Below are 72089 nucleotides of genomic sequence, written 5' to 3' on the forward strand. Positions count from 1 at the left end.
AACAATACATCTGGAGGAATAACACTACCTGACTTCAAATTGTACTACAAAGCTATAGTAATCAAAACAGCATGGTACTAGAATAAAAATAGACACTTGGAACAATGGAAAAGAACAGAAAACCCAGAAATCAACCAACATACTTACATCCAACAGATCTTTGACAAAGGCAACAAAAACAAACATTGGGGAAAAGATTGCCTCTTCAATAAATGGTGCTGGGAATATTTGACATCCATGTGCAGAAGAATGAATCTATACCCAAATCTCTTGCTATATACCAAAATAAATTTAAAATGGATTAAAGAACTTAACTGTAAGACCTGAAACTATAAAACTACTAAAGGAAAACGTAGGGGGAACACTTCAGGAAGTAGGACTGGGCAAAGAATCTATGAATAAGAACCCCAAAGCATAAGCAGCAAAAGAAAAAATAGATGGGATTATTTCAAGCTGAGAAGCTTCTGCACAACAAAGGAAGCAATCAATACAGTGAAAGGACAACCTACAGAATGAGAGAAAATATTTGCAAGCTATACATCTGACAAGGGATTAATATCCAGAATATACAAAGAACTCAAACAACTACACAGTAAAAAAACAAATAACCCAATTAAGAAATGGGCAAAGGAGATGAATAAACATTTTTCAAAGGGTGACATACAGATGGCCAACAGGTACTTGAAAAAATGCTCAACATCACTAATTACCTGGGAAATTCAAATTAAAAGCACGTTGAGATATCATCTCATCCCAGTTAGATTGGCTATAATCAAAAAGACCAATGATAGCAAATGCTGACAAGGATACAGAGAAAGAAGAGCACTTCTGCATTGTTGGTGGGACTGTAAATTAAAGCAGCCAATACAGAAAACAGTGTGGAGTTTCACAGACAACTACAGATAGATCTGCTATATGATCCAGCAATCCCATTTATGGGTAAATACCTGAAGGAATGGAAATCATGTTGTAGATACGCATGCACTTCTATGTTCATTGCAGCTGTATTTATAATAGCCAAGATATGGAGCCAACCTAAATGTCCATTGACAGATGACTGGATAAGGAAAACATGGTATATATACACAATGGAATACTACTCAGCCATAAGAAAAGAATGAAATTCTGCCATTCACAAAAACATGGATGATCTTTGACAAAATTATAAGTGACATAAGCCAGGCACAGAGAGAAATTTATTGCATGTCCCCATTCATAAGAAAAAGAAGGAAGGAAAGAAAGACCACAGTGGTGTGTTGGACTTGCAGAGGGAGAAAACAGACCTAGGGTTGCCAGGGGTAGGGCGAGGGGGATGGAGGTTGGGTAGAGATTGGATGAGGGACACTGGGAATAATTGCAATTTGTGGAAATGGACGTGCTGATAGTATTGATCTGATCATCACATCTTGCTCATGGGTGGTGATGGTCAGCTTTGTGCCACATGAATATGCATCATCAATAAAGAGAAAATAAAACAAAAACAAAAAACTAATGTACCAAAATATGCAATAATTTATTAGGCTGAGTGATCTAACAGTAAAAATAGCTAATACCTTTTGAGTAGTTACTATGTGCCAGATCATTTTCTAGCACTTTACATGTATTAAATCACTTTATTCTCAGCATAACCTTATTAGATAGCTGCTATATTATGAACAATTTTCAGGGTAGAATATGGAGGGGAAAAGACGCTAAGGGTTTAAAAGTAGTAGTCATAAGTGACACAGCCAATAAGTGACAGAGCTGGCATTTGGACTTGGGTAATTGTGCTCTTAACCACTGCCTTACACTATTTCTCACGGTTCTGGTTTACTCAGCCTTATAATCACTCCATTAAGTAGGTTTTTTTAATCTTAATTTTCAGATAAGGTAATTGAAACTTAAAGAGTTAATAAAAAAGAGTTTTGAAATGCAATAAATACAGAAAAAATATTAACGCTTATATAGCACTTAGTATATACCAGGCTTTGTTTCTAGTAATTTACATATATTAACCCATTTACTCTATATAACAAAATAGCAATCTGATGAAGCTGGAAGTATTTATTACCTCCATTTCATAGAAGAGAAACTTGAATCATAGAAAAGTTAAGAAACTTGCCCAAACTGATACTGTTAGTAAGTGGTGCAGCTGGGATTCTAACCCAGGAAATCTGGCTCCAACGTTTGGCTCTTAAACACTTCAAACACAAAGTACATGACCTTCTATTCCACAGCACAAATATAGTAAAGGCTAGTAAAAGTTACAGAATAGATAGTATTTACTGAGTTGTCAAGAACAGCATCATAGAAGGGGAAATTTGATCTTAATTAACCTTGTGGGGAGAAGAAAAGAAGTAGCAATAAGAAATGATATTGAGATTCAGAAGTTACATAAATTGAAGGACATCTGGTAATGCCAGGGTCAAGTAGTAGAGTAATGGCATTCAGTGAGATCAACTGTATTTTAAAAACCAATGGATTAATTTCTCAATTTGAGAATTAAAAAAATATATATATCCACAGCTAACTTGGTCTGCCTTCACCCGTACTTTTTCACTCCAATTCTTGACTATTATCAATTTATTCAACTTGATCCATGACAATTTGTGTTCTGACTAACAACTATTAAATTTAGAAGCTATGGTTCCTGCCTTCGAGGAAATTGTAACCTTTTAAATTTTTATGCTGTGTAACTGTCACCAGATGTCATGTTCACCATCTCCCCTTCAATTTTTCAATCTGACTGATTTCAAAACAGTAAATAATTCAATGGATCAGTCCATTAATCATTTATTGAACAACTACTATTTGCCAGACACTACCAGCTGCCAGGACTGCAGAAGCTTGATGGGAAGAAGACACATAAGTAATTAGATTACAGTGTGGTAAGTGTGATAAAGAAGCAGGGGCCATACCTCTAGGCATCAGTTAAGAGGGTCATGATGGAGGAGGGGATAAAGTATGGACAGAGCATTTAGAAAATAACTTCAAAATCAAATATGTAATCCAAAAAATATAGGTGGGGAGATTGCAATATATCAGGTACTATGTGGTGATGACACAGCACTGACAAATCTAGACCTGAATCCTATCCTTCCAATGTTTATAGGCCAACAGAAGTAATGCAATCCTTTTAGCAAGTTGATGGAGAATAAAGAAATAGAGGACTAACGTAGGAAAAGAATGAAAGAACACGGGGAGAGATCACGGCAAGTGACTCTAGAACCCAGAGAATTTGTTCAACCTCTGAATCTGCAACTTCCAAAAAGGAGAAGCAGCTACAGGGAGAAAGAGCAAAATAAGAGGGAAAAACAGAGATCAATTACAACACTTGAACCCAACAAGTTTTATAGTTTGAGAAAGGCCAGATATCCAGATAAATCTGTAAAGAACAAGAGTCACTGCATATCAAAGATGACTAAAAAAGCACACTGGATGCGATTCAGAGGTACTAATTTTCTTTGGGAGTGACAGTCTAGGTCTCCTGGCTGTGCCCTACCAAGTTATAGTAGACTTTTTCTTGGTGCCCATGGAACAAAATGTCAGAATCCATAAGCATAATGGTATATTTTACTTTACAAATTTGTCTGTGAATAAAAGCTATGTAAATTAAAACTCACTTGAGTTGCTCTTATGGAATTTGCAATTCAGAGCTGTAGTTCTGTGAATCCATTGAAAAACAAGAAACCATTTCTAATCAAAATGACTTCTTTCTACTTTTCAGTAAATTTAAAACTCATGTAGAAGGCTTTTACACGTACTTGAATATTTTTTTAACCATGCAATTCTAGACTCTGTGTGGGATTCTATTATGTTAAGATGTAGTTTGAAATTTCTTGTCAAGATGGCTTTGTAGGCATAGGCTTTAAGGAGCCCCATTTTCTTTAAATAGATAGCAATTGCAGATAAAGAACAAAATAAGTAAGCCACACATATATAGCAAGACTCAAAAAAGGTAAATATGAACCAATAAACACAAAGTTACAATGTCAGCATAAATTATGGGTCTACTGTGCAATCAGTCAGAAGCCAGTAGAGATTCCTGGGAAATTCATTTCTTCTGTGCCAGAGAGTGAAAATACTCCATAAAAAGAAGAAATTAGCTAGGCTCAGTGCATGACAGCAGGATCTGGGCCAGAGGGCCATCCCACTAATTCTCCTGAAAGAAAGATGAAAATGCTGCTCTCAGATCTACCTAGAGCTCTAATGTACATAAAACTACACACCTAAGTAGGGAAAAGAATATACGTAAACCTTCTCGACCAGTAACCTAGCCAAGCTACCCAACAGTTCAGTATCTGGACGTTGTGACAGGACAGAGTTCTGCTTCCAATGTGGGTTTGTAAGTCCTTACAGAGCAACCCTCTAGCTAATACTGTGGACAAAATACAAAAACAACTACCTGAGGATACAGTAGTAAACAAAATAGGCAGAAGGTGGAGGAGTCAAAACTCTAAGAGTTGACCCATATGAAAATGGTTTCCGTTTTGTTTTGGCTTTTCACAACAGAGAAATCATGCCTGTGAATAGTCTCTGCATTCCAGCCTGGGCAACATAGCAAGACACCATTTCTTAAACAAAAAAAAAAAAAAAAAAAAAAAAAAAAAGGGGGGAAAAAAAAAAAAAAAAAAAAAAAAAAAAGGAGTAGTAGAAGAAGAACAACAACAAAATGAAACATATTGGAAGTACATTTTTTAAAAATGTACATCAACTGAAATAAAATCCAAATTAAAGTGATTGAATTGCAGAAATAAGGCAATAGTAAATTACTATATTGAAGTAAGATGCAGGAAAAAATATAAACGAGGCAAAGAAAAAATTAAATAGTAGATAAAATATATGGAAAATAGACACTAGGCTCCAACCCATGAAAACTAGCACTTCTCAAAGTTTAGTCAGAGCATTTAACAATTGCTGCTGACACCCCAGCTCAGCTCTGGTGTGAGAGAAAGGAAACCTACAAAAACCTGAAGTAACCACATCTTCAGATCAGAAAATCCTGTTCTAACCCTCATAAACAATCTTAGCCTATTGCACTGTTCTATAGTAAGAACAGAGTAAATGCAGACCACAATTCTGAGCTGCCTCTTTTCCCTGGATTTTGGTTCAATTTATAATCTCAAATCATTTTAAAATAAAAATTCCTTTTTTTATGATCTGCCACGTTTTGTTTGTTTGAATTGAATTCTTCTGAGATTTTGACTTGGATGCTGCAGAGAAACCTTGGTTCCTGGACACTGTACTCTAGCTTTGGCCCTGTACCGCCTTCTCTTTCTCTTTGGACAGGGAAAAGCCCACATTCTCTGGATGGTTTTACTTGTACCAGGCCTGAGGCAAGACCTGAAGCTAATCCCCACCATGGCTTTCCACAGCTTAGTTCTTCTCCCCATGAGTTGCATGCCTAACTGTGCAGGTATTGCATATCCCAAGAGAGATGCTTTTGAAACTGTGAGCCCAGGGGTTGTCTGCTCTGTCCTCTGGGATTCAATCCCCATCCCCACTTCCTAGGTTGAGAGCATTCAACTTCCATTACTAATTCTACAGAAGCTGGAAGTGAGGAAAGAGCCCCTACCTTTGTGAATCCTCTGTGTAATGAGGACCTAGTGGCTATATAGCATCCTCTGCCTAGAAGTTCTATATTCAGGGACACAATATAATATAAATACATAAGGCCATGAATAATCATATGGAAAAACGGTGCTTAGGAGCCACCCCCCCCCCATACAATCCCAATAACAAGAGAGTCTCACAAAAAATATAGTGGAAAATTAAACACACAATGTTTAATGTATGACAACTTGAATATATTTTTTAAATGAATTAATTCTCAGAAGACTTAACCAATATAAAGGAAAACAAACAGCAGTAGCATATTTAACAAAGTGTAAAGAAAACTAAAAAGTGCCCTCTTTTTAAGTGCACAGATAAATATTACAAAGCCTGGTTGTATAATAACCTGCACACATACACACATCCAAGCACACAACTAAATCTAAGTAAAGGAAACTATAGTGATCATATTTATTTTCTGCCCATAGTTGAATAAATAGTTAATAATAAATGATAATTCAACCCACTAAAATGATCTTTAAAATGCTGTCATTAATATCCACCTAATCAAAAAGGAAATTTGAAAAAATAATAAGGTGGTGTAATGATAAAGTGGCACGGAAAGCGACTGCACAGTAGCACTGACTAACAAAAATTCAATCATGGTAATAAGGGTGAAAATATGGCTACACAAATACACTTGTAACTGCATCCATGAAATAGATATTTTTAAAAATAAGTATAAACTAGCAAAATTTATTGAGTAGAAGTCTGAATAGATTATAGAAAACTGTATGAGAAAAGGAAAGCTGCATAAAATAATTGCTTTCTAAGCAAATATTTGGTAAAGGAAATAAATTTAATACTTTCCCATATCTTTTAATGTTCTGAAACAAATTTTATAAGATAAATTGTTAGTTTTGTGAAATTTTTAAAAAAATTTTTATTATTATTAGCATATTCATGTTACAAATGTAATCTTTCCCCATGCCCTCCACCTGACCTTTCACTCCTCAAGCCCCCTCCCTCCCTCTCAGCCATCTCTAGTATCCTTAGCTTTGTTCTCTCCTTCTGAAAGTTCAACGTATAATTGTGTCCCTTGCTTCCTACCTTCCTTCCCTCCTTCCTTTCTCTCTTGTCTGCCTGCTTTCTTTCTTTCTTTGTTTCTTTATCTCTTTCTCTCTTCCTTTCTTTCTTAGCACCCAGTTATAAGGGAAAACATGCAGTATTCCTCTCTCTGTGTCTGCCTTATTTCACTTAACACAATTTTCTCCAGGTTCATCCATGTTGGTGCAAATGGCAGAATTTCATTCTTTTTTACCACAATTCCTTATATATATGCCACAATTTCCTTATCCAGTCACCCATCGATGGACATTTAAATTGGTTCCATATTTCAGCTATTGTAAATAGAGCTGCAGTGAACGTGGGGGTGCGGGTATCCCTTTGACATGACGATTTCCAATCCTTTGGATGTATACACAGTAGTGAGATTGCTGGATCATATGGAGTTCTATCTGTAATTGTCTGACAAACCTCCATACTGTTTTTCATAATGGCTGTGCTAATTTACAGTCCAACCAACATTGTAGAAGAGTTCCCCTTTCCCTGCATCCTCATCAGCAGTTGTTATTCTCTTTTTTTATTACGGCCCATCTAACTCGGGCGAGAGGATATCTCAATGTGGTTTTGATTTGCATTTGCCTGATGATTAGTAATGCTGAGCATTTTTTCATGTACCTGTTGGCCATTTGTATGTCTTCCTTTGAAAAATGTCTATTCATCTCCTTTGCCCATTTTTTAATTGGATTACTTGGTTTTCTACTGTATAATTGTTTAGTTTCTTATATCCTCTGGATATTAATCCTTTGTTGGATGTAGAGTTTGCAAATATTTTCTTCCATTCCATATGTTGTTTTCTGCTCTGTTGATTGTTTCCTTTGTGTGCAGAAGCTTTTTAGTTTAATATAATCCCATTTGTTTATTTTTGCTTTTGTTGCTTGTGCTTTTGGGGTTTTATTCATAAAGTCTTTGCCCAGTCCTACTTCCTGAAGTGTTTCCCCTATGTTTTCTTTAAATAATTTTATGGTTTAAGGCATTATATTTAAGTTTTTAAAGTATTTTGAGTTGATTTTGGTATATGGAGAGAGGTACAGGTCCAGTTTCATTCTTCTGCATATGGCTGTCCAATATTCCCAGCACCACTTATTGACCAGTCAGTCTTTTCCCCAATGTATGTTCTTGTCATCTTTGTCAAAAATCAGTCAGCTGTAATTATGTGGGTTGATGCCCAGGTTTTCTATCCTGTTTCATTGATCTGAATGTCTGTTTTAATGCCACTACCAAGCTGTTTTGGTTATAATAACCTTGTAATATAATTTGAATTCAGGAAGTGTAATGCCTCCAACTTTATTTTTATTGCTCAGGATTGCTTTGGCTATTTGGGGTATTGTGTTGTTCCATATAAATGTTAGGATTGCTTTTTCTATTTCTGTGAAGAATGTCATTGGTATTTTAATGAGGATTCCACTGAATCTATAGATCGCTTTGGGTAGAGTGGACATTTTCACTATGTTATATCTTACAATCAAAGAATGTGGTATATATTTCCACCTTTTTGTTACCTCTTTAATTTCCTTCAATAGTGTTTTGTAGTTCTTATTGTACAGATTTTTCACTTCCTTGGTTAAATTGATTCCTAGGTTTAGTTTTATTTTTGGTGGGGGAGGTAGCTATTGTAAATGGACTTGCTTTCTTGATTTCTTTTTCTGCTAGTTCTTTATTGGAGTATAAAAACACTAATGATTTGGGGTGCTGATTTTGTATCCTACAACATTACTGAAATTGTTAATCAGTTTAAGAGGTTTTTGGTAGAGTCTTTATGTTTTTCTGTATATAAGAACATGTTGTCTGCAAGTAGAGACAGTTGACTTCATATTTTCCAATCTGGATGCCATTTTATTTATTTCTCTTGCTTGATTGCTCTGGCTAGTACCTCCAGTACTATGTTAAATAGGAGTGGTGAGCATGGGCATCCTTGTCTTATCCCTGTTCTTAAAAAGCTGAAACTTTTTCCCCATTCAGGATGATATTAGTGATGAGTGTGTTGCATATGGCTTTTATTGTGTAGGGATACTTTCCTTCTGTACTTGTTTTCTTAAAGTCTCTATCATGAAGGGATGTTGAATTTTGTCAAATGCTTTCTTCTGTGTCTATTAAGCTAATCATACAGTTTTTGTCTTTTATTTTGTTGATGTGGTGTATCACATTTATTGACTTGCATATGTTGAACCATCCTTGCATCCCTGGGATGAATCCCACTTGATCATCATGTATACATTTTTGATGTGTTGCTGTATTTTGATTGCTAATATTTTGCTGATAATTTTTGCATCTATGGTAATCAAGGATATTAGCCTGTAATTTTCTTTTTTTGTTATATCTTTGTCTGGTTTTGGTATCAGGGTGATGCTGGCCTCATAGAATGAGTTTGGGAGAATGGCTTCTGTTTCAATTTTTTGGAAAAGCTTGAAGAGAATTGGTCTTAATTCCTCTTTAAATGTTTGATAGAACTCAGCTGTAAAGCCTTCAGGTCCTGGGCTTTTCTTGTTGGGAGACAGGTGATTACTGCTCAAACTTGTTGCTAGTTACTGGTCTGTTCAGGTTTTCTATTTCATCTTGGTTCAGTCTTGGTAGTTTGCATGTGCCAGAAATTTATCTTTCCTCCAGGTTTTTATATTTGTTGGCATACAGTTGTTTATAATAATCTCTCATGATTCTTTGTATTTCTGTGATATCATTTGTAATGTCTCCCTTTTCATTTCTGATTTTTGTTATTTGGGACTTCTCTCTCTTTTTTATTATTTTTTGTTGTTTTTGTTAATCTAGGCAATGGTTTGTCTATTTTATTTATCTTCTCAGAAAACAACTTTTTGTTTCATTGATATTTTGTGTTATTTTGGGGGTCTCTATTTCATTCAGCTCTGCTCTGCTCTTAATTATTTCTTTTGGTCTACTACTTTCAGGATTGGATTGTTGTTGTTTTTCTAGTTCTTTGAGGTATAGCATTAGGTCATTTATTTGAAGCTTTTCTTTTCTTTTCTTTTGATGTAAGTCTTTATTGCAATAAGCTTTCCTCTTGGTACTGCTTTTGCAGTATTCCACAGGTTTTGTTACTATGTGTCTTTATTTTCATTAGTTTCAAGAAATGACTTGATGTCCTGTTTAATTTTTTCTTTGACCCATAGGTCATTCAGGAGCCTGTTGTTTAGTTTCTATGTACTTGTATAGTTTCCAGAGTTTCACTTATTATTGATTTCTAGTTTTAATTCATTGTGATCTGAAAAGATACCTGTAATGATTTTGATTATTTTTAAATATGCTGAGACTTGATTTGTGACCTAACATGGTTGGTTTTTCCTAGAGAATGTTCCATGTACTGATGAGAAGAATGTATATTCTGTTGTTGCTGGATGAGATATTCTGTAGATATTTTCCAGGTCCACTTGGTCTAAGGTATGCTTTAGCCTGTGTTTCTTTGTTGATTTGTTGCCTGGAATATCTGTCCAATATTGAGAGAGGGGTGTTCAGGTCACCCACTGTTATTGTATTAAGATCAATCTCTTTATTTTTAGCTCTAACAGTGTTTTCTTTACATATCTGATTGCTACAGTTTTGTGTGCATACATATTTATGATGGTTACATCTTCTAACTGGATAGATCCCTTTATCATTATATAATGGTCTTCTTTGACTCTTCCAATGGTTTTTGATTTAAAATCTATTTTATGTAAGAATAGCTTCTCCTGCTGGTTTTTGGTTTCCATTTGCATGGTATATCTTTTTCCAGCCCTTCACTTTTAGTCTGTGTGTGTCCTGTGAGTCTCTTGAAGACAGCATATAGTTGGAACTAGCTTTTTAATCCAATCAGTCAGTCTGTGTCTTTGCAATGAGGAGTTTAATCTATTTACATTTAGGGTTGTTATTGATAGATATTCCTTTATTCCTGTCATTTTATTTCTTTTTGTTTAAATATCTTTTGATCATTAATTTTTCCTCTTTGATGATTTTTGGATTTTTGAGGTGGTGTGATTTAGTTTCTTTCTCTTTCTTGTTTGTATTTTTGTTTTAATGGTGGATTTTGCTCTATCTTGTGTATCTATGATAGTGATTATCATTTTTCAGATTCTGGATGCGGGGCTCCTTTGAGAATTTCTTGCAGTGCTGGTCGTGTGGTGGTGAACTTCCACAATTTTTCCCTCATTTCTGAAAGTTAACCTTGCTGGCTATAGTATTCTTGGCTGGAAATTTTTTTCTTTTCGTATTTTGAATATGTCATTCCACCTTCTTCTGGCCTGTAGTGTTTCAGTTGAGAAGTCTCCTTTTAATCTGAAGGAGCTCCTTTATAGGTTACTTTATACTTTTCTCTTGCTGTTTTTAGAATTCTCCCTTTGTCTTTGTGCTTTGTGCACATCTGATTATAATGTGTTTTAGAGAGGATCTTTTTTAATTGAATCCATTTAGGGATCTTTGGGCTTCCTAGAACTGAAGGTCTGTGTCTCTCCCTATACTTGGGAAGTTTTCTGTTATTATTTCCTTGAATAGGTTTTCAGTCCCTTTTCCTTTCTCCTTCCCTCCTGGAATACCCAGGATTCAGATGTTTCTATGCTTGAGGTTGTCTGCTAGCTCTCTTAGATTTTCTTTATTATTGTAAATTCTTTTTTCCCTTTTTTCTAGTCTGCCTGGGTTATTTCAAAAAGACCATCTTCAAGATCTGAAATTTTTCTTCTGCTTTCTCTAGCCTGACATTCAAGGTTTCTGTTCTGTTTTTATTTCATTCAGTGAATCCTTCAGTTCTAGGATTTCTGCTACATTATATTTTAAGGTATTAATCTCTTTGCAAATTTCCTCCCTCATATCCTGGATATTTTTTCTTGTTTTGTTTTGTTCTCCTATTGAGTCTTCTCTTATCTCTTTGAAATTTCCTTAAGATCATTGCTCAGAATTCCTTTTCAGACATTTTAAGATTTTTCCTGCTCTATGGCATCTGGTACTTGAGAATCATTTTATTCCTTTGGTCGTGTCATATTTTCTTGTTTGTGTGTAATTCTAGTACTATTTTGTTGATATTTAATCATGCAGTAGGGTACTTGTTTTTTTTATTAATCTGGAATGGGCTGTGAGGAGAAAGACTTCCTCTTCTATTTATAGGTTCTGCTGGTGATTCTTCTTGTTCAGTGCACATGAGTGGGCCACCTGTAGGGTGGCCGTGGTTGCTATTGTGGTGGTGAGCCATCCTTGCAGTGGCAGTATATGTGGCAGTGGTTGTAGTAAACTACCTTGACTCCTGCTTTGGTCATGGATGGGCGTTTCTGGGGCTTGGGTCTGGGCCTGCAGTGGCATGCAGGATGACACTCACTTCGGTTCCTGCTTAGGTGGTGGGCAGGCCTCTCTGGTGCTCAGGCGTGGGCCCAGGGTGGTGGTGTGCAAGACGGTACTCACCTCAGCTCCTGATAAGTTGCTGTGTTTCTTGAGATTTTGAAATTACTTAGTCATAAGCTTCACTGCACTAAAAATACTTAGATGTAAATTTCTTTCCATAAAAAATCTTTCTATCTAATCTTATTTTTCCAGACTCACTGAGTTAGCCATCTTGAAATACATCAAAGAAATATATATCAGGTCCAAAATATTTTGCTTTCTCACCCAGTAAAGTATGAAAGTAAGAGAGAAAGGAGACACAAGAAGGAAGGAGTCTTCAGCTGTACTGAATCCTTTGGAAATACCAAGTGAAATGAGGACAAGAAGTACCCATTGGATTTGAAAGGATGGAGATCATTGGCATTATCTACAAGAAAAACTGCCTTTAAGCAGTGGCTACAGAAATCAGCTGAAGCAAGAAAGGGATGTGAGAAATTTGGAGACAAGTATTGTAGACAAGTCTTTTAGAAAATTTGGATAGCATTAATATGGAACAGTATTTAGAGGGAAATCTGAGATGAAAACAGTGTTGTCTCTTTTCTAAATTGGAAGGTACTAGGAAATATTTATGAAGTAGGAGAAAAGGGTGAATACAAAAGCAAATGCTTGGGAAAAAATGGTAATAAAAAAAGCTAACACTTATTGAGCCCTTAGTATGGCCCAATCACTAGCTTAATTCTTTTCAACTATTCTTAGTTCTTTTCATTTATTAATACTCCTATATTAGAGGAAAGGAGGACAGAGAGTTTGAGTAACTTGATCACAATTTAAATTTCAGCAAACTGCCTCCAAGGTCCACAAGTATAAACATTGTGCTAAGATGCCTCTGTTTATATCTTAAAGCGACCAGAAACACATCAGTTAAGGTTGAAATACTTAACACATTCCTAAGAAAATCAAGAAATAAGTAACTTTGAGCCTTTTCAACAACTTAATTAAAGTATCTTATAAAAGTTTAAGCCATTACAATAATATCTGAAATAGATACAAAAGAAATGAATGTTAGATAACAAAATTTCGTTAGTGCAGACAAAATAATTGCACCTCTAGAAAATTCAAAACAATCCACTAAAAATCCCTTAAAAATTAAAAGATACTTTATAGATTGTGGACACAAAAATTAATAATAATAATCTCTAATAATAAATCAATATTCTATTGGAAAACAAAATACATTGTTCATAAAGGCAAAAAATACAAAAGAATAATTTTAAGTAATAGTAATGATGAACATGTTGTACTGTAAAAAATCTTGCTAAAATATTCTGCTTTAAAATTCAAAGATCTGCATTAAGTACTGGTATACAATTACAATATTATTGATATAACCATTCCTTTCAAATTAAAGTACAATATAAATATAATTTCAATCAATTTTGAAACATTTTAATATAATACTAAAATTAACTTTAAAAAAACCACACAAGACAGGTTTAGACAATTTTGAAAACGAAAAGATGAGATTGAAGGGAAATAGAAAAGACATTATGGGGGCCAGCCTGGTGGCGCACTCGGTAGAGTGCAGCGCTTGGGAGTGCTGCGGCGCTCCTGCCGAGGGTTCGGATCCCATGTGGAGACCAGTCCGCTCACTGGTTTAGCGCAGTGCGGGCACGACACCAAGGGTTGCAATCCCGTTGCCGGTCGCAGTACAGGCGCGACACTGAGGGTTGCGATCCTGTTACCGGTCATGAAAAAAGACAAAAAAAAAAAAAAGAAAAGACACTATGGAATTAAAGTAAATAAAATACAATAGGCAGGCAGATCAATAGAGCATATTTCAGTTGGCAGCACATATGGCCACACTTAACATCAAGGTGAGAAAATGTAACCCTTTTTTATGCCTCAAGGAAGAGGACAAATGAATTTTAGTGAAAAGAATAATGTCAACTACTCATATATCTATTTCTTAATTCTGCCATATTAGTAAAGTAATAAATATATATCAGAAGAATAATGAGATGTCTCTTTTTCTATGCCAAATTTTAAATCAGTAAAAAGAAATGATCTAATGTTGCGGAGAGATAAATAGAATGAGTATTGACAAATAAGGTTAGCGTACATAAAATTAATAAAATATTTGGAGAAAAAAATTGAGAAAATTTCAAGAAAGCTTAAAAGTCTAATAATTGAAGATGCTATAATTCTGTTTCTGAAAATTTATCCTAAAAACATTATCAGGAAAATACACTAATCATAACATCATTTTTTAAGGGGAAAATTGGGAATAACCTAAATATCCAACACTGAGGAAATGGTTAAATAAGTTAATGTATATCCACAGAGTAGACTACTATGCTTAGAAAAGGTGCACAAAAATAATTTTTATTGGGGGAAATATGTATAAGAATATAAGAGATAAAGTATTTTATTAGATATCTCAACTATCTTAAAATATGTATTTCTTAGGGGAAAAACTGTAAGAGAATATTTCTGAACATTATTGATGTTTCTCTTTGGGTAATAAAACTATAATTTATTTTCTTACAGATGTCAGTATTATTTTTTCTTATACTCCATAAAGTACATATATTATATTTATGATTATAATAAAATTACTTATAGAAAACAATTTATACAAGTTAAAGGTAAATCAAAACTATCATATTTCATTCAAACCAATAGCACCAAGTGGTCCATGATGATCTGAAAGTCCTCTATTTCACAGACTCAGTATACTACATTATAATTCTAAGATATTTCTAGTTTTAAAATATAAACTTCATCCTTACTATATTTTCAGATTTTAAAATGTTATTTTTACTAAAAATATCAAATTAAATGATGAATAAATAAATATCAATGTACCTTATGAGCATGTGTTAGATTGAAACTAGCCAAGTCAAATACATTTGAAAATTCAATGTATATTTTAAAGTAAAATAGCAGTCAATTTTAAAATTCCAAAGAGATTTAATTTTAAACATGAATATGTATCCACTGAAAAACTTAGAATAGCTTTTTAATGTATGTCTTCACATAAATGATGATAAAACCAAATTTTAAAAATTCTAAAAGTATATAAGGCCCCACAATGGCCATCTGCCCACTCCCCCCAAAATGTTATGAACCTTACCACATAAAGGTAAAAGATAGCTGGCCAAAGTTAGAATGTGTGACACTGGTAAAGTAGATGCTAATGGTGTGAGTGCTAATGTTACCATTTTATAAGTGAAACGTCCACAGATGAAAGTTACAGCTGATGGGCTAAAAAGGGAAATTTTAAGTATTCCATTTGAATTGTAGAGGATAACTGCAGATGCTCCTTGACTTATGATGGTGTTACATCCTGACAATCCCATCGTAGGTTGAAAATATTGTAAGTCAAAAATGCATTTAATAGCCCTAACATACTGATTATCATAGCTTAGCCTAGCCCACCTTAAACGTGCTCAAAACACTATTAGATTACAGTTAGGCAAAAATCATTTAAAAAGAAGCTTATTATATAATAAAGTGTTGAATACATTCTGTAATTTATTGAATGCCATACTGAAAGTGAAAAACAGAATGGTTGAATGGGTACTCACCGTTAAAGTACACAACTGAAAGCACGCTGAGCATGAGGCATATTTGAAGCATTGGACTAAAATTAATTGCTGGATGATGGAGATGCTACAGCTACAGGGTCATCACTTTCCCGCTCTTCTGATGACACTCGAGAAGAACTGGTAGCAGTCACTGGGACATCCTTGCTTGTTAATGGCAGCTGCCACTGCCCACCATCATCAGAGAATATCATACTATATATTGCTAGCTCAGAAAAAGTCATAATTCAAAATTCAAAGTATGGTTTCTACTGAATGCTTATTGCTTTTTGCACCATAGAAAAGTTGAAAAATCATATGTTGAACCATTGTAAGTATGAATCATATGTATATTTAAATGAAATGGTTGCTGGGGAAAGTTGGAAAGAACGGTGGTAAATAAACAAAATATGGATCCTTATCATGTGCTAAATAAACAGTGTCTAAGACAGACAAAAAATACCACCATATTGAAAGTAAGGTTATAATTATCAAAACAGAAACAAAATTTACTGCTTCTGTCAAACCAAAGTGGTGGAGTAGAGATGAGGGAGCAGAAATTATTTAGATTAGTATTATTTGAATCGTAATTATGTGCACGTATTTTTTGATAAAAATTGTGTTAAGCACACCAGCCTAGGTAGTGTTTCCCTTCATGCTTCAATGTGCCATAGTACTTATCTTACAATAATTAACACACATATTTCTCCCATCAAACAGGTAACCTTTGATGGCAGGGACTATCTTACTCATTCTGAAAGTGTTAAAATCTAACACAAAGAAAACGACATATAAATTTGAAAAAACTGAATAATTGAATTACTAATTACTATAAATAAAGAACCAACAGGATTTAAGTAAATAAAATATTTTTAATCCAAGAGTATAGCAAAATTCAGTAATTTACAAAGTGCGAATCTTTTTTTCAATGTATAAAGAAAACCTTATTCCATCATGCTGTTCACCATTGTTTAATTTATTACTATAAAAATGCTGTCAAATGCTTGCATATTTAAAGGCCCATTACATATTACTATCTTCTCTATCTGAGAAAACAAGAGAACTAATTTAGTTGATTGGCATGTAAACAACTATTCACTATTTTAGCAGTAACGCATTTCACTCCTAAACACAGACACTAAATGGGGAGGGAAGAGGAATAATTCTAGAAATAATCAAGTGATTTCCTGTAACCTGATTTTCTGCCAGTAATGACTGACATGTATGAATGCATTTAAGGGAAGCTAATTAAAAATTTATCTTAACTGGATTTATTTGTATCTGAACCCTAATTTAGTTAACACCAAAGACTTACAAGAATTAAATGATACTGAAAATTGATGAATATATAAAATACTTTTTTCTTTTATTGAAACATAATTGATTATACATATTTGTGGGGTGGAGAGTTGACTGTCAACACTGTGTACTATATGTGATGATCAAATCAAGATATTTAGCATATTCATCATTACTAAACATAATCATTCTTTGTGTCCATTCACCAATTTTTCACTAGCTCCCCACCTCCACTTTTCTCACCTCTAGTAACCACAGTTCTGTTCTCTCCTTCTGATAGTTCAGTGTATTATTGTGACCTTCTTTCCTTCCTTCCTTTTTCCTTGGCTCCCACTTATGAGTGAAAACATTCCGCCCGGCTTATTTCACTCAAAATAACTTTCTCCAAGCTCATCCATGTTGTGGCAAATGGAAGAATATCATTCTTTTTTATGGCTGAGTAGTATTCCATTGTGTATGTATACATTTTCCTTATCCAGTTGTCTGTCAATGGACATTTAGATTGGTTCCATATTTTTGCATTCCTAATTAATTTTTTCTTTGACCATAAGTTATTCAGGAGCATGTTTGAGGTGTTTGAGTTCTCCTCCCCCTCCTCATGGGAATAAGTACTGTATGGCATCATGCCAACATCAGCACAGTCACCAGTCACAGGCAAAGGACCTGAATAAGCTGTTTTCTAGGTCTGGAGGGTGCACAAGCGAAACTCCTCATCCTGAGGGTGACACCCTTGCTACACTGGACCATCTGTTTCCAAGGTACACGGTGTGCATACTCTCCTGTGTGTTGGACCACCAGTCTTCTCACCTTCTCACAGGCAAAAACTCCTCATAAATGCCACCACACTGCATTGGGGGATGGGGGGTGATGATTGAGAGGTTTCCTGCTCTCTTTGTGGCTATACTGAGTTTCTGCGCTCACCAACGTCTCTGCTTCTCCTTGGTGTGTCCCAGCTCCCTTATTTCATTTTCCTTGTCCAAGTGTAGCTGTGCATTTGATACATTCTCTATATGGGAGAGACGACTAATGTTTCCATCTATTCGGCCATCTTGCTCTGCCCCCTCCCCAAATATGCTTTTTGATAGTATTTATTCACAGTGATTTTCACAAGCAGCTTAAGGAGTTGAGAAATAACTTTACTTTCAATCACTTATATGGAGATTGAAATGGTGTGTGATATTATTGACATGAAGAAGAGCTAAAAAAAAAAATCTTACTAGAACAATAGTACTTGTATCCCATATAGGACTATAAGATTCTTGCTGGACTCAGACTTCAGTGGGGTAAGTATTTATAGCTGACCTCCACATACTGTAGATTTACAGATTTACACCACAAGATATTTTTTAAAAACAGTTTTATTGACAGATAATTGACAAAATATAACTTGGATATATATTTTAATGTACAGTTTGGTAGGTTTAACATATAGCCTTATATATAGTTTCTAATGTTTTGATTCTTTTGGGCAAGGAGGTAGTTCTATTTCTCTTATTATTTATATCGGCTGAGAGGAAAAGTTTATAAATTTGTTTTTGCAATGACTTTTAAGGGACATTATGGGGAAAAAAGAATAATTTAGTCAGGCTCCCTAGACAGTACTTGTAAACAAGTTGTGTGTGGGTGGAGTTAGTGTCCATGTGCACCCATGTATCTTTCTAGTGCTTTTGTGTGCTCCTGAGTTTATGAAGCAGTGCTGGCAGGCAGAGCTGGCATCTAGTGTCTAAAAATAGAGCATGTTTTGCTCTTGGATTGGAAGAACCAACATTGTGAAAATGTCCATACAACCCAAAGTGATATACAGATTCAATGCAATCCCCATCAAAATTCCAATGACATTTTTCTCAGCAAACAAACAAAACAAAAAAATCTTAGGAATTAAGTTAACCAAGGATGTGAAATATCTCTATAATGAGTACTACAAACCACTGTTGAGAGAAATTAAAGAGGACACAAGAGGAAGGAAAGATATCCTATGCTCTTGGATTAGAAGAACCAACATTGTAAAAATGTCCATACTGCCCAAAGTGATATACAAATTCAATGCAATCACCATCAAAACTCTAATGAAATTTTTCTCAGAACTGGAAAAAACTATCCAGACATTTATATGGAATAACAAAAGACCAGGCATAGCCAAAGCATTTCTGAGCAAAAATTGTAAAGCTGGAGGCATAACACTACCTGACTTTAAACTATAGTACAACACTATAATAACCTAAACAGCATGGTACTGGCATAAAAACAGACACACTGATCAATGGAATAGAATAGAGCCAAGCAAAAAAAATAAATAAATAAAGCTGGAGGCATAACACTACCTGACTTTAAACTATACTACAAAGCTATAATAACCTAAACAGCATGGTACTGGCATAAAAACAGACACACTGATCAATGGAATAGAATAGAGAATCCAGAAATCAAGCCACACACCTACAGCTACCTGATCTTTGACAAAGGCACCAAGCCTATACACTGGGGAAGAGACTGTCTCTTCAGTAAATGGTGCTGGGATAACTGGATAGCAATATGCAGGAGAATGAAAGTAGACCCATACGTTTCACCATATACTAAAGTCAACTCAAAATGGATTAAATAATTAAATATACACCCTGAAGCAATAAAACTTCTTAAAGAAAACATAGGAGAAACACGTCAGGAAGTAGAACTGGACACAGACTTCATGAATATGACCCCAAAAGCATGGGCAACCAAAGGAAAAATAAACAAATGGGATTATATCAAACTATAAAGCTTCTGCACTTCAAAAGAAACAATTAGGGCCGGCCCGGTGGTGCACTCGGTAGAGTGCGGCACTTGGGAGCGTGGCAGCGCTCCCGCTGAGGGTTCGGATCCCATATAGTGACCGGTCTGCTCACTGGTTGAGCACAGTGCGGGCGCAACACCGAGGGTTGCGATCCCATTACCAGTCACAAAAAAAAAAGACAAAAAGGAAAAAAAAAAAGAGAAACAATTAACAGAGTTAAAAGACAACCAACAGAGTAGGAGAAAATATTTGCAAAATATACATGTGACAAAGGATTAATATCCAGAATATACAAGGAACTCAAACAACTTTACAGCAAAAAAACAAATAACCCAATTTAAAAAATGGGCAAAAGAGCTTAATAGGCATTTTTCAAAAGATGATATATGAATGGCCAATGGACATATGAAAAAATGCTCAACATCACTCAGCATTCAGGAAATGCAAATCAAAGCCACACTGAGATGCCATCTCACTCCAGTTAGGATGGCTAAAATCCATAAGACTGTTAACAATAAATGCTGGCGAGGTTGCAGAGGAAAAGGAACTCTCATACATTATTGGTGGGAATGCAAAATGGTGCAGCATTTATGGAAAATGGTATAGAGGTTCCCCAAACAATTGCAGATAGATCTACCATATGACCCAGCAATCCCACTGCTGGGAATATACCTAGAGGAATGGAAATCATCAAGTCAAAGGTATACCTGTTCCCCAATGTTCATTGCAGCACTCTTTACAATAGCTAAGAGTTGGAACCAGCCCAAAAGTCCATCATCAGATGAGTGGATACGGAAATTGTGGTATATCTACACAATGGAATACTACTCTGCTATAAAATAGAGTGAAATACTGCCATTTGCAATGACATCGATGGACCTAGAGAGAATTATATTAAGTGAAAAGTGTAAGGCACAGAAAGAGAAATATATCATGTCCCCCCTTATTTGTGGGAGCTAAAAATAAATAAATACACAGACAAAAAATCGGGTCGGTGCGGGGGAAGAAGACATAACAATTACAATTCCTTGAAGTTGATAGTACAAGCGAACAGAGAGGACAATGTTGGGAGGGAGGGGGGAGAGGGAGGAGGGAGGGAGGTTTCGGTGATGGGCCACAATAATCAACCACATTGTATATTGACAAAATAAAATAAAATTTGGAAGAAAAAAATGAAATTTCATGTAGGTAGAAGGAAATTTTTTCGGATTTATTTCTCACCTGACACACACATGTCTCACCAATAAGTCTATAGTTGTTGCTACTTGTTGCTTACCGGGTCCAATCAGAAAAAATAAATAAATAAAAATAAATAAAATAAATAAAAATAGAGGATATTTACTCTGCTGGCAGCTGCTCAGTTTCAGTTTCTCTTTGCACTTTGCTGGTAAAAGTTGAGTTTCTGAGTTTCTCTTTGTACCGCTTAGCTCTCAGAGGTTGTGTGCACTAAATAAAGACTATTCCTTCTTCAACCAAGGCTCAGAAGACCTTTTTGCTGGTTACGTAGCTCATAGACCTACGTGTGAAGGGTTTGTGAATGGGCTCATAGGGTCTGTGAGCTCCAGACTCAGACCTAGCTCCACAATTGGCCCAGTCGGCAGGATTACTCTACAACTGGTGTAGTTGGCACAGAATTCTGAGCAGGTACAGGAGCCAAGAAGCCCTTGAGAGAAGGAGGAAATATGGCTACTTTTGAACATGTTGTGCCCCGCGGCCACTTTCCTGTTGACCAGGATCTGGTTGCTGCACACTGTACTGCAAGGCAGCATAGACCAGGCACCACAGCGGAAAACCCCTTGGGAGGGGGAGGAAATGTGGCTGTCTTTGAGCATGTGGTGCCCAGTGGCCACTTTTCTGCTGACCGGAGCCTGCCTGCTGCTCACTCTGCTGCAAACTGACCAAGATCTAAAGGGGAAAGCAGAGCTGTTGGTGGATAACTTGCAGCTGCTGCAAGATTCGAAGCAGAAAGCAGAGTTGTTGGAAGCACAGATAGATGTCCTGGAGGATGACATGCAGTGACTGGCCACTCCTGCTTCTCACACCAGGGAGTCCAATGAACCCAGTGGCAAGTTGGGGGAAGACTGTGCATCCCCAGGCATGACCTGTTGTGCACCAGAAAATGAAGCACGAACAGCCTATGGGACCAGGCGGACAACCCGTGGGCAATCCACAGGTGACCCAATTTACTGCCTATGTCCCATATACCCAGATTGAGTTAGTTGACTTGGGGAGACAGTTTCGGCAAAAACAGGGGGAGCTCCTGGCTGCTTAGCTGTTGTGGTTATGGGACCTAGGGGTGGATAGTGTGATGTGCTCTGGTGAGAAGATGGAAAAATTGGCCTCCATTACCAGGCACCCATCCCCGAGGCAGTGGCTGCAGAATAGCTGCAGGTATGCACAATGGCCAGGTAATGACTCCTTAATGGAATACCCGGGCCGTGTGGGCAAATGCTGGAGAACTGCCCAAGATTGTTAGTAAATGGCAAATGTATGCTGAGCTGGTCCAAATCATTCAGGAGCTGGGGATGCGGCAGTCCATGTTTAATATGAACACTCGTGGCCCAGATGATGAAAACTTTACAGGCAGCACGAGAGACATAGTGCTACAGAATGCCCTGTCAACGTCCTTTGGGTCACTGATGGCCATACTGGCCCAATACACTGGTCATCCTATACATGAGGTAACAACCGTGATAGCCAGCTTGGGTGAAGTAGAGGATAGGAGACAAGAAAAAGGGATCTGAAAGGTGGCTAAGACCAAACCCCCAAGAAATGCTTGGGATTTTATCCCAAATGGACCAAACAAGACTAGCCGTAAGCAGATGTGGCTTGACCTGCTTGCAGCAAGTGTTGATAAAAAGAAAATTGACTGGCAACAAAATGCAGTTCCATTTGCCTTGTTGCAGCAATTGCGCCCTGGACAGTATTTCGCTAAACGTCCGGAAAAAGGTAGTGAGGTACGCTTAGAGGATTTAAAGGACTTTTTGATTGCTCCCGAGAAAGCAAATGAACTGTTCCATTTCAATTAGGGAGCAGGCCAAGGTGCTCATCTTTTGAGGGCAGGTGAGGACCAGAGGCCTCATGTTGAATGGGTTATGATAAAGCTGATGCACTGGCTAAAGTAAGGTGGCTGGAGAGAGCTCCAGCTGCTGATGCAGCTGGGTGGCTACACTGGAGAATGCAGCATGCTGGCTGCAAGACTGGGTGGTCAATGGCTCACCAGGTGCCACATAAAAAAATGCCCCGACGGGCAGATGTGCTCCTGATGAGCAGACAGTTGCCCCTGATGGGCAGATAACCCATGTGAGAGTGCCCCTGACACTGTGGCAGGTGGATCTTGTGGGACCACTGCCAAAGTCAGAGAGTTACTGGTCTTCTGTTTGTATGGCCTTCTGGGGCCCCATACCAGTTAAGATCCCTATTCCTGCAACCATCCTTTCTCAGGATGGCAAACTGGCATGTATCTTAAGAGAGGAGCAGAACTTCCCCTATTGCTACCAATAACCCTTCTGTCTTTTCACCCATAGTGTTCTGGCTACAGGCACTGCACCAGAGTTGACTGGGTACATACAGACATGGCGTGATCATCTACTGACTATACACTGAACTTCACATCAGTGGGACTACAAGAGTCCCATGGAAAATCATACCAATGATGACTACTAACCGGACATGTGTGACTAAAGGACAGAACTATAGGACAAACCTTAAGGCATATTAAACAGACAATAGGTTATATAAATAAAAGTGTCATTTATCCTCACTAAGGGAACATTGTGGAAGATTTTTAATGCATAGATTATACAGCAAGGGACCCTGAATGGGGTGGATTGTGGGGAAAATAGAATAGTCAGGCTCCCTCGACATTTCTTGTAAACAAGTTGTGTGTGGGTGGAGTTAGTGTGCATGTGCACCCATGTATTTTTCTAGTTACTTGCTTTTATGTGTTCTTGAGTTTGTGAAGCAGTGCTGGCAGGCAGAGCTGGCATCTAGCATGTAAAAATAGAGCATGTTGGGCCGGCCCGGTGGCACACTGCTACAGTGCGCCGCTTGGGAGCGTGGCGGTGCTCCCGCCAAGGGTTCGGATCCCACATACAGACTGGTTCCCGCTCACTGGCTGAGCGAGGTGCGGGCGCAACACCGAGGGTTGCGATCCCATTGCCGGTCCGGTCCAGTACGGGCCCGACACTGAGGGTTGTGATCCGTTGCTGGACACGAAAAAAGACAAAAAGGAAAAAAAAAAAAAAATAGAGCATGTTTACTCCGCTGGCAGCTGTTCAGTTTCAGTTTCTCTTTGGACTTTGCTGGTAGCAGTTGAGTTTCTGAGTTTCTCTTTGTACTGCTTAGCTCTCAGATGTGTGTGTGCTGAATAAAGACTATTCCTTCTTCAATCAAGGCTCCAAGGACCTTTTTGTCAGTTACATAGCTCATAGACCTGCATGTGAAGGGTTTGTGAACAGGCTTGAGGGGTTTGTGAGCTACAGACCCGGCCCTAGCTCCACAATTGGCATCATTGGCAGGATTATGCTACAGACATTGTTTCTATTTTCCGCTTCTCCTTGATCATTACTTATTGTAATAGCTTGAAATATGTCCCTCCAAAAGCCCCTGCAGTTTGAATTGTGTTCCCCAAGTTTTATGTATTAGGAAATTAGCTCCCACTGTGACTGTAAAGAGGGTGGGAAATCCTATTATGGTAATGTAAAGTGGGGCCTTGAAGAGGTGATTGGGTTGTAGGATCGTGCAGTAGTGAATGGATTAAAAATGGTGGTCAGGGTCGTGGTTCTGTGGGCTTTAAAAGAAGAGGAGAGTCAGTCTCTTGCTCTTTCTCTCCTTTTTCTGTGTCCACCATCTCCCAGTTTGAGACCCCTGGGTCACTGTTGCCATCGCCAAGATCCTCACCAGATGTGTTCCCTGGACTTTGGGCTTCTCAGCCTCAGAAACTGTAAGCAATCAATTTTCTTTTTCTTTATAAATCACCCAGTCTCAGTATTTTGTTAAAAGCAGCAAAAATGGACTAATACACTTACAAAAGAAAGGAATTGAGTTTTATACTAGGGTACTTCAAAAATTTCATTAGAAGATTTATTATTAAATAAATTTTGTTACCTTTCAATCCTATTTTTCTGCAAACTTTATGAAGTACTCCATATATTTTCTAATAATAGATTTTAATAATAGATTGATGTGTAAAAAAGAAAATGAATCTCTTCAAAAATCACTAAATGTTATTTGGTGATTGACTTTTACCTGCAAGTACCTGCTAAGTGCTTATCAACCTGTAAATAAAAAAGAAATAACACAATTAAGGAAAGATAATAATTACTAAAAAAAAAAAAAAGTTCTATTTATGTCATATGAGTATAAATTGTTTCCCTTAATGTTAACTTCAAATAACCCCCTAATGTGAACTCATTCTCAGTTATCTCAGCTGATGAATAATTGAAGAAATCCAACGTTCAACATCAAGAAAATTGTAGTTCTCTCCTTCCCATTGTGTACTAAGAATTCAAACTGAGTGTATGTAATAATTAAAATGTCTTTTCATGTACTTTTTTGCCGTGTCTGTGAAGTTATGTACCATCACTGAAGTCATGTTAGACAGAAGACCAAAACAGTTTTTCCCTTAAAATGTTGTTTATAAAATGCTTTTTATCTAAATCTTGTTTCACAGTGAAGAATATCATAGCAGGCAGTAAAAAAAAAAAAAAAAAAAAAAAAAAAAAAAGAAAAGTAAAATAGATAAGATTTAATGCAAATTTGCTACACACTTTAAGCAAAAATGTCAAACTACCCAAGAACTTGTATCACTACTTATTTCTAGAAGCTATGGAGCTTAATTTCCTCAAAATCTAAAAAATAATAGTTTTTTTTGAGGAAGATACCTCTTTATGTTATTTCCAGTAATTCTTATAACATGCTTTACTTGCATTCTACTTCCAGAAAAAGTTTTCTAGTTTTTTTTGTCTCACTGGTCATATAACATAATGTACTCTCTCTCTCTCTATATATATATATATATATAAAATGTACTATATATATTTATATATATAATGTACTATATATATATATCACACTATATTTTGCTTTAAAAATGTATTATATAGTGTATATTATATATAAAATATATATAATATTAAATATAAATATGCATTTTAAAGCAAAATATGGTATGATTAATGCCTTTGAATTTGGCCCTGAAATTTTATTCATTATAACCAACTCTTCAGATAAAGATAGAAAACATAAATAAAATATAGATAATATTAAACTGTAAAGCACTGTGCCAGGAACATAAATAAGAGACCATCTCTTCTCTAAAGAGTTAATGTTGTACTCATTTCTACACCAGTGCTGTTTGCTTGTCCTATAGTGACACAGGGTATCATATGGCAAGAACAAGAGCCAGAGCCAGAGCCTGCTCACTTGCTCGCCTTATAAAACCATCATTTCCACTCCGATGATATCCCATTTATCCATTAACCCATTAACCCGTAAATGGATTGATCCATTCAGGAGGGCAGAGCCCTCATGATCCTATCTGATCCAATCACCTCCCAAAGGTTCTACCTTTCATGTACCACAGTCAGATTTCCCACCCTCTTAACACTGTTAAATGCTGATTAAGATTCCAAAAGATGAACTTTTGGTGGACACATTCAAATCACAGCACTGCTTATCTTCCAAATATCAAATTCCAGAAGGTTATAAGATAAGACAAATAACAATAAGGAGCATAATCTTAAGGTGATTAAACAGGGGGATACATTCAAAAGTGAAGCAGGCTTTTTTGTAGAACTTGATAAGCTGAGTTTTAAATTTATATGGAAATACATATAACCTAAAATGGCTAAAGCAAGGTTTTTTTAAAAAGTAGAAGTCCTTACTATATCTGATATTAAGACACACTCTAAAAGCACAGTAATCAACCCTGGGTGGAACTTGAGAAAAGTGACATGTAGATCACTGGAACTTTGCCTTATGAGTAATTCAACAAATGTTGTTGTACCAACCAGATACCCAAATGGAAAAATAAATGAATGGCAATATTTATCACACATCTCCACAGAAATTTACTCAAAATAAATCATAGCTTCAGTATGAAACATAAAGCTATAATACTCCTACAGAAAAACATGAGAAAATCTTTGCAACCTTCAAGTGATAAAAGTTTCCTTAGATAAGAAACAACGATGAACCATAAATTTTTTAAACATTATATATTGGAATTCATCAAAACTTGAAATTGATTATTATAAAGACACAATTGAGAAAATAAAATGCAAGATACCAGCTGGGAAAAAATATTCACAATACAAAAATTAGACAAAGATATAAAGACTGCTTATAACTCAATAACAACACAATAAACAATTTAAATTTTTTAAAATGGACAAAAGAGTTTAATAGTTACCTCAAAAGGTATAAATGATATAAAACATCATTAGTTTTTGAGGATGTGAATTCAAACTACATTGAGATACCACAACACACCCAGAAGAATGAGCAAAGTGAAAACAAACAAAAGTGAAACAGGAAGCATAGGGAAAAGTGGAACTCTCCCATATAGCTGCTAAAATGGAAAATGGTACAATCACTTTGGAAAAGAGCTGGAAAAATGTTTAAAACCTTAAACATACAAGTACCAGGCAATCCAAACATTCCATTCCTAATTATTTACCCCAAAGAAACAAAAGTATGTGATCACACAATGACTATGTCACAAATGTTCATAACAGCTTTTTTAAATAGATGAAACTGTAAACAATCCGAATGTTCAATGACACGTGACCAAGTAAATTGTGATTTATCCTTGTAAAGAAATACTAGTTAGCACTAGAAAGGAACTGTTAATTCATGCTGTAAGATGAATAACTCTCAAAATCATTATCCTGAGTAAGAAAAGCAAGGCCAAAAACCAAAATAAAACACAAACAAAAGGGGGAAAACATGTGTTTTATAAATTCACTCACTTAAAATTCTACAGAATAAATGTCCTATTCAAGCTGCTCTAACAAAATACCGAAAAGTGGGTGTCTTATGAACAACGTAAATGTATTTCGCATGATTCTGGAGGCCAGAAGTCCAAGATCAAGGCATCAGCAGATTCAGTGTCTGGAGAGCCCTGTTTCCTGGTTTAAATATGGTGTCTTCTTGCTATGTCCTGACATGGCAGAGGGGGCCGACAAGCTCCGTTGGCACTAATCCTATTTATGAGGTCTCTGCCCTTGTGGCCTAATCACCTGCCAAGGGTTACCACTTTCTAATACCATGACCTTTGGGCTTAAGATTTCAGCATATGAATTTTGGGGGTACACGAATATTTAAACCATAGGAATAAACTAACCTATAATGACAGAAAACAGATCAGATACAGGAAAGATGGCTTACAAAGGGGTACAAGGAAATGTTTAAAGAAATGGATATATTTGTTATCCTACCTAGATAAGAATGATGGCTTCCCAGGTGTGCATGCTTATGCCAAAAGTGATCAAAATTACACTTTAAATACATGAACTTTAGTGAACTTCGGTTATACTTCAATGAAATCTAAAGAGGCCATAAAAATAAAAAGAAGGATAAAATCTCATCTATTTCAGGGTAGGAGTTTATAGCAAAAGAAGATATTTCTAGGATAAATTGCCTAAAGCTGATTTATATGAGGTGTTTTTCCTATGACTGATATCTAATAACAACTTTTTAAAAAATTTACTTATTGAATAATTGTATACCTGTTCAGATATTTTTTGAAGTGATTGGGGAAACACCATTTATAATTTTGAGAAAATTTTAACCAACTTATCTAAAGTTAAATGAGGGCCAGCCCGGTGGCGCACTGGAGAGTGCGCCGCTTGGGAGTGCGGCGCCGCTTGGGAGCGGTGCTCCCGCCGAGGGTTCGGATCCCATGTGGAGACAGGTTCCCGCTCACTGGCTGAGCGCGGTACGGACGCAACACCGAGGGTTGCGATCCCGTTGCCGGTCAGTAAAAAAGACAAAAAAGGAAAAAAATAAAATAAATAAATAAATAAAGTTAAATGAATTTATGCAAATCATAGCTTTTCCAGTAAAAAAAAATTATGGTTTGCAGCATTTTAGGAATGATGCAAACTTTTCTATCCCGGTGGATTTTATCTATTTATAAACTAATTCTTTTGAAATTATGAATATACTAAAACAACACTGCATTGTATACTTTACATGGATAAAAAGCAAAATCTATTTGTCAATACATGTTTACATGAATGAGAAAACTGGCAAAGTATTCTAGAAAGGGAGACGCCATAAGGGTCTTGAACACCAATCACGGCTTGGTTAAACATGGAATTCACGTTTTACCATTGAAGTTTTGAACAGGGCAGTAGCTTGATCTAGGCTATGCGTTGAGAAGATTGATCTGGCAGTGGCGTGTAAAATGGGTTGGTCGTGAGAGAGAGAAATATTCTGTTAGAATGTAACTAAAATAAACTGAATAGCAAATTGCAGGGGGTTAAACTAATAAGAAGTAATAGTAATAATAAGATACAGTCATACGTCACTTAACAACATGATATGTTCTGAGAAATGTGTCGTTAGGTGATTTCATTGTTGTGCAAACATCATACAATGTTTTTACGCAAACCTAGATGTTATAGCCCACTGCACATCTAGGCTATAGGGTACAGCCTACTGCTCCTACGTGAGAAATTTGTGCATTATGACTTTACGTTACAATGGCGGTAAGAATCTTTCAACTCCATTATAATTTTAGGGGACCATTGATGTACTGGTATATGCAGTTCATCACTGACATTTCAATGCAGCACAAGACTATGTATTTTTTTAAAGTAAATGGAGGAATATTACGAGTTTAAAACTTTGCCACTCATTGGTTGTGGGGAGTACTAAGTGAGAAATCAAAGAGAACTGTAACATTTTTTTTTTCAGTATATGGAAATTATAGCAGTCATGGGGCAATGCCAGAATCTTATTTGTTGAGGGGTTCCAGTCCTGAGTATTGTAATGTTCAGGATCAGGCAAGTCATTCAGTTAGAGAGTCCAACTTGCCATAGGGAAAACACATCCAGAGCTTTTTGGAGAGACTGTAGGTAACATTTTATGGCTGTCTAGCACTTGAACTCCCTGTCTATAGTTAAAGAATGGGACATTGTTTTTGTTTTACATAAAAAGCTAGGTACTTTGTTTACCCAGACAACTTGACCCTAAACCTCCAAGACTTGTTTTAAACTTGAGCAGATGCTCCCACTCAGGACATGGGTCTGAAGTGGCTGACACAAAGAAGCTAGGAGAGCTCGGGTCTCGTGCTACCACCATCACCCAGGGTCTGTTTCCACTAGTGGTAGAGGCAGTATGTATCCATACATGGCAGGACCATTGGCTGCATGGAAACCTGACTGGTCCTGTGGCCAGAGCTTGCTGTTTTATACTAAATGATTTTCCTTGGTCCCTGAAAGACTTTTTTGTCTTAAAAAAAAACCCCAGCTTTATTGAGATATAAATCACACAACATAAAGTTCACCCATTTATAGTATACGATTTAGTAGATTTTAATGTATTTACCTAGTTTGCAACCATCACTGTGATATGGTTTTAGAACATTTTCATTACTCCCCCCAAAATCTTGCACCCATTAGCAGTCAATTCCCACCTGCCTCCAAGAAAACACTAATCTCCTTTCTGTCTCTACAGATTTGCCTATTTGGACATTCATATAGATGGAATCATACAATATGAACTCTTTTGTGAATGGCTTGTTTCACTCAGCATAATGTTCTCAAGGTTCATCCATGTTGAAACATGTATCAGTACTTCATTCCATTTTATTGTCAAATAATTTTAAGGATACACCACATTTTGTTTATCCATTCATCAGTTAATGGACATTTGGGCTGTTTCCACAACATTTATGTATATGTTTTGATGTGGACACATGCTTTCATTTCTCTTGGCTATATTGGAGTAGGATTACTGAGCTATGTATTAACTCCATATTTAACTTTTTAAAATTAACTTCTCCTCTTTTAACAGAAGATTTTTTCCCTCTGGCTTTAATAAAGTATAATTGACAAATAAAACTGTATATAGTTAAGGTGTACAACATGATGTGCTGATATGTATACACACACACACACACACACATATTGTAATTATTAATACAGCCGATTAACATAGCCATCACCTCATATATTTTTTGTGTGTGGTGGAAACATTTAAGATCCGATCTCATAGCAATTTCAAGTATACAATACATTATTATTAACTATAGTTACCATGCTGTACAATAGATCTCCAGAATTTATTCATCCTGTCTAAATGAAACTTTGTACCTTTTAGCCAACATCTTCCAATTCCTTCTTCCCATACTTCAGTCACTGGAAACCACCATTCTAAATCTCTGCTTCTATGAGTTCAACTTTTTTTAGCTTTCACATATTAAATGAGATCATGCAGTATTTGTCTTTCAGTGCTTGGCTTATTTCACTTAACATAATGTCCTCCAGGTTTATCTATGTTGTCACAAAATTACAGGATTTCCTTCTTTTTTAAAGTTCAATAGTATTTCATTTTACACCACATTTTCTTTATTGATTCATCCATCAATTGACATTTAGCTTGGTAACATTTTGAGGAACTGTCAAATTGTTTTCCAAAGTAACCTCACCATTTTACATTCTCACCAGCAATCTATGATTATTCCAATTTCTCCATTTCCTCACCAATACCTGTTATGATGTGCCTTTCTTTAGTATAGCCATTCTGATGGGTGCAAAGAGGTTTCTTTGTGGTTTTGCCTTTCGTTTCTAAAGACTAATGATGCTGGGAATCTGTTCATGTGCTTATTGGCCATTTGTGTATATATATATTTATATATATGTATATATGCATATATTTTAAGAAACATCCTTATATTGTTTGCCCACTTTTAAAATTGTTTTTTTAATTAATGAGTTTATATGACCTAGTATTCTTCCATTAAATTGCTTTTCTGCTTAACTTGAGCACAACTGCTATCTGTTCCTTGAAACCAAGAACCAGAGACTAACTCTAGAGATACGTATGTACAATTTTTCCAAACAAAATGGTTATTTGATTTAAGAAAAGCGTATGCAATAAATGAGGGGGATTACACAAAATTTAAAAGAAAAACAAGTGTATGAGATGCAAGGGAATTAACAGTGACTGTAGAATATTTCTTTAAATTCAATTTAGTGGTGATGGAAAAGAGAAAAATAGGATAATACCTTGATCATCAGAAAAAAGTTTGTTCACTCAGGGACACAATCTAAAGAGAAGAAGATCCTGAACATGAATGTATGAGAGTAATTAGTGAAGAAAATTCCTTAAAGAGACAGGGGAGGCAGGGGATAAAATAGCTTTGGAAGAGAGGTCAAATACTCATCCTTAGAGATAATGAAAAAAAATAATAACTTAGAGGAGGAAAGTAAAGAGATTCTGAGATGGAGACAGGACACTCTGAGAGGATCTTCAGCAGGTGGCTGAAGAGATGCAGGAGAGATAGGAGAAATGTTTTGCTAGGACCAAGGGTCAGTTTGTACAGGGATGTTAAGAAAGTAGGAAAACTGCTGAAGTAGAAAAAGGTAGCAAGTCAAAGGGAGTTTAGTTGAGAAGAATTTTTCATCAAACATGATATTCTGGCAGTAGTGAATACAAGCATTTTTTCCACCCTTCACCCAATTCTCTGAATTTCTTTTTCCTTTCTTGACCTTCACTTAATAAAAATGCATAATAAGGGAATAGAAGCTCCAACAAACACTCTAACACATGGAACATTAAGTATATATGAATCACTGCTTGGGTTTTTTCTTCTGAAGTTGTTATTGTTTTTTATTTTTATTTTTATTTCCCTTTTCTTTTTATTTCACGGTATCCATTGCAAAATGTAAATACTTTGACGCAAACAGAAGTATATTCCTTTTTGGATTAAAATTTAGTTTTCTAAAAATGTCCACTTAGTCTTACATTTCAGACAGTCTTTCTTTTTTTAATATGTCAGGTGTCTTTGACTTAAGTTCAAAGTGATTTCTATAAGCAGTTTATAGAGTTCTTCTCTACGCTTCTTTCAAAACATATTTTTTTGTTGTTGTTGCTGTTTTGTGGCTGGCTGGTACAGGGATCAAACCATGGACCTGGAAGCTAGATAGGAAAAATAAGTTCTATTGGTGTACAGAAGTGCTAGACATCTATAATTAACAATAATTTATTGTGTATTGTCAAATGGCAAAAGGAGAGGATCTTAAAATGTTTTAATCACAAAGAAACAATAAGTTTTTGTGATGATAAATTTGCTACCTGATTTGATCTCTATACATTGTGTACATGTATTGAAATATAACTGTACCCCATAAATATGTACAATCAATATGTTTCAATTAAAATTTTTTAAATAGAAAAATAAAAAAACATAATAGATATTTCACTTACACTCTAATTATTGATGAATTGTTATAGTCTTTACACTGTTAACAAAAAAAAAAAAAAACCTTTTCAACTACACATAGGTCAAATTACTGACTTTTTCTTTTGCATAATCTTTTTGCCTTTACTATTATTATTACTATTATTATAGCATGGTAAAATTCACATAGAAAAAGCCTGAAATGATATCCTTGGTTAGAGATGGAAATTCTAAAGTGCTGCATGTAAATCACCATAGTGATGCTTACACTACTGAAGAGGAGAATAAAAGAAAACTCGTTTTATCATCCTTTTAAACAGTAAAAGACATAATAAGACATAATTCGTCTGCCTGGCTTTTCAGTAGAACTTCTTTGTTTTTCAGGTTCTTTTTTGTATTTGCTTATGCATTTGCCTTAGTGTACAAAATTAAAACTATACCTGCAAATAAAACTGTTATGGATAGAGAAAGTCCACATGAGCTTTAAAAGATACAGATCAAAATACGTTTGAAAGTGGAAAAGTGCTACATTTCTCATTGCTGTGAAGTTGGGGATTTTCCATCCTACTGAACTCTCCAGCTGAACTAGCACTCTAGGGGATTTCAAATCGGTTCAAAGTTACATGATAAAGAGAAAAAGAAAGAGAAGAAGAAACGGGCGAAATTCCTTCAGTTCAATTTCATTGTTTAGCATTTCAAAGGTTTCTTCTGTTCTCTTGATTAAGCCCTGGTTTATTGGGTTTATGGATTTGTCTGAAGCCAGGAATGTGTCCAAATTCACAGCAAGCATTTATGTATCCAAAATTAAAGCAAGAAACCTAATTAAAAAATCTCTTTTTAATTGAAAACCAGCCTAAAGTCTATTCAAATTTAGAAATTATCTGTATATAACCAATCACATTTTAGTTGGCACATGGAGATGAGGAACATCTTAGGGATGAGAATTTGTGGACCTGGCACTTCTCATTCCAGCCCTTCAATTAACTAGTTATTTGACCTTCAGTAATCATTTTACTCTTCTATATCTTAATGGTATCTGCTATACAATAAGATAGAAAGTTTAACTAAATTGGATTTTTTTTCTATTTCCAAAATTCCATTGATCTACTCTGAAGACATTTTTAACATATACTTTCTTTGATATATTTACATAAAATATAACATTTATTGTGTATAAGTTCTGTTGGATGCAGATAGCAGTAGTATGTAACATTTATTATGTGCATATAATGATTGTAGTTCTATGCATATGTATATATGTAAATCATATTTCTTATTTTTAGAATCACACAGATTAATTACATTACATTCTAGCCATTTTAACAAAATATATTAATGTTTCATAATTAATATCCTGATATTTAACAAAATTACTACTATTTTTATATGAAAAACAGTTTTTCATGCTGTAATTTTTTATGACATATTAGTTAAACTTAAAATTGTGCCCTTTGCTTGCTACTATATCATTTTTCTATTAAGCACTACAAAATGTCTTAGTTTTTTTGTATGACATTCTGTTTGCTCACGGCAACATATTCAGTCAGTATCTCCTCAAACTTGTATCTATCAATGAATTGGGAAATATTTCTGATTTTTTATAATTTTCCTGTTCTATACTAAAATAATAATTTTAAAGATATAGAAGAGAAGTTAATATTAGGGAAGTTTTATACACTGTGAAGATACAAGCTGGAGATGAGGAAGAAATTTAAAGCAAAGTATTCAATAGGTCAATTGCTCTTCGCAAGCTTTGTGTTCTTTAATATTGAGTGAATATTTATTCTAATATTATTTATTCTAATTTAAATATCACCAAACTCGAGCTTAAGAAAAAGCAGAGTGATGTTAGCCTGTTAAGTATTTTTAAAATCTCTAAAGGCTCCTAGCCAAATTTCTTCCTACCATATTAAAAGACATTTTAATATGTCTTTTATTCATTGATTTCTTAAATTCCACCAGTAAATATTCAATCTAGTGTGTAACTTAAAATGTACTTTCTATTCAAAATTATATATCATGAGAGAAATAATATGTATATGTGAAATTTATAACTTATGCCAACCTAATGTAAATGACATTCCTATACTCTTTCTTAAACGTTGACTAGTTAGAAATAGCTAAATTTTGATATCCCAGGGAAGTAATTTGTAAATGCTCTTTTATGGGGTCTTAGAAGTTCCAAAATGTTTGTCAGAACCTCAACAGGTGCATCTCCACTTATATTTTCTTCAAAGACTTGGTTTGGACATTTGTAAACCACTGAGCTAGAAGATGGAGAATACGTTTTGAAATTTATATAATGCTAATGGTGGACAAAACACCCACAGGAATAGGCATAGGAATGGAGGGACAGGGAAGGAAGACTTCAGCAGACAAGAAAATAATGTGGTAAATTTAATGGATGGAACAAGCAAGGAGTTGGAGAAACGGCATTGAAAGGGATCTTGGAAATAAAACACCTACTTTACAAATTTGCTTTTGTTTGCAAATGACAAAATATCAAACGATGTCTCAGTGTAACTATCCAGGTTACAGTTGTGCTCATTAAAGTCTAAGTATGACTGTTTTAGTTTGTGTTACAAAATGATGCAACTTAAAATTGTGAAAAACACTTCACGATCACAAACTGGCCATTTAAAATTAGTATATAGACAAGAACCCAGCACTCTTTTTTTTTTTTTTTTTTTTTGACCGGAAAGGGGATCACAACCCTAGGCACAGTGTGATCTGCACCACGCTCAGCCAGTGAGCGCACCGGCCATCCCTATATAGGATCCAAACCTGCGGGCTCGGCGCTACCAGCACCACACTCTCCTGAGTGAGCCATGGGGCCAGCCCCAGCACTCTTTCAAACAGCCTAAAGTCTAACCCAGCTCCTGCATATGACAAGGTTGGCAGTATTTTATTGAATCCTACTGAAATATAAAATTAGCTGTGAAGGTGAACAATAAGTCAGTTTGGTCATAGTAATTTTTACTGCGTTTTTACTGACCTAGTGTGAAAGTGAAAATAGTAAGTAAATTAAAATGTATTCATGTTCTCAGTCTCTTGATTAATTTATTCAGAGCATTTACTGAACATTTGATATTGGTTACAGATTTTAATCTTAAGGAACAAAAATTAGTAAACTGTGACTTTTTTTTTTTTGGTTCCCAGGAAGTTTTCAGGCCAATGTACATAATTAGACAAATAAGTAATCTTAATGTGGTATATAATTTATATTATCATTATATACTCTAAATCTCTGTCAAAAGATAGCAGCTCTTAATTAATAAATTATTGATAACATGAAAAGTACTAAAAGACATAGCTTATTTTTTCCAAAGTCTAGTTTTGTAACAGTTTCAAGTACATAATTACAGGTTGTGTTTCTGTGTCATACCAGACAAACTGATTTGAATCTCTAAATGTGAGAAGAAAGATGAATTGTCTTTCACAAAACAAAAGAGGCATTGGGACACCTAAGATTTTGCTTTTGCCTTTCAACTTTTCAGTCACACATTTAGGTCAGTAAGACATATGTATCTTATAGTCAATACTGTGCATAATAATAAGGCAACATACATTCTAGTTCAGCAGTTCTCAATTGGAATGATTCTGCCCACAGGGGACATTTGGCAATGCCTGGACACATTTTTGATTGTCCCAAATGGGAGGAATATAACAGGCATCTCTAGTGCATATAAACCAGGGATGATGCTAACACATTGTACAATGCACAGGATATCCCCCAATATAAAAATTATCTGGCACAAAATATTAATAGTACTGCAGTTTAGAAACCCTGTTCTAGCAAATTTCTTTAGTACTAAAATTCATTATTTATCACTGGTATAATTAAATGTGCTTAGAAATGCCCTTGAAATTAAAAACCAACTATATGGTTAAGTGTGGAGTATACTATAAAGCAAATGTATTTCACAGGGCCTATTTTCTGGGGCCCCGTGATCTCAGGTTTAGTCTAACCTTTTGAAATTACATATAGAAATGTTAACCTTGCAAAGGACAGGAAACATTCTTCAGGCTAGGGTCTATGATGTGGATATAGAATTGTAGCACAGCAGGGTTGCTGGCTCAAGGACAGACAAGTTACTGATATGTAAAGATATTGGGAAGTTGTGAAGGGAAAGAGAATGTTTGCTAAGATCAAACTTTTGTTGGTGGATCGACTTAACCTTTTGCAAATTGCACTATGGAATGTCACTTTGCTTGTTACCAGCCTTTATTGTTAAAATATAATTGGCCATAGCCACACCTGTGTTTTTTTTCTGTAACTTCCTGGTCTGCAGAATAAACATAGGGTGAGAAGCCTGGTTCATGGTTAATTTCCAAAGGAAGGAATGCCTTGTTCTTGAGGGTTCTGGGAAATTAACCCCTTCAGCATCTCTCACTGCTTGGAAGAAATGGGCTTTGAGTAATCCTTTTGCAGCTCTATCACCCAGGGGAAGAGAGGTGACAAATCCATGGGAGGCAAAGCAACAGTTAAGTTCAAACAAAACCTTCTATCTGTGATAAGAAATTTTTTATTTAGGTTAATAAAATTTTACGCAAAAGAGAAAATTCCTCCAGGAAAGTTTCTTATAACCAATTGACTAAGAAAGAGAAAACTCAGGCCTGGTTAAGAGATAGTTATGCACAATATACAGACATGACCTGAAAGTGGACAGATGCAGCCTTATAGTCCTTTTCTATAGTCCACGTATTTCCATGCCTACAGGAGAGTGGTGAAGGAAATTTGTGCAGTGGGCTGAACTTTGAGCAGTGCACTTGGTTGTTCATTTTGCTTGGAAGAAGAAATAGCCAGATACAGGAGTCTATAGTTAACCCTTGAAAAATACTGATTTGAGCTGTGCAGGCCCACTTGTACAAGGGTTTTGCACCCACGGATTCAAACAACTGCTCAAGTCAAAAAAAATTTTCTCTGTGTATGTGGGATGCAGAACCCACATACACAGAGAACTGACTTTTTGTGTCCTTAGATTCCACAAAGCCAACTACAGGACTAGAACATTGGCAGATTTTGTTATCTGTGGAGGTGGGGTGGGGGTCCTGGAACCAATCCTCCACATATACAAGGAGCTGTGTGTACAATGATTCACAAGCTGTGGCCAATAGTTTGGCTGTATGGTAAGAGACTTGGAAGGAATCTGAGTGGAAAATTGGTGACAAGAAGGTCTGAGGAAGAGGTATGTGGATAGACTCCTCTAAATGGGAAACAATGTAAAGATATATGTGTCCCATCTAAATGCTCAGCAAAGGCTGGCCTCAGGAGTGAAGAATTTTAATAATCAAGAAGGTAAGATGACCAGTTCTTTTGGATACTAGTTAGCCTCTTTTCCAGTCACTCCTATTGTTTTCTGATGAACTCAAACAAATTGGTCCTATTGGCAGGAAGGAAGATACCCATGGGTTAAGCAACATGGATTTCCTAGTAGCTACAGACACTCTCAAGTGCCAAACTACCAGCATCAGAGACCAAAACTGAGTTCCTGATATGGTGCCATTTCCCAGGGTGACTAGCCAAGCACTTGATGGCAGGTTGATTACATTGGAAAGCTTTTATCATGGAGGGGATAGTGCTCTGTTCTTACTAGAATAGACACTTACCCTGGGATATGGTTTTGCTTTCCCCACATGCAATGCTTCTACAAAACTACCATCTGTAAACTTACAGATTGCCTTATCCACCATCATGGTATTCCATACAGCAATGCTTCTGATCAAGGAACTCACTTTATAGCAAAAAAGATCCATGTTCATGGAATTCACCAGTCTTACCACATTACCCATCATCTTGAAGCAATGGGCTTAACAGAATAATGAAATAGCCTTTTGAAGACTCAATTACAGTGCCAGCCAGGTGGCAATATATTGTGGGGCTGGGAAAATGTATGTGTCTTAAGTCAACATTCAAAATGGGATACTATTTCTACGTTAGTTAAGATTCATGGATCCAGGAATCAAGAGGTGGAAATGGCAGTGGCACCACTCACTATTATCCCTAGTGATTCACTAGCAAAATTGTTGCTTCCAGTACCCATGACTTTAAACTTTGCTGATCTAGAGGTGTTACTTTCAAAGTGAGAAATGCTGTCACCAGGAGACACAACAATGACTCCATTGAACTGGAACTGAAGACCATGCTCAGCCACTTTGGTTTCCTTATGCCTTTGAATCAACAAAGAAGAGATTTCTGTACTGACTGGTGTGATTAATCCTGATTAACTTGAGGGGGAAAGTGGGCTGCTACTACATAATGGAGATAAGAAAGAGTATGTTTGGAATACAGGAGATTCCTTAGGGCGTATCTTAATAATAACAGGTCCTATAATAAAAGTCTTTGGCAAACTATAAGAACCAAATTCAGGCAGGGGACAGGGGTTAGGAGATTCACTGCAAAGAAAAAAAGGGCACTATTTTGGAGTGATCAAAATATTCTATATCACAATTGTGATGGTGGCTACACAACTATATAATATTCAGAACCCATCAAACTGTACAATTAAGTTGGTGAACTTTATTTTATGTAAATTTTACTTCAATACAGCTGAAGTAAAAAAAAAAAAAAAAAAAACTTTTCTATGATAACAAAGATCTCCAAACAATGTTGAAAAATGAAGAACATACTTGCAATACATATAGCCAACAAGGTATTTGTGTTTCAACTGCAAAAACAAACAAACAAAAACTCTTAAAAACACATTTATTTATTCATTCTTTTATTCAACAAGCAGCCTTTTAGCATATGCTGTGCATCATGTAAAGTTTCAGGTGCCAGAGTTATATGAGTGGAAAACAAAAAATGCAAAGCAAAAACACAAAACAAAAACATCAAGAACAAAAAAATGCCTGTATAAAGTTTACAATCTAGTTAAGGGAGATAGAAAATGAAATAAAAAAACAAAATAAATGCTATGATCTTGATTGTGATAAGGCTCAGAGCTATGTCTGGCTCTTCCATAGCGACTATATAGGTTTTATTGAGTACATTTTGATACTAGCCTTATTTGTGGCTCAGTTTTCTATCTCTACTAGATTTTTTTTCCCCTTTTCTCATGTGCTTTTAACTTATATCAACCTGTTTCGAGGCTGTAAAGAATAGGTAAACCAATAAATAAACAAATGTAATACACTGATAAAATTGGACTGTTTCTGATTTACTTTTAATTAAGTTCCCAAGGCTGAGAATACAATATGCAGCAAGTACCCACGTATTTCCAAGTGAAATAGTAGACCATTATGCAAAGATTGTCAAAGTGGTGTCTCAAAAGATAGTTTTGTCATTATTAGCCTAACACTTATCTCAAGAGTATAAAATGGTTGAGGTCTAAGAAGTGGCCTGAGTGTCACTTGAAAATGTGCTCCATGAAAAAAGGCTTTCTAACAGAGGCCGGGCTACCTCAGCAGAAAGGCATTTTAGGCACCAAAGGAGGGAGTTATTTTGATAAATAATTTTGAGTGCATAAGCATTTTCTTTCCTGCATCATGGGGAGGGAGCTCTTCCCTCATACCTCATGCTAAGTGAGAGGGGCTTCAGGGCATCATTCTGACAGTTTGTCCCACGGAGCTTGATGGGAGAGACCAGTTTTCAATTCAATATTAGATAAGAGTAAAAGTGAAAGGCTCTGACAGGATTACCTGCCTGGCAGTAGAGTTCAAAGTCAGCTGCTATCAGATCAAGCCACTACCCGAGAGGCATGCGTTTCCTATGAATTGACTGTGGGTCCTGTGGGAGGCAGGAAGCAGAGGAGCCTTTTAAAAAGGCCCCACAAAATGCTGGTGGGTAATAAAACTGGCCAGCTGGAAGAGACATAAGGAGTAGAGACAGTTTTACTTGCTAGTACAGTCATATTCTGCTGCTGGTATCCTCTGGCAAGTGTTCAAAAGCTGAATGTTTTTATTATGCTGTGCTTTCATAGGTTTCTCAGAGACCATCTCACCGAGAACAACTAACTGCAACTACCAAAACGAGGGCAAAGCTATCTGACCACCAGCTGCCTGCCTGGCCCCTTCAGCTCTGCACCACGCTGAACTCTGCAGGCCTCCTTCCACCCAGGCCTCAAGGCTGCTGCAGGAAGCCCACTTGGCTGGGGCCCATTTTAAAATGACATTAAGTCACCTCTTCACAAACAAAATTTTGAGCCACCCCCACTGAAATTCCTGCATAATTGTTCCAGCAACTCACTTAAAAATGTTGGAGAAGATACCACCTATGGTTTTGTTCCCAGCCTTTGAACTTCAACTGAAGCTGAGGCAGAAGGAAATCCATTTTTAAATTGTGTGAATAAACAAATCGAGATATTTAAATACAAAAGTAAGCTAGCAGGCGGAGGCACGTGAAAGAAAACTTAAGGAAGCTTGGATATGGGAGAAAAGGAGATGTGGAAGTCAAGTATGACTTCAAGGATAGAGTCTGAGGTGGTAAAGGTGGGATTTCTGAATAAATATAGTAAATTGACTGCAGTCTTTTATTTATCATCTCTCCACATATCCCATCAAAAGCCAACAAAGAATTTAAAAATTAGCAATAACTTATGAAGACAAAGAACACAAGAGAGAAGACAACAGTAAATGTTATGGTCACCCTGCAAAAGTGGGAGAGAGCCCCAGCCAAAGTTTGGTTTGATGTCAAGACTGGTGATACCACATACACACCAAGGGGGTATGAAAAGTTTTATCACTGACATAGAGTCTAGGGGGAGCAGGGTAGTTGTCTCAAGCAGGACTGAACTGGCTTGAGACAACCAGCAAAGAAGACTGGCCTAGGTCTTCATCATGGGCAAGGTGGGGGACTAGTTTGAGAGTTCCCACATGCACGAGCTGGGGCCTTGTGTGGTTTGAATCTCCTGGTATCACCTAAGGAGGCAGCACCCAGGCTTTCCTATCAGCTTGCATATGTGTGGGACACAGGGAAGAAGAAGGGATGAGGCTTAAAACCTATCAGCAAGCACCTAGCAATGGAGTCAGTTTCCTCATTCCAGTTCACATACTACAATAACTTTTTGAAAGAGAAAATAGCTGGAAGATTGGAAAATAACTTAGCTGTAGGGGAAAATTAGAGCCTTTTTCAAGCAGAGGGTAAATTCTGATTAAAAGAGAGGGAATCTGAAATACAGAAGTCCTGAGAGGCATATAACATGGGCTATTTGGGCAGGAGTGAAGTTTACACTTTTCAGTAGCAATTTATTGGAGCCAAGGACCAGTGAGCTAAAGCTTTTGAAATGTAAAAGGAAAATGATGTCCAAATTATTGATCAACTGTGAGAGCGGAAGAAAAGTGAATTTCAGACATTCAAGGTAAAACAACTTATCTACCATGATGAATTTTTTTTTTAGAAAACAACTGGAAGATGTGCTTTAACTGAATTAAACAAAGAGAGGTCAAAGGGGAACATATGTATTTATAGTCCTGAAAAGCAATAAATCCCAACTAGAGCTAAATGAGGGAAGTGCTACAAGAAAAAAAAAGGAAGAGAAAGAAGGAAAGAGGAGAGAAAGGAGGGGGAGAAAAGGAAGGAAGGAAAGAAAGAAAGAGAAAGAAAGCTGGCTAATGTGCTTAAGTATTTTTTAGTCATATTGGAACACATGGTGAGAAATAGCAATATTACAGAGAAAACTAAGAGATGGAAATCCTTAAAAAGTTATTATAACCAGAAAAAAGTTCCATGAGAAAAAAATATATAAACACAATTTTGCATACTGTTTGATTCAACAGTGAAGAATATTTACAGTCTCCTAGCAATATAAACATTTACTATTGATTTAACCAAAAATTATAATGTAATTATAATGGAAAGATAAAAGGAACAGAAGTAGGAGTGTGGTAAAAGAATGCCAGATCCTCAGCTACCATATCACAGTACTGGTACACACACAGTCACATCATTAAAATAGCCTGCTACTTAAAAATATGAATGCAGGTACTGATGTCACCAAGACGGCAGAGTAGGAGATACCAGCCTTTACTCCCCAACAAAAAAACAAATAATAGACAGCTAATCACAAACCAAAATAACCCACAGAGGGCTCAATGGTCCATTAAAGAATCTGTACCAGGGGCCGGCCCGGTGGCGCACTGCTACAGTGCGCCGCTTGGGAGCGCAGCGGCGCTCCCACTGAGGGTTCGGATCCCACATACAGACCGGCCGCTCACTGGCTGAGCGAGGTGCGGGCGCAACACCGAGGGTTGCGATCCCGTTGCCGGTCCCGGTCCAGTACAGGTGCGACACTGAGGGTTGCGATCTGTTGCTGGTCACGAAAAAAGACAAAAAGGAAAAAAAAAAAAAAACAAGAATCTGTACCAGCACAGAAGAGGGAAAAGAAAAAAAAGAGAAGAATATTTGCACAGACACGTTTGGTGATGAGATCATCATACCTCAACCGGAGATGCCTAGGAGCAAAGAAGAAATGAGAAAGTATTGGTGTCAGCCATGTGAGGGAACCACCACAGCCCCCAGTGGCCTATTCCACAGAGGATACAGGCATCTCTTCCACTGAGGTAACCAACAGCCATTTCCACCAGGAAACACCAGAGAGGAAGACGTGGCTTCACATCCCCACCTATGAAAGGAGCTACCACCTCTACTAACTTCTCACATGCCCTGAGCCTGGAGGCCAAGCTGCTCTGAGAGCACCTATACATTAGATCCCAGCTCTGTAGCCACAGTGTGTCTTCCCAGGTCCCAGAAACTAGAGCCATCACTACAGTGAGCTAGTTTGCACTCCAGGCCCCAGAGCCAAGCACTCTCTGCAAATGCCCATGCTCCTGACACAGCGCAGACACCACAGAGAGGCAGGCACCACTCTAAATCCAGTGTTGTTCTACCTCTGTGTAAACCTATGCTCCCATTCTTGGCTGCAGAGGCTGCTTCACAAGCATCCGCATCTTCCATACTATAACCAACACAGCAGCAGGTAGGTGTTCCAGCACCCCAGGCACCAGTGTCATTACTATCTGGATTGCAGAGCCATAATCCCTCCACACATGCGCATGCTTCAGGCCTCAGCTCTGTGGCCTTCTCCACAGGCACCACTTATCAGACACAGGTGCCACCACTACTGCAGACAAGCCCACAAGCCAGACCCAGTGCCAAGAACTATCCCCTCAGCCACAACTGGACCTTAGTGGACATCACCACTGAAGATCCTAGCAACCCTTGCTACCACTATGGACATTAACAGCATTAGCAGTCTTAATCAACATCGACTTCAACTGACAGAGCTGCACAGAGACTGTAGCTGGCACCATACTAGTGCTAGAACCACTGCATCGCATTTAACAAGTGTCCTCACACCCCTCCGCACCAATAGGGGATCTTTTCACAGTGAAACTAGCCCATAAAGGCTTACAAAAGGGGACTTCTCCACCAGGTGCACTGACATCAACATAAGGCAACAAGAAACATGAAAATCCAAGGAAATATAAAATCACCAAAAGAACACAATATCTATTGGTAGCTGACCCCAAAGAAATGAAAATATACAAACCACATGTCAAAAAATTCAAAATAATTGCTTTAAGGAAGCTCAATGAAATTAGGAAAAATATAAATGAATTTCATGGTAGTTAACAGAAGTGACTTCATTCTGGTTTGGTCTTATCTGCTGTAGTCTAGAGCAGGAACTAGGTCCAAAATAATGGCCTCTCATAAACCTTATTTAACAGATTATACTCAAAATGCTGAAGGAAAAAAAAAAAACTTCCAACCAAGAATACTGTACCTAGCAAAGCTACCCTTCAGAAATAAGGGGAAAGAGAAGCTTCCCCACATAAACAAAAGCTGAGTGAGTTCATCACCACTTGACCCGTCTTAAATGCTAAAGGGAGTTTATCAAGCTGAAGAAAAAGGATGCTAATTAGTGACATGAAATGTAAAACTCACTGGTAAAATTAAGAGCACAGTCAAATTTGTAATACCCTAATCTGTAATGATGGAGTTTAAATCATTTATATCTTTAGTATGAAGGTTAAAAGGTAAAACTATTAAAATGAACAATAGCTAGAATAATTTGTTAAGGTAAATACCATATAAAAAGATGCAAATTGTCGAGGGGTGAAGTAAAAGTGTAGAGTTATTTTATGCAAGGAAAGTTAAGTTGTTATCAGCTTGAAATAGCTTGTTATAACTATATAAATGTTTTATGTAAGCCTCAAGGTAATCACGAAGCACAAACCTATACTAGATAGACAAAGATAAAAAGTAAGGAATCAAAGCATATCACTAAAGAAAATTATCTAATCAGAAAAGAAGGCAGCAAGAGAAGAAGAAAGAATAAAGGATCTATAAAACAACTGGAGAACAATGAATAAAATGGCAGTAATAAGTCCTTACCTGTCAATAATTAGGTGGATTATAAATGGATTACATTCTCCAATCAAAAGACATGGAGTCACTGAATGGATTTAAAAAACAAGATCAAACTATATGCTGCATACAAGAGATTAGCTTCACCTATGAGGACTAAGATATTCCATACAAATAGAAAACAAAGAGAATAGGAATAGCTATTCCTATATCAGATAAAACAGATTTTAAGTCAAAAACTTTGAAAAGAGACAAAGAAGGTTGCTATATAATGATGAAGTGGTCAATTAAGCAAGATGATATAATTATTGTGTGTATGTGTATATGTGTGTGTATATATATATATGCATCTAACATCAGAGCACCTAAATATATAAAGCAAATATTAATAGATCCAAAGGGAAAGATAAACTACAATATAATAATAGTGTGGAACATTTATACCCCACTTTCAACAATGGACAGATCACCCAGATAGGATATCAATAAGGAAACATTGGACTTACACTTCAGAACAAATAGACCTAACAGATATATATAGAACATTCCATCCAACTACTGCAGAACACACATTCTTCCCCAGAGCACTCAGAACATTATTCAGAATAGACCATATGTTAGACCACAAAACAAATCTTAACAAATTTAAGAAGACTGAAATAATATTAAAAATCTTTTCTGACCAAATACTATAAAGTTAGAAATCAATAAAAGGAGGAATTTTGGAATATTCACAAATATATGGAAATGAAACAATATGCTCCTCAACAATGAATAAATTAATGAATAAACTAAAGGAGAAACTTAAAAAAAAATCTTGAGACAAAAGAAAATGGAAACACAACATGCTAACACTCATGGGATGCAGCAAAAGCAGTTCTAAGAGGAAAGTTTATAGTAATAAGTACATACATCAAAAAAGAAGGAAGACCCATTTTACAAGATCAGTTTTACCCTGATACCAAAGCCAGACAAGGACACTACAACACAAACAGACAAAAAACTCACTACAGACCAATATCCCTGATGAGCATACATGCAGAAATTCTCCATAAAATACTAACAAACAGAATTCAACATCAAATCAAAAGGATCATTCACCATTATCAAGTGAGATTATTCCCTGGGATACAAAGATGGTTCAATATATGCAAACATATAAATGCTACATGCCATTAACAGAATAAAAGATTTAAAACCATATGATTATCCCAATAGATACAGAAAAGGAATTCAATAGAATTCGACATCCTTTTATAATAAAAACTCTCAGTGAATTAGGTATAGAACACATGTATCTTAACACAACAAAGGTTATATACCACAAGCCCGCAGCTAATACCATATTCACTTGTGAAATGTCAAAAAAAATTTCCCTAAGATCAGAAACAAGACAAGAATGTCCACTCTTACCACTTCTCTTCAACATAGTACTGGGAGTCCTAGCCAGAGCAATTAGGCAAGAGAAAGGAATAAATGATATCCAAATCAGAAAGGAAGAGGTTAAACTGTCTCTGTTTGCAGTCAGCATGATCTTATCTATGGAAAACTCTAAAGATACTACTAAAAACTGCTTGAATTAATAAACAAATTCAGTAAAGTTTTTGACTTAAGTGCCTATTGTGTTTTGGTGATCGGTTACCTCTTTTACTTTGACTTATTTACTATTTTTTTAAATCATTTTTTTCTCCTGTTTGAAAACTCCATCTGAAATCTCTAGACATGCAATCAAAAGATGAATGATCTGGCATCATTGTGAAAAAGAAAAGGAGGAAGAGAGGAAGAAAGGAGGAAAGAGGAAAGAAGGAAAGAGGGAGAGAGAAGAAGGAAAGAGGGAAAGTTATTTTATGCTTTAAAATCGATGATTTCACTTTGGAGAGAATTTTTAAAGTATAGCTCTTGCTCCTCATCTGACCTCACATCTCTATTTGGGTTGTAATCCTGATAGCATCCTGTTTTTAATATTAGTGTTTGTGACAATTTATAGAGTGTGATGAGGTGGTTGGAGTTGCCTGCAGTTCTGAGCATTTATTGTTTCTGTTTTCCTGAAAGCACCTGTTCCGATTACTTACCTTTATGCTGTTTTTCTCTCCTACAGTAGAAATATAGCACCATATAATTTTTCTGTCACCACAATAGGAGAAAAGGGTATCAGATTTTTATCAGGTAGTTCATAAAGTTAAACTAACTTTCTCAGATATGACATTTTATTAAGACAAAGTGCTGGCAACATTCTTTATTCCTTTTTTTTCTAGCAGAAAATGAGAATTGTAAACTAATTAATTTAGGTACATTGAAGAAGAGTATGTACATTTAAATTTTATGCAGTAATGTAGAGTATTATGAAAGACTGATATCTCCCTCTTCTTTCCACAAAGAAAACACTTGCCCCTGTTTAATATCTATACAAAATGATAGATGAAGCAATAATAATGGGGTTTGCATTTTTAAGTAATATTTTGAATAGGAACATAGTGATTATCATAGAGTACCTAAAATTCAGAATCGAGTTAACACACTTGAGTTTAAATCCTAAAGCTGCAGTTTATTATCTGTGTGCCATTAGACCAGATATTTAATTCCTATATTTTATTATCTACTGCTGACATTTCCTTCCCAGATGGAAAATCTTTGTGAATAAAATATAGCACTGATCGAAAGATTCTTATATAAATTAAAGAAAAAAGAAAGGCAATATTTAGCCAGCAAAATTATACATGTTCTAATGTTTGAAACTCGTGTTATTTGAGGTTTGGACTTTGTGTAGTTCACGTGTTTATTCCCATAATTCTATTTGTCTAAAAATCTAGGATACAGCGTTGTGACACATAGACATATAAATTTTCTGATATGAGACTACAAGCATGGGAAAAAAAAGATTAATATTCCTCCAAATAATTCCTATTAACTGGGCAACATAATTTATGAACAGTGGTACTGTTAAATTGTAAATTATTAAATACCATATTTAGGATAATTTGAAAAGAAGTTATAAAAACGGAAAATTATTTCTGACATATTTTTAGTATTCTGAGAAAAACAGTAATATCTCAAAGCAGATTCAAATTGAACTCAAGTACATTAACCAATTTAATCATAAAGTTCTTTAAAAATGATAAAACTCTAGTCTAATTGTATAAAAAAAATGGTGCCAATGTCCAGTTTCCTGTCCTTCAATAGAATTTATAGCTTAGATTTTCTTCTTTGATATATTTGTGACAGATAACACTCAGCTAAAAAAAAAAAGACTAATAATATTATAGAGGTTTTATTTGGACCTTTACATTGAGTTATATTTTCTGATAAATATATGCAGGTGACAATATTATCACCACTGTAATTTGATCAGTTAAAAATAAATCAAGGTTAAAATTGAAAAAATATTTGTAATATTACAAAGTGCTACTGTCATCAATATATAAAGAACTATTGCTAATAAATAAAATTCTGTGTAAATATGTCATTCAAAACAGAAGAAATATAAAAGAATAAATATATGAAAAATGGTCAACTCCAATAATAATCAAAGAAAGAAAGATAAAATAAATGTTCAACATTGTTTTTTCCTTATAAATTTGCAAACGTTAAAAGAATGACAATCCAGTGTTTTTGAAAGAGAAACTGTTTGTGGAATACAGTTCAGCAAAATATTCCAAAAGATTTTAAGTCATGATTATAACTTTATCTAATATCCAACTTGCAACATTTACCCTATGGGAATAATTAGAAATATACAAAAGAGAGAGATTTTTCAAGTGTGTTATCAAAGGGTGAACACACTTCATATTTTTTTCTGTGACCACAGGATGGGCATTCTCTACATTTTTGTTTTCCCCTGTGATTTTTATCTCTGTTTAATATTAAATATTAAAAAGTCTATAGGATTTCTAAAGGCCAAGCATATGTTCATCATTACAAAATTCTTGAGATCATTTATTGTGAAACTATTTTCCTGGTTAGTGAGATTGCAGAAGGAATGTGAATTTCTCTCCATTGTAAAATCCTCTCAAGGACGTCAGCAGTGTTATTGCATCTGTTTTGAGTTCATTGCTGCAGGATGTTTTATTTTTTTATTATTATTATTATTTTGGCTTAGTGTTTTATAAGCTTGTGAAAGGAAATAGAAGCTAATAGTCCATTAAAAAGTACTTACTGGTTATTAAGATTAAATTAATGTTCAATTCCCATGGAAAAAAGTGGAATTTTTGGTTTTAATCATAAGGAAAGTTTTTACCGTGTCATATAAATCCCTGCTTCTAGCCAATGAGAAAATAGATATACCCATTAAACAACAAAATTTTCACTACTCAAACTTAACTATAATAATATATGGCTAGTTTAATAGAAAGAAAACAAGTGTCTACCCCACGTATATTGCAGTTGTGACAAGCATAGCACCTATCTGTTTTTTTGGGCATCTGCTTCTGCAGAGCATAGGCAGTTTCTTTTCATTCTGTATTCACTATACACTGTATATACACTGTGTATAGTCATAGCATAGTTCCCAGTGCCTATTATGCTAGGATGCATATATGGAATAATTATTTTTTGTTGTTGTCCAGAGTGTCACATACAGGAAGTAGTCAAGAAATATGGAAATTATGAATAAATAAAGATAAATGGTTGATATTTGCTCATGTCATAAACATGAATTTTCCTATGCTCCTCCCTCCCTTATTTCCCTTGTTCGTGAGAGACATTGCTATCAATTCTACCTCTGACAAAAAAAAAATAACTAGTTAATAGTTTAGTGTACAATTATAAGTGCCAGATATTGCACTAAGCATTGTAAATGCATTATCTCATTTCATCCTTTCCAAAGTCCTATGAAGAAAGTGTTATTAATATCTGCTATACACATGAGGAAAAGGAGGTTTAAAAGAAAGAGAGTAACTAAATCATCCAGAGACCAACAAGTATTAGGTGGCCAAGACGGAAAGCAATCTAGTATGCTTAATTCCAGATGCTTTACACTCAACCTCTGTCCAAAACTGCTTCCTGTATGGTGTATTTCCTAATTCCATCCTTTCCTCCATTTACATTACCATGAAATGACAGCTTCTCGTCATTTTTCCTGTAGATCACTGCTGTCAATTGTTAAAAGACATTTTCTAAAACAGAAAATGATCTTAATATCTCAATGGGTAGCCAATAAATCTGATATAATCCATATTTCTACCTTGGCAAACAAGGTATTTTGTTATGTACATCAAGCACACATTTCCAGCCTCTCTCTTTTTTGTTTATTTATTCATTTTTTATTTTAACTTCTCACTATACATTATAGTTGATTTTTGTGTCCCTTTATCCATTACTCTTTCCCCCCTCCCCCTCCCTTCCCAGCCTACTACATCATATCTGTTCACTTGTATTACAAGTTCAAGCAATTGTGATTGTTGTTTCTTATTCCCCCCTACCCTTTATTTGTTTTATATATATATATATATATATATATATACACACACACACACACACACACACACATATATTTATTTATTTATTTATTTTTATCTCCCACAAATAAGTGAGAACATATGGTATTTCTTTCTGTGCCTGACTTGTTTCACTTAATATAATTTTCTCTAAGTCCATCCATGTTGTTGTGAATGGCAGTATTTCATTCATTTTTATAGCAGAATAGATTTCCATTGTGTAGATATACCACATTTGCTGTATCTACACATCTGCTGGACATTTGGGCTAGTTCCAACTCTTAGCTATTGTAAAGAGTGCTGCAATGAACATTGGAGAACAGGTATATCTTTGACTTGATGATTTCCATTCCCCTGGTATATTCCTAGCAATGGGATAGCTGGTCATATGGTAAATCTATCTGTAATTGTTTGAGGAACCTCCATACCATTTTCCATAAAGGCTGCACCATTTTGCAGTCCCACCAGCAATGTATGAGAGTTCCTTTTTCTCTGCAACCTCGTCACCATTTATTATTCTCAGTCTATTGGGTATTAGCCATCGTAACTGGAGTAAGATAGTATCTCAAAGTGGTTTTGATTTGCATTTCCTGAATGCTGAGTTTGCCAATTAAAAAATGGGCAAAGGAGCTGAATAGGCATTTCTCAAAGGAAGCTATATGAATGGTCAACAGACACATGAAAAAATGCTCCAGTCTCTTCCTTATGCTTAACCTGCCACTTCTATCTGGCCCTAAAATATCCTCAACATACTATATTCACATTTTGTTAGGTATGTATTCTAATTACCATTTTATAGATAAGAATATTGAAGAACCAACAGGTAAATATGTTACACAAGTCCCCTTATATTATAGTGGTGGTATCATAATTTTAACCAAGGAAAACTTTGATTCCCAATACTATGTTCTAAACCAGTATACCACAATACAGACATTAAATACCTAAAGCTAATATTTTTTTCTTTTAACCTTATTCAGTTTTAATCCCATTATCTGGAATCCCAGACTGAATGCTCAGATACTTATTAATACCAAAGACAAAGTAATTTATCACATTGCCACATCTTACCTTAACAACAATGTTTTCAATAACATCGAAATTTTCACTGCCAAGTTCATTGAATGCCCATGTGTTTGTATTTATAATAAATGAAAACAGTGTCTCACATTAAAACAGAGAATATATTTCTACTTAAATTTATTTTCGATTAACAGAATTAATTTACAAAATAAATCTAATTAGAGGATATTTTAACAATATTCAAGGACAAGATACAGGAACAAAGAAGACACATTAATTAATGGACTTATAATCAAGAATATTATCTCTTTGGAGGAAATCAAAACAATTTCTTGATATTGCCTACTTTTTTATATCTTAATTTAAACTGAAGCGAAAATAACACACTAGATATTTCTTCAAAGCATAGTTTATGTCAATGTTTATTAGCCAGCATTTTTGGACATCAACTTTAAAAAACTCTATTTCATCTTTGGCATACAATTTGATACGTTAATTTTTTAAAATCCTGCAAAAAGACTAATCTAGCCTAGGAAAATATATTTATTCGAATTACTATTGCTCTATTAACTTTTCTATGTATTGTTTAAAATTTAATTCTGAAGTCCTTGTATATACTCAGCCAAGAGATGCTGTGTAAATAAAAGCAGTCAAGATTACAGTTATTTTGTGTGATGGTTAAAATAGTTGATGTATTCTCTTTGGACGTATAGCTTAATAAGAGAAAATATCTAAGAAACTACATTAAAAATGGTCATTATCCAAGTTATCATTTCCAAGAGAAATTCACTAACTTTATATGATACCTATTCCAGTAAGTAAATGGAGGCAGCACATGTAATTATATGATAGAAATGATGTAATGATTAATGGGTTGAAAGGAACAGGAGAATGTGAGTCATCGAAGAAGATACATTTTAAGGAAAGAGCAAAGGGCGAATTGAATTAAGGGGCTATAATTTAATAGTTGTCATTTCTGAAGCTTACAAGAAAACTTTACCATAAAAAAAAAGAAATCATAAAAATGGTTGCTGATGAAGTCAGTGGGCTCAAGTTCATTTTTTTTTTCTTTCTTTCTTTCTTTTTTTTTTTTGAATGAGCAAGGAGAGAGAGAAAGAAAAGATGTAAGAGAGGGTGTTTGTAGTGAGAGATTAGGAAATGGAAAAAGAAAAAAAGAAAGAAAAAGAAGGAAAGGAAGAAAGAAAAGAAAGAGAGAGAGAAAGAAACGTTTCTTGTGTGATATAGTTATTATTCAAATCGACTCTGGAAAAGTTCTCCTGTGGTTGTGTTTTCCTAAAAACTAAATTTGAAGTTCATCTGTGATCTGTGGAGTACTGTGATTAACTTAACTTTATTTGCTTAAATACTGTTTGCTTAAACTCTATTCACAATCTCATTATGGAGAAGGGGAGTTAAAAAGGAACTGACCACAGGTTTTAAAGGAGAATATGGGACTACTAGTTAGTACCTAAGAACTGCTTAAAATTTGTTCTCAAATGTAAGGTTTACCCCACTTATAATTTAGCAAAAGCCCTAGCCTTAGCCTTTGCCATAATATTAGGTATTTCGTGCTTCAAGTAAAGTGTTCTGATATTCTTTACCTAAGACAAACTTAACATTATTAATTATCATTTTTCTGAATAAAAGATTGCAAGCCTGAGCATAGTAGTACAGCAACAAAAACTACACCAGCAGTTACTATGTAAATTTTCTATGAATAACTATTGTTGACTACTCTAAAATTAATGCTATTCACTTTTCCTTTATAATGTAATTTCCCTTTAGTAAAACTTTGTTGTGAACTAAGGTGAATTTAAAAATGAAAACTCCATAACAGCTTAACAATATGTGCAATCCATGTTGGGAATCAAAAGATGTAACAGTTGGAGAGTTGAGTCAATGACGTAATGAGTTATAGACACTCCATTCAACATGGCCCTCCTACCGGCTTGCTTTACTCCCTCTCTGATTTGTCTCTATAGTACATACCATTTTTTAATACACTATATAATTTACTTATCTGAATTTCTTATTCTGTCCTCACCACCAATTATAGAATATTTGAGAGGGACATACTTGTAGAATAAATGAATGTTTTTATAGAGTGGATAAACAAAGATACAATTGAATAAGCCCATTTCTCTCTTTTTTTATCTTTTGGGCCGTGTTGTCAACCAAATGTGTTTTCCCAAAATTTATATGCTCTAATCCCTGATGGTCGGAATTTGGAGATGGGGCCTTTGGGAAGTAATTCAGGATAGATTAGGTCATGAGAGTGGGGCCCTCATGATGAGATTAGTGAATTTATAAGATCTGTCTCTCTGTGTTTTTGTCTCTGTCTCTTTGTCTCTGTGTTTCTGTCTCTCTCTCTCACTCTCCCTTTCTCCATGAGGTCTCACAGAGGAAAGGCCATGTGATGATACAAGAAGAAGGTGGCTCTCTGCAAGTTAGGAAAGAGCCCTCACCGGAAACTGACACTTTGATCTTGAACGTCCCAGCTATCAGAACTTTAAAAAAACAAACAAACAAAAAACCCCACTTTTTGTTGTTTAAGTCACACCATCTATGGCATTTTGTTATGGCAGCCCAAGCAGACTAACACAGGCCATGAGGCATCAAACAGTTGAGAGTCAATCTGTGCTTGATGAATAATATTCACATCTTTGGTGAAAAGCCTTGGTTATATCTTGGTAAATTTTCTGTTCTGCCAGAGACATCACATGAATAATGATTGTATAAGAAATCTTTAACAACAAACTTAAAATACATATTTTCTTCAATTTATTTTTGAAAAGAAAATAAATTGAATTAAGGTTAAAGGACTTTGTATTCATGTTTTATAGTTATTGCATTTACTTATATTTTGATAAAAATACAGTCTCTAATTTAATGTCTATTTATGTTTTATCATGCCATTTTTTGAAAGGTTTTCATTCAAGAATGTGATGGTATACATTTTCCAGCATTCATATATAATTATATGAATTATATTACATATAATAGAAAACAACTACTTGAATTAACTAACATCAAAACCAAAATGTATTGACAAGGAAAGATAACTATAACAGTTTGCTTTATATATACTCCAAAAAGGTACTCTGGGTTTTATTTATGTAGAAATAAATTTAGTATATAAATATGTTGGGAAAATAGAATGGTTTGGTCAGGGCCCTCACCTCAGGTCCAGTTGGGTGTGGTTTTAGCACATCCTTTGTAAGCAAATTTTTGTGTGTGTGTGTGTGTATGTGTGTGTGGAGTTAGTGCGCATGTGCACCAATGTATCTTTTTAGTTTTGTTGCTTTTCTCGTATGTTCTTGGAGAGAGAGAGAGAGAGAAGTTTCAGTGAAGCAGGAAGGTGGGCATCTGCCTCGGGCGTCTGCCCTGCATGGCCATGCTTTCCAACCTATGGCTCCAAGGACCTTTTGGCCAGTTACCTAGCTCATAGACCTGTGTGTGAGGGGTCTGGTGACCCAGCCTGGCATGTGAGGGTTCTGGGGACCCAGCCTGGCATGAGAAGGGTTTGTGATCCAGTCTGTGAACTGGCTTAAGGGGTCTGTGAGCTCCATTCCCAGCCCTAGCTCAACAATTGGCCCAGTCAGTACAGGATTACTGGCAGGTAAAAAAGCCTGACAACTAGCGTGGTTGTGTAGCTAGACAATTGGTGTCATGAACAGAATTAAGAGTGCTACAATTGGTGATGTTGACAGGATTCCAGACATTGGCCGTGGCTCTACAAAATACTTTGGATATTTTTTTTAATATGAAAATTAAAACATAGGAAGCTGTCCTTTTAAATACATATTACACAGAGGATATAAGCATGAAAATAATAAAATCCCTTTAGGGGATAGAATCAAATTCAGGGGATAGCACCAAATAGCAATTCTTGAAAAATATAAACTGGAAAAATCCATTTTCTAGGAATGACATGTGGGTTTATGTCATTTCTCTCAAAAAAATGGATTGTTAGCTTTTGCTAATGGAAAAATATCATTCTTAAACATAAAACTTTGTTCTTGGGTGAGAAACTTGAATGCTTCATAGACCAGGAGGACCAAATGGCTGTTCTTCCTCTTTATTTATGCTTTGATCTTCTAAAGGATTTCGGAGATAGAATTTATTATCATAATATTTTCCAAGAAAGATCTCAGCTGGAAGTTGAGATTAAATATACAGTACAGTTAGCCTTCATCTAGTTTACCATAGTGTTATCTACTCTAGTTTTAGGGCTGTCATAGTTATTGGTGCTTTTCAGGATTATTCCTGCTTCTCCTCTTTTGGGGCCACAGTGAAGTTAGATAGAGCCTGGGGTTTACTCTAATCAATGAAATATGTGTATATAGAATTGTTATGGGTCACTACCAAGGATAAAGATAAGCACCAGCATATGATCCACCATGTTCCTTTCCCACTTCCTTAGCAGGTAGTAAATTTCAGGTAGTTGATTCAACATCATCCTGCATTCCTGGGTAAAGGTATTATAGAGCAGGGCCCTCACCTGACTTTCAATAGACATGTAGAATGTGATAGAAATAAACCTCTGTTGTATTAATAAGCCACTGATGTTTGGGGGTTGTTTGTTGCTGCAGCATATTCTAACCTATACTGAGTAATACAGAAATTGTTACTTTAAAGTGTGTACTGCTATTTTATAAATATGTTATGCAATCTTAGCTTAAAGTTTAGCTTTCTGGCAGCAAGGAAACTGTCACGGTATAAATGAGGATGCTGTGCTCATCAAATCCTTTCAAGTGAACTCAGAGAAAAGAAACACTAGAAAGTACCAAGTTTTTTTACACCAAGGAGGTGAAAGGAACATTCAGATAAAAATGTTCAAAATAGGGGACTTTGCTGTTGAATTGTGCAAGTTACAGATGGCTCAATGGAAGGTTTTCAGAAGATGGAGAGGATAGGATATGGAGTCACAAAAAGCAAAGTACAGAAATAAATGGAGATTAGAGACCGAGAAATGACAGAAAATAGGAGTCCTGGCTTTTTGTGGAGGTATAAAATGAGGAAGAACACAGGACATTAGAGACAATTCCCATGGTCCAAGGAGATAGTTATACATTTAGAGATGATGGGAAATTATTTCACTAGAGATACTTCTGATGGCTCAAGGAAGATAGGTTTGGCAAGGCTGTTAGTATTAAGAGGAAGAAAAGATTGGGGCGTTTACAGAGATATATAGAATTCTGAGACTTATATTTGACTTCTGAGGATGGAAGAATTATGGGTGCAAAGAGCAGTCTTACTCCTGCTACTCAGACATTCTCTAGACACCCAGAATTGGACGTCAGAAAAGGGGTGTTTCTATTCTAAGCATATGAGCTCCCTCTTGACTTCTGCTATAAAAGCCATCTGTCCTCCTAGAGGGATAGTCTCCAAGCACATGGGCACTCTCTGGACCATCACTAATGACATATCAGAGATCTCCCCTGTGACACATTTTTCTGAACACAGGAGTACTCTCTTGACTATAACTAATGGTATATTAGAGATCTCCCCTTTTGACACTGCTTTTTACTTTGTGTTACTAATATTCATGTACAAGTTTTATCTCTCTTAATGAATAATACACTTCTTGAAGGAATACCTGACTTTAATTCATTTTTCAAGTTGTCATCATATTGTGTCTGAAATGTGTTAGGTAGAATATTCATTCTTTAATTCAGTCAGAATTAAATGCCCATTCTGTTCCAGGTACTATACTAAATACCAAAAACACAAAAATGAAAAAGACAAACTATCTGATCACAATAATTGCTAAATTAAAATCTATTAAGGAAAAGAGATACATAAGAGGGCATTTCCAATATAGTGAAGAACTTGATGAACAGGGCAAAACAGGAATACATTTGGAGTAAAGAATCCAACCCAGACTGGGAGATCAGGAAAGGTTTCTGAGAGATGTTAAATTATTAATAAAATGAGAAGTTATCCTGATGAAGTGTGTGTGTTTGGTGTAGCAGCAGTGTTTACAGTTGTAGCAATGGTGGTAGTATAAAATGGAGCAAACATATTCAATTGCAGAATGATGGCTTGTTGGTGCCATATGCAAAGGCCAGAGATAGAAGAGAGCATGAATTACTTGAGAACTTCAGAAGAAATGAGGCTGGAAAGGTCAAAAAGGTGTGTATTATAAAAGTCTCTGATGCTATCCTAACAAGTATGGAACTTTCCAAGGGAAGTTGTAGAATTTTGAGCTGAGAGTGATAGGATGAGATTTGCATTTAAGGACAATTGCATTTACATCATTTGGACTGAAACAGGGAAAGGCCAAGAGCAATGGGATCAGTATGGAGGATAATATTTATAAAAGTATTATTCAGAAAAAATTCCATTGTCCAGAGATGTCAACTTATTGAAAATATTCCTATTTATATTTGTCAACTAAAAGGCACATGGATTCAGGGGAGTTGCCTTAGACTTTTATTATAGGTTTTCTCCTAGGGCTATTTCTTCTGTGTAAGGCTTTTTAAAATTAAATTATGTCGAGTCCAAAATAGTCTAATTAATCATTGATAACTAAATATATAATATTGAGACTAGAAATATGGAGGATATGCAGTGAGCCTGGAATGAGCCCTAACATAATTATGCTTATGCAACAGAATTTTAAACAAACAGCCTCCCTCACTTGACATCAGCATTCCAATTCTAACCCTCATTCACACTCAGCATTTTACTCCCCTTTGTCTCTTGGTTTATCTCTTGAATGCTTCTGTGACTTGCATTTCTCTCCCACCAAATTTTAATGTATTTTGAGAGCAGGCTAATTTTTACATCCCATACCACATATATTTGAACATTGTAGGTTCTAAATAAATGTTGCATACATTTATAGAAAAAGCAAAACAAACATTTTCAGCTTCTTTGAAAATTGTGTTGATGATTCAAGCCCCAAGAGTGTTTTAGTCCATTCAGGCTACTATAATAAAATACCTTAGACTAGGTAATTAATAAACAACAGAAATTTATTACTATTTTTGAGGCTGGAAAATCCAAGATCAGAATGCCAGCAGATTTGGTGTCTGGCGAGGGCTCACTCTGCTTTACAGATGGCCCCTTCTTGCTATGTCCTCATGTGATGGAAGAGAGGATCACGCTCCCTCAGGCCTCTTTTATAGGGGCACCAATCCCTTATAAATTCACAATAAAGAGTTTAGCAGAAGCTTTTGCAGACCTCAACAAGCTTTTTAAAATGTGTAAAAACATGGACCCTCCAACACTAAAACGGTTTTATTAATAGAGAGGAATGTTCATGCTGCATTAATTGTTTACAAGCAAATCTATGATGAAAAAAATAAAATAAAAAAGAAACACACTGATATGGATTGAATTGTGTCCACCGAGTTTTTAGAAGCTTGATACCCACTGTGACCGTTAAGAGGGTGGAAAATCCTACTATGGTAATTGAAAGTTGGGGGGCTCCGAAGAGGTGATTAGATTCTGAGGGCCATGACCTAATGAATGGATTAATAATGGTGGTCATGGGCATGGTTCCCATGTGGTCATGGACGTGCTTCTGCTCTCCTTTGAAAGGAGAATACATTAGGGACTCTCTCTCTCTATGCTTCCACAGTCTCACGATGTGATACCCTGTGTCTCTGAAGCCACCCCCAAGGAAGGTCTTTCCCAGATGTGTTTCCTGGACTTTGGACTTTCCAGCCTCAGAAACTGTAAGCAATAAATTTCATTTTCTTATACATCACCCAGTTCCAGGTAATTTTGTTACAAGCAACAGAAACTGACTAATATACACACCAAGCTAACCCCCATGGATATATTTCTGAAAAGACTGATACCTCTTCAGGAGGGATTCCAGAAGGAGGCATTGTTATCATAGGAGATGACAGCCTCGTGTGTGTTATTGCCCCTGACAACCTTCCAATGGGACAACATGTGGAGGTGAGAGACAGTGATACAGATGATTCTGACCCTGTGTAGGCCTAGGCTAACGTATGTGTTCATGTCTTAGTTTTAACAAGAAGTTTTAAAAGTTAAAAAAGTGAAAGTTTTAGCAATATAAAAAGCTTATATAATAAGGATATAAAGAAAGAAAATATTTTGAACAGCTGTATCATTTGTGTTTTAAGCTAAGTGTTATTGTAAAAGTCAAAAAGTTTTAAAAAATTAAAAAGTTTATAAAATAAAAAATTACTGTAAACTAATGTTAATTATTATTGTAGCAAAAAAATATTTTTAAAATAAATTTGGTGCAGCCAAAGTGTACATGTTTATAAAGTCTACAGAGCAGTGTACAGTAATGTCCTAGGTTTTCTCATTCACTCATCTCTCACTCACTGACTCATCCAGAGCAACTTCCAGTTCTGAAAGCTCCATTCATGGTAAGAGCCTATAGAGGTGTACCATTTTTTATCTTTTATACCATATTTTTACTGTACCTTTTCTACGTTTAACTGTGTTTAGAAACGTAAATACTTGTCATTGTGTTATAATTGCTTACAGTATTCAGGACAGTAACATACTGTACAGGCTTGTAGCCTAGGAGCAATAGGCTATATACCATCTAGATTTGTGTAAGAATATTCTATGATGTTTGCACAAGGACAAAATCACCTAGAGATACATTTCTTGGAATGTATCCCTGCCATTTAGTGACACATGACTGTAATACACTAAAATAAGGCCCTGATAAACTAAAATGGATGTACTTAAAACCACTTGTGATTAAAATCAATGCCTATTTTGTATTTAAATACACACTGTTTCTTTAAATAAAACATCTTTTTTTTATTGAGTTGTAGTGAATGATACCTGAAGTCATAATTCTCTGCTTGTGAAAACATTATTTTGAGCTAAACCCATCTCCATGGGATGTAACATAGAGCTACAAGAACAAAATACTGCCACTGAATCGTAGCACGATTCGAATACATTACACTGTATTAAATCACCCTTTGCCTTTATAAAAAGTAAACAAAAAGTAATGAACTGAGATAAAACCAGACAAAAGAAAAATAATCTGTAAATCCAAAACAGAAAGAGAAAGAAACTGCTTAGAACGCTTCAGGGATAAAACAGCTATTGTAAAATCTCCTATAATCAACAGTTATTTTTCCTCAGAAACAGAATATTCACAGCCTCTAACTTAGGAGACTCTCCTTATCATATCAGTCTCTAAATTAATCACAACTCCTCTTGAAAAGCTCTTCTGGACATGATTATGCTCTACAAATAAACAGCAAAATCTGCCAAATTCATACAGAAAATTTGCTCCCAGTGTTACCCTACTCACGTACTTTCTGCCTGCACCTGCACCTGGACAGGACTCGTGAAAAACAGGTCTCACTGACTGGCCTCCCTTCAAATCTATAACCATTAAGTCCAGGGCTCCTCACTGCTGCCTATAAATGTACTATAGTCCCCAAACCATATGGGCTTCCACACTGGGAGGTGGCTATTTCACACTTGCACCTACTTCCTCAAACACTCTTCCTCAGCCTTATTCTCAGCTCATGGTCATACTTTCTATTTCTAATAGAAAAGAGAAGCAATCGGAACATAATTCCCTCAAGTTCCCACCACCGTATCTACCCACCCATGAGTCTCAGTGCCCACATACTTTGTCTTCCCTCCTGTTAATCTAAATGAACTCTCCTGGTTCTTAGCTGTGGTCAGGCCCTCCATTTTTCCCCAAATGCCCATCCTTTCTTATTTGCCTGAAGATATCTCTTGAGCAAATTTTTCTTGATTCTTCTGTAACATCCATCCTTATTTTTCTGTTGAATTATTTCATTAGCTTACAAGTACAAGGGTTCTTCAAAAAGTTCATGGAAAGATTTGTATTATCTTTTAATTCAATTTTTCCACAGACATTTTTAAATATCCATATGTTCCTATTTCTCTTATCTTAGAAAAGTACCATCTCTTTTATTCAGTTCCCTTATAGCTGCCTCTATACTTTCCTGCTTCCATTTTAGTTAAATTCCTCAGAGGAATAATCTGTATTTGCTGCTGCAATTTTTTCTCCAATTCTCTCTTGAATTCACTCTACTCAGGCTTTTGCATATCACACTTCACATGCCCAAAGTTGAGCTCCAATATGGCTCACACCCCCACCCTCCCTTAACATCTTTCCCATCTCGTTCCTCCAGTTGCTCTGCTCCAAAACTTCCATCCTTCTCTTTTTTTCTCACCCCACAGGCAATCCATCAACAATTTCAGTCAATTATACCTTCAAACTATATTTTTAGAGCAGATCCATTCTACACTTTTGTTGGCTTGGCCCAAGCCACCATGATATCTTACCTAAACCCTTGCAATGCCCTTTCGCATTGGTCCCTTGCTTCTGCTTTTGTCCTTTGTCAATCTATTTTTCACACAGTAGACAGAGCATGCCACTCTTCTGCTCAGAATCATACAATGGTTTGTTATGTCACTCAGAATAAAAAGAAAATTTCTTACTTTGACCTACAAGACCCTACATGAACCACCCCCAATCTCCCATTCATGTCCCTAACCTTCTCTTCTCCTGTCCTACTGCTCCCTTTCTGCTCCAGCAATAATATCTTTCTCATGGTTTCTTCAACAGAGCAGACCTACTACCATCTCAGAGCCTTCTTACTTATTAATCCCTCTTCCAGAACATTCTCTATGGCTTGCTCCTCACTGAGCAAGGCCTTCCCTAACAACCTCATTTAAAATTTAAACCCGCCACCCCATATTATCTTCTTCTCTTGATTTATTTTCTCCTTCATAGGTATCACTATCATACTATATCAACTATCAATCAGTATATAGATGGAGATATTATCTTATCTGGGGGACTTTGGTATGCTTATGAACTGGCTTTCTGGAGGAAAAGACAGCCGTGATTTACAGCATTTGCTAAATTTCATCGTATAAATACTTAAACCATGACAATTTCATGTTACCAATCTGTTGTCACTAAGCACAGAGCTGTGAAGACATGCTCACAATCAGCTCTTGCAAGCTGGTAAGAGCTGGCTTCAGTATACCACTGCTTTTCTGTGTCTCTTACCAGAATATTAACACTATAAGGGAAAGTATTTTAGTCAATGTTATTCACAATTTTATTCCCAGTGTCTGGAATAGAGACTTGCACATAATAGGAGCTTGATAATATTTGTTGAATGAATGAATTAATGATTGTAAAAGCCAGGAGAATTCAGATAGTGCTCTCTTCCAAATGGGAGAACACAAAGAAATTCAACACAGCAAATGGCACATGACCTGGACCAAACTCAAGTGGATTTTGGACATATGAAACATAAAGTGGATGACAATTAAGAGCATGGTGAAAAACATGTAGCTTGATGTGACTGGACCAAAGAGTACATACATAATAAAATGTAATTGCAGTCAACTCACTCTCTGAACTATCATGAAAAAAATATTCACTGTAATAACTTACAAATTTTATTCAGAACTTTTAAGCTAAAAAAAAAATTCTATAATAAATTTGCTTATACAATAAAGCTGTTGGGGCTAAACTATCTACTAGCCAGGATGACTTTTCACATCATACATCGACATATGATCTTCCCCCCATTGTTGAATGAAAGTGTCGTCCAAGAAAGTGAAAAAATCTATAAATGTATGAAATGTATAAAAGCCTGTACATTTAGAAGAAAATTTTGAAGTGATAAAAAATATTGAAAGTGATAAATGTATAAACAACATAAGCTTGGCATCATGTATATCTATTGTCCATGTTATTTTGATATGTGTGAGACAATTTTAAATTGTGATAGTGTTGTTGTTTCCATAAAGATTCACAATGTTTCTCAAGCAAATATGAAATATTTGAAGAACTAGAAAAATATCTTCTGCCATGGATTGATAGTAAAAATCAGTGCGGGATGCCATGAAGTGCTGCACTGCTACAGTGGAGCTCTTGGTCATCTTTGAAGGTCTGCAGAAAGAGTGAAATTGATGAAGTCACTGAGTTCCAAATCAAGTTAAGGAAGGCTCAAGGAATTTATGTCGTGTAAACTTGCAAGATATGAACAACTGGAATAAAGAGACTTCAACTGATAGTGGAGCTGCAGAAGTTTTCCCAGTGAATTGCAAAGACCCACTGGCAAATATAATTATATTACACAGCAAATTTCCAATCTCATTGAAATTTGGCTTTAAAAAAATTGAATGATTTCACATGTATTTATTTCAGAAAATGAGAACTAATGTGTCAAGACTCATTACTGGTTGGGATGGAATTAGCCTGAGTTGTATTAGAAAAATATCAAGGCCAGTCTTAAGGTTGGGGAAGGTCACTCTCCTCTTCCCCAAACAACATCAGTTATACGCAATTGCAGAGAAATGGGAAAAATAATAGACAATTTCAAAATCTCTGACTGAAAAGGTGATTGAGACTATATCACAGAGGTCCTTGAATGCAAAGAGGGCTGAACTTTATTCTTTAGATACTAAAGAGGTTTAAAAGTGCCGATCATGAGAAAGTGACATGGTAAAGTAGGTGCTTTTAGAGCATTTTTACTTGGCAGGACTGTTTTTAGAAGAGATGGGAAAAGAGATTGAAGATGGAGAAAACAGAAAGCTCATGATTTAGCTTAAGGGAGAAGCAATGAGATCTTGAACTAGTGAACTAGCAGTGGGAATAGAAAAAAGTCATATTTGAAAGCCATTGTTTGTTTGGAATCTATGCAATTTGGGAACTGATTAAATTTAGAGAGTAAAGGTCATACAGAGTTTCAAAGCCTGAGTGAGTAGCACTGTAATAACCTTAATTTAGCAACCCAGGAGGAGAGGTAGGTTCATTAATTTAATAAATATTTATTGAACCCTTACTATCTACCAGGCACTGAGATAAATACAATGAATTAAAAGATAGATAAGGCACAGTTTCTTCCCTTAAGTAGCTCGAAGTTAATTGGGGAATGAATGAAGTAAGATGAAAAGTGAGATTTTAGAGTAAATTTGAGTTGCCCAGAGAATTCCTAGGAATAAATGCTCCATAGGCATTAGAAATGTGAAACTGAAAATATTTTTAGGTTTATTATCCCACTGATATTTTTTATTTTAGTATAACAAAAAGTTTTCCTTTCCTACTTGCAGCTGTGCAATGAGATCATCACCAGTATCAAGCTTACAAAATCAAACTTGGTGATGTTTTTGCTGTATAACATGTCTTCTTAGAGGAAAATGGAAATCAACTAGTTTCAATGTAATTTATTATAATGAAGCTTTTCTGGATCCCAATTTGGTGATAAATTTAATTACGGAAGATCTAATTTTTGAAAAATAAAAGTAGCAAATGAAGGGGGAAAATTGTATATGGGCCCAGAAAAATAAAACTGCTTGCAGTTTTCACCATAGCAGCCTAATTCTGTTCTGTAAAATTGATGGTACCTATCTCTACCTGTTTATCTGACCAATCCTGGTCAGACTCTACAGGGAAAACAAAATTGAAAAACCTGCCCATTTTCAAGAGGGCATGCCTGCCAGAGATGTCAGAATCTCCACCAGCCTAGAGCAAAATTACCAAGGTCAGTTTGTCACTGTAGTCTCAGTATCACATTTTTTGCCACCGTAAATATATCTCTGACTTCAATCTGCCATTGTATATTAAAGTTGCTGTACAAAAATTGTGAAAGCATTGGTTATAACTTCAAATATCTAAGCTGATATTAGACTCAAATAAATAGTCACAATTGCAAATATTTCTCTGTAACTTTGAATAAGATTGGTTCTTGAAACATTAAAAGACCTTGAATATAGAGGAAAATTAAAATAATTAAATTGTCTTACACTAAAATGAGGAAAAATTACTCTCTTTCAGAACATTAAAAAGTTTTTTTTTTAATTACACACTTTAGTAAAGCCCCAAATTAATTTGTACATGGAAAACTGTTTCAAACATCAAAACACCGAATGATAAAAGGCAAAATTTATGATCAACAGAATGAATGATATAACATTATTGCTAATACTGATGAAATTTTATGCAAAGATATGTAAATGGAATCAAAAACTGTGAAGCATACCAGCATCACAAATTCATTGTGATAATAACTACATTGAGCCTGTATCCAAAGCCAAAACAGTAAGGAAAAAAAGGGTCTGAGGTCTAATTGTATATTTCTTCTTTTCACCTAATTTTTCCCCAGTGTCAATCAGAATTTGTTATACAGAGAGGTATTGGAAACCTCTAAACTAACAGAATAGTTGGTGAAACTTTTCTGAAAGAGACCGCAAGTACTAGTACAAGTACAAATTATGCCCTTGCTATATGATAATTTTATTTAGTAATAAGAATTCATAAAATGGGAATCAGGGCCGTGCATTCTGATAGTGCCTTTGCTGTTCACGTCTTCAGCGTACCACTGCGAGAGCCGTGCTGCACGTCTTGTCCTCCACATGCTCTAGTCTCTTGGAATGACAGGAGTCCTGACCTGGGGATCTGTTGACTTGACAATGATGGTAAGGAGGAGACCTTATTGCAATTTTTGTTTAGAGAACAAAAATGTAGAACACATTCTATATATTTGCAAATTATGGTATTTTAGCTGCTGTATCTTTAAAAAAAATTCTAGTGAGATGTGGCACCTGGTTTAAACAAAGGTTTAAATATTTATTATCTGCATCATATGATATATATCTGAGGGGAGTGAGTAAAAAGTTAGATTCCAATAAAACTTAAATGTACAGTTTGGTAAGTGGCTTTAAGCAAACTTTAACAGCTCATTGGTTCCTAACATTACAAAAAAAGTAATGAAATTTTTCATGTTATAATGGCAGCAGCCTAGCTATACCTGATTCAACCTCCTGTAACTTTCAATTAAAATAGTCATAAAAATTCATAAAAAGAGAGAAGCCAAGAGCCACAATTTGGATTGAAAATACCAAAAGATCATATTCCAAATATCTAATGAATAATTGCTAAGCACATCACTAATTGTGTTGAATTTTTTTAAAAAATGCATTCCTGAGTTGTTCATGTTTTACACTCTTTATGAGGTTAATTTAGGCTCTTAGAAAGGTAGGGTAGGAAAAAAAAAAAAAGAAAGAAAGGTAGAGTAGGGCTTTAGAGACCAAGAATGGTGAGAGGTGATGTGCTTCACCATGAGATGAATTATAGCACAAGGAAAAGTACTGAGGTAAGAGGAAGAATAGGAAGTGTCTTGGAAGAATACACAGTTAATATGACACTGTAGCAAGAGCCCATGAAGGACATAGAACCGAGTATATTTATACATGAGGAAGACGGCATTTCAAATTAAGGGAGGAATGAGTGAATAGTCAGTAAAGGTTGTGAAAACGTTCAGTGAACCATTGGCAGACAGACAAGGGAGGAAGGAAGGGAGGGGGAGAGAACAAGAGGAAGGTAGAAAGGAGGGAGAGACAGGAGGACAGAAGAATGGAAGGAGAGAAAAATTGGACATCTTTTACATGTTAAGCTAAATAAAAGTCTAGATGATTGAAAATTTATATATAAACCAAAGGAAATAAAAATTAAAAAAGAATACATAGGCAAATAATAATATTAATGCATAATATTCTTAAACTTTTATGCCAGACACTGTGCCAAATCATTTAAATATACTCTCTATTCCTCACAAAAATAACTCATTAATAAACTCGTTAATCCAATAATAAATCATGACCTAGTGATAGGTTACATAAGAAATAGATGGAGGATTTAAAATTAGAAACATTTTAACATCATGCATCCTCTTAGTAGATATCAGGAAAAATCATATATTAATTTTCACAGATGTCAAAAATTTAGAATTTGGCAAAAATTGAACATACTCAGTGAAACAGGAATAATAAAATATATCTATTTCAGTGCCAAATCCAGCATTATACTTAATGGAAACATACTAGAAGAAACTACTAAATTCAGAACAAGACAAGTGTGACCTTTATCAACACTAGTATTTATCATTGATTAAGCATAAAAGCATTTAGAAACTAACAGGGATTTCCTTGTTTGCTGTTTTGGTTGGAGGTGGGGGGAGATGTATCTGCACAAATGAAGATAGGGATATGTCGTAGATTTTACTTACTGTTTATAAATATTTGCTATTTCTCCCTGAAGCAGGATTATGCTTTCCTACACTACTGACATCACATTTTGCTTTGGCCAATAAATTGTGATTTGTTCCACTTCTAGGCAGAAGATTTAAGCATCAACAAATGTTTCAAATCAGTAGGAAAAGGCATTCTTTTAAATAAGTGATGATGGAATGGCAAGATAACTTTATAGAAAATGATGACATTGGTTTCATTTCTCACACCAACCACCAGGCTAAATTACCAACAGATCAGAGATATCAGTGTCAAAATTGAAGTAATATAAGTATCTAAAATTTCAAGAGTTGAGCTTGTGAAAACTGAGCTTCCAGGTATCCAGAGGTGGTAAATTAGGATGACAAACCAACATGAAATTAACAACCAATCCTGTATTCATTACTGAGCTATTGTAAGCAAGAAGCCCAACAGGAAAAAGCACCAGCTCCCCCAGTGTTTTATTTTCCCCCAAGCAATGGCCCAGGGGAGGATGAGATGTCCCAGTGCAGATGGGGGGGGGGGAATCTTCTCACTGCCCAGGGAGCCCCAAACAAAAGGCTCCTGCCTTTGTATGGCCATGGGGAACAGGGGAGAGAGAGGAGGAAAGGATAAAAGAGGGTAAGTACTGACTTTTGAGACAGAGTGGAGAAAGCGGTATTGATAAGTGATATTGGTAACAGGGGCATCTGAGAAAGGATTTACTGAGCTTATCCTCCTACCCTCGTGCACATCAAAAAGGCCTCCAAATGGGGGCATTTGGGCTAGAAATACAGACTTGCTTAAGAACATAAGGTTGGGAAAGAATGCTGAGTCCTTAACTATAACTTCCTGCAGACTGTGCACCACGTCTGGGAAGGAAAGGCAGTTTTCCCCCATGAGGCCTACCAGGTAAAGGCTACATAATTGCCTGTGTTTGTACCTGAAAGATCACACATACATTTCTGGCCTAGAGCTGGACTATGCTCCTATAATTATCCTATAAGTGTGAATTGAGGAAATAGTTTTTAACCGCAACTCAAAATCAAGAAGCAATATGAGAAAAGATGGACCCATTTGGTTACATAAAAATAAAGTAAAATTTTGCATAGCAAAATATACCATGAGTCAAATTACAAGACAATGAAAATCTAAAAAAGTGATTCACAATTATTTACAGAGAAAGGGTTACTTTCTACAATGGATAAAGAACTTCCAAAAGACAAAATAGACATTAAAAATACCAAGAGCCCTGTAGTAAAATGAGCTAGAAATATGAAAAGACAGTTATAAATGTAAATGCTCTTAACCATATGAAAATATGCTCAGTATCATTTATAATGAGAAAAATGCAAATTAAAACTGCATTGAGATACCATTTCTCACATATCAGATTGGAAAATCATAAGTTTAACAACACAGTGTGTTGGTGAGACTGTTAATAAGCAGGCACTGTCATTACTTGCTGTTGGAGCTGCAAAATGATAAAATGCCTATGAAGGAAATATTGAAAACATCTAGCAAAATGTTTGAGCTAGCAGTCCCACTTCTATGAATACTAGCAAAAATACAAAAACATATAAGCATAAGGCTATTTATAGTAACACTAATTGTTAATACCTGAAGACTGAACTATATATACAGATGCTTCTCAACTCATGATGGGGTAACGCCCTGACAAACTTATCGCAAGTTGAAAATATTGTAAATCAAAAATGCATTTAATATACCTAACCTACCAAGCATTATAGCTTAGCCTAACCTACCTTAAATGGTGCAGAACACTTACACCCACTTACAGTTGGGCAAAACCATCTAACACAAAGCCTACTTCAAGTGTTGAAAATCTCATGTACCACATATTGCTAGCCTGGGAAAAGACCAAAAATCAAAATTTAAAGTACATTGATATTGCAATGGTTACACACCATCATAAAATCAAAAAATCTTAAGTCCAACCATTGTGAGTTGGGGTTCATCTATGCACCAATAGGGAAGCGATAGAATAAACTCTGGTATATACACATAAAAGAGTACTATGCAATAATTAAAAAAAGAATGAAAAATAATAACTATGGTTAGAGTTTATTAAGTAGGTAGAAAAATCATACACAAATGCTGTCGATGCTATTTATTGTTGAACTTTTTGGAGGCCAATTTGTCAACATGTTTCAAAAGCCTTATAAATGTGCATATTCATTGACTTAGTAATTCCTCTTTTACAAATCTACTGTATAATATCCTTGCCATAACTGCACAAAAATGAATTTACAAGGTTGTTCACAGCAGCATTTTTTTGTATCAAAAGAAAACTGAATACATTTTGTTTCCAACAATAGGTATAAGTTAAATTAATGACACCTTTATTTAGGGTGCTGATCTGTGGCTAATCATACTATGTTTTTAAGGAGCTTAAGAAGAGGTTTAAAACATATAAATAGGTGGAAAAAAATCAAGCAACAAAATTATGTGTGCCATAATCACACAGAGACAATGACATATACATTCAAACACAGAAACTGGAAGATTGGAAGAGATATTGTAAATATAATTAATTTTTGTTTATTTGGGTTTTCTAAGTTGCTACAGTAAATATGAAATATTATTATACATATTTAAAGCTTTTTGAAGATAAAAATACAAAATAAAGCATTATCGTAAAAAAAAAATGGAATGAGAAACATCTATATATACTACTACGGAATAATATCCTGGAAGCCTTATTAAATGAATGTCTAAGAACAGGCCTGTCAGATAGTACTATTAGTTGTCAGGAGAGAACTACCTTACCCAAGGTTCGCACCTGCTTCCCAGGTGAGGGTGGGCATATTAAAGCCTATCTCCTTCACACCAACTCAGAGCACTACTAAAGGGTCAATCCATCTTTCATCTCCCCAGAACTAGATTAAGCTCATCCTCTTCTACAAAATCCTGCTTTCTTCTCTTTCCCTCTATAGGTGTTGATTCCAATAAACTTATATAAACCGCCTGCACAATGATCTTCTTCACAGAATCTACAATCTTGTGAATCTGGCCTGTGACAATACCAGGGGTAGTTCAAGAAAGCCAATCTTGTTTGGAAGTGTGAAGCTGCATTGCTCTCTACCACATGACAGACTGAAGTGGAATACAGATAGTCTTTACTGGTCTTCTTTACTAAGCTTGATCACTCTGGATAAGGTAGTATATAGCTAAGTATGATTAATTACAATTAAATACTAAGTGTGAAAGCCTGAGTGCTGCTTGGTGGCATACAAGAAGTCTGTTATCTTCTTGAAGAAAACTGAGGATGAAACCCAGAACTTAATCCTCAAATTAGCTGAGCTCCAAAGGCTAAACTCCCAACTAAGCAGGTATATGCTATGGCAAGGTTCTGACCATTGTGAGAAAAGAATGGGACCCTGACACATGGAATAGATATGTCTGGGTTGATGCTCCTGAAAATTCTCTAATTCCCAAATTCTTCTAGACTTACTGTGCCTGCCTGCAGAAGTGACCTACAACTCTCTAAGAAAGGATAGCATGCCTCCCTTGTTAAAAGATGCAGAGGCTTCTCCTGTACAAGATGATCCCCTGAAATCGGTCCTGACTGGGAACATGCTAGACCTAATAAGAGAGGAAAGGGACTGTACATTCAAGGAGCTGCAGGATCCATCCACCACGTGCCAGCAAGAGCTGGCAGAGTATATATGTGACTAGATCCTGAGGGAGGTTAGTTAAGAGTGATAGAACATAAAGTTGGATAGAAAAACTTATTGATGTATCCTATTCCAGGATAAAGGATATGACTTCTTGTGGATGACATAAACAATGAAAAAAATGAGGAAAGCATGCTACTAGGATGGATCCTAGAAGCATGGAAATGTAATGGTCCATACTAAGTGAGGAAGAAATTCCAGAAATGTCATGGCAAATAGGGGGAAAAGGTATTTAAAAGCTTACGAAGAATGTGCTGGTAAGAGGGGCACCAGCATCATTTTAAAGTTCAGAGAGGTTCTCCTCTGTAGGCCAGGGATAGTGATAGAAGATGGCATTACAGAACAGGGCCAGATAGTAGCAATGCTTATGATAAAATCTCAGAACAATAAAGTTCAATCAACAAGAAGAAACAGAAGCCAGATGTTATTAGACACAATTATTAGAGTGGTAAGGTCAGAAGGACAGTGTAGGGAAGCCTGAAGAGCATAGACCTGTGGAAATGGTTAGTAGAGCATGGCTTACCCAAGAGCAAATTAGATGAACAGCCAACAAGGATACTACTTAAGCTGTAAAATCAAAAGTCTTCAAGGAAAATCACAAATCTGGA

This window comes from Galeopterus variegatus, unplaced genomic scaffold (genome assembly GCF_000696425.1).
Source record: "Galeopterus variegatus unplaced genomic scaffold, G_variegatus-3.0.2 Scaffold592, whole genome shotgun sequence".
Lineage (NCBI taxonomy): Eukaryota > Metazoa > Chordata > Mammalia > Dermoptera > Cynocephalidae > Galeopterus > Galeopterus variegatus.